At 40.6% G+C, this 72,089-nt stretch overlaps 1 protein-coding gene across 1 annotated transcript; it reads right to left on the bottom strand.

The window, feature by feature from the left end:
- Positions 1–45,893: 45,893 nt before the first annotated feature.
- LOC121438020 (proteasome subunit beta type-3-like) lies at positions 45,894–46,582 on the bottom strand. Its single transcript, XM_041638200.1, has one exon. The coding sequence runs from the start codon at positions 46,580–46,582 to the stop codon at positions 45,965–45,967; it is 618 nt and encodes a 205-aa protein (XP_041494134.1). The 3' UTR covers positions 45,894–45,964.
- Between the last annotated feature and the right edge of the window lie 25,507 nt (positions 46,583–72,089).

Genomic DNA, 72,089 nt, shown 5'->3' on the forward strand with positions numbered 1-72,089 from the left:
TACTGACCTTAGTAGACAAGGTGCTATGTTGTCCAGGCTGACTTCAAACTTATGATCTTCTTACCCAGTCTCTCAAGGGCTGCAATTACATATGTGTGTACACTACCATGTCTGGTTCTAGTATTCTTTGGTATCTAAATAAGGCCATATCTAACTCTCCCTGTGTTATTTCCCAGCTTGTTGACTATGTTCTATTCTTTATTTTGGTCTTTCTTATCTCTTACTGCACAGTAGAAATAGAGTCGTATTGACTCTATCTACCTCAGTCACAATGCCCCTTCCAGTTTGCCCTTTTGCCCTACAGCCAGAGAACAACATATGTTTTAAAACTAAACTATTTTCACTGCCCCCTGTTTAAAACTTTTAAAATATTCCCACAGCCCGAGTAGGTCTTGACTCCTCAATATGAGATGGCTATGTGACCAACTGTTCTAGTGAGACTTGTTAAGTCTCAGTATGGGACCATAGCAACCATTTCATGCTTCTCATTCCACACTCATGATGCCAGATTTCAGTGCTGGAAGACAGTGATGTTGTCATATGCCATGTGTCATTTGCTCCTTCCTTGGATTGAGGCTGTCTTCATGATCTTGTATGCCAGTCCACCTTGCTTTCCAAGTAAATGTCTGCTTATTTAAGGAGTGTCAACTCCTCTTTAGAATAATCTCTGAGACCCATGGAAAGTATCTAAAATCTAATATAGCTTGATTAATTGTGTACATATTTTTATTGTGTTCCCAAATATCCTTCACATTTCTTTAACTTTCTTCTTTTTCAAGTCCCTGTACTAGACTGAGCTTTGTAGTTTGATCATTGTATAGTAGCTAACACTTGAGAAGTGTTCAGTGGAATTCATTGAGAGAATGTACAGGTGACATAAAGTATCCAGTGAGAAGGTGGTCTTAGAGCCAGCATTTATGTCAGTGAGCAAATATGAGGAAGAGGTTTCATATGAAATGATCTGCTTATAAAATTGTTGAAGGTGGTGGAAAACAGGGTTTATGTGAGTTATGTTGAAAAAAGGAGCTGTATATTTAGGCTGGTGCTAAAGGACCCTAAATGGTAATTATGGCCATTTAAGCTTTATTTGGAAAGGTTTCTTTAAAAAGATGTTTGAGCTAAAAAGCGACATAATCTAATTATAGATCCCAGGAAGAATTGTCTGGGCATCCAGATGAATCAAATTAGGTAAAAGACAGGAATCAGAGAATTAAGTAATGAAGCTTATTCTAGACTCAAGCAAGAAGCAAGAAGGATCAGATCTTTAATGAAATATTAGCATAGAGGAGCCAATAACACATCAGAACAAGTGAGTTTTACTCGCAGAATCAAATTTTTTTTTGTTAGAGCCCACAAGACTATATAGCAAATGCACAGTAGACAGACCAATAGGCAGATCCATGGGGAGTCTATACACACACAACCACATGGAATAACCTGTTTTAAAGAGCTACAGGAACTACTTGTCTTTTGGAAAAGTTACTGTCATATCTGTAAAAATGTTGTGAAGTCATGATTCTTCCCTTCAAAATGGGATTCATGCCCCAATCATCTCAGCCGTGTGACTTCTGCATGGGTAATGGAGTGATCTTGCTCCATTCCCCATACCAGGAGGCCTGGTGATGGCATTCATTCTTTGTTTTAACAGTCAAATTTACATAGAGTCAATCCCACAAATCACCTGCTAACAGACCACATAGAAATTTCTATAGAAGACAGGCATTGAGCAAGAAGGTAGCATGCCCCATCTTTGCTAACAAACAAATATGGACATCCCTAAAGCTGATTATTACAAAAGAGAATAGATGAGGAGAACAGGTGAATCCAAGATTCAGGGATGTTTAGTAACTTTATCTAATGGTTTGGAATTTCAGGTACTTCCAATGAATGGAATTCAATGGATGAATTCCAATGAATGGAGCCTTGAATGGGGCTCTTTGCTAGGTCAGGTCACTTTTTCTGGAGTTTAGTTTTGTCAGATTTTATCTGCCCTCTTTGTGATGTTGATATGCATATTATCATTTTCGTTGTCTATAAAATTTTCCAGCTATGTCTGTAAAAACCACGTGGAGATCAGCCCATCCTCCTCTTCTCTTCTCTTCTCTTCTCTTCTCTTCTCTTCTCTTCTCTTCTCTTCTTCCCCTTACCCACCTTCTTCTTTCTTCTCCTTATTCTTTCCCTTATTCTTCTTTTCTCCATGGCTTTTTACTTCACTTTCTCCCTTGTATGAAAAATAAAGAACATGCAGCGGTAATGTACTTGAGTTATTTTTTTTACCCTCAGATCCCTGCCTGCCATAGACATCCAATTCTGAGCTCTGAGGGGGCACTGAAGCTGGTACTCAAGGCCCCTGATAGTTTTTATACATGAAAAATCAGTGAATGTAGTATTTGTTGACAGTGTGAAGACAAATCCCTCTGATTATTACTATCACCACAAACTTAGAAAAAGCACTTGGCAAAGTGTAACACAGCTTCATGTTAATAAGAACAGCAAACAGACTAGAAGAGAGAGAAATTCACTCAACATAGTAAAGGATATGTATGAAAAAGCTCACAGTTAACATTATACTCAATGGTAGAAAACTGGAACATTTCTTCTAAAATGAGGAACAAGGAAAGGAGGTATGTTTTTATAACATATATTTCATACAGAACTGGAAATCCTAGCCAAAATAATTAAGTAAGAAAATAAATAAAAGACAGCTAAAAGGAGGAAGTCAGCACTGCTTGCAGATTACACAATTTTATACATGGAAAACTCCAAAGAACTCACAAAAACTGTCAGTGTAATGGATGCTGCATGATCCCCAGTGGGGGCAGGCAGAAGAAACGCTGTAGGTCCCCAAGTGGTGGTGGGCAGCGGGCTATGTGGTGGCAGGCAGGGGGCAGCGGGTCCTGAGAACAGCCAGTCCCAGGCAGGGAGGGCACACAAGACCATGTGGCAGGTCTCCGAAGGTGGCTGGTCCCTGGTGACAGGCAAGAGACAGACAGATAAGCACACCATGAAGAATAAGGTTGGATATTTATTTAATGATTATGTAAGGGAAGGGAGAAAGGGAGAAGAACAGAGAGGGAGAAAAAGAGGGAGAGAAAGAGAGGAGACCAAAGCTGCCTCTCTGAGAGGGAGCCAGAAAAGAGAGAGAACTCAGGCTGCAAGCAGGAAGGAAGACCTGCCTGCCTCAGTGGATGGGGGAGGAAGTGGATGTGGCTTGTCTCTTAAAGAGACAGAACAATCATTACAGTCCCATCTCTTTTTATAATAAAAAGGCAGGAAGTTAGGCACCACAGGTTAAAGGAATTGAGGCGGCAGATTCTCAAGACCATTTCCTTATTATTTGTGGGCATCATCGTTGGTGGGGGGGAACCTGAGAAGGCTGGGTGCTGGACACATCCTGGCATAGCTGGTCTCTTTGCTCCTGTCTGGTGTTTGTGGTATGGAAATGTTTGGTATCTCTTATACCTGTTTAAGGTATTGGCAGAACAGAGGACAAAGTTAAATTAAAGAAAAAAAATTTAAAATCACTAACCAAGGAGTCCAACAATGACCACAATAACTCAGACATCTAGAGACCCTTCACCAGCACAAATCAAAGAAGGAAAACACACAAACCCTACTACTAAAAAAGTGACCGGAGTTAACAACCACTGGTCATTAATATCACTTAATATCAATGGGCTCAACTCACCTATAAAAAGGCACAGGCTAAGAGATTGGATAAGAAAACAGGATCCAACATTCTGCTGTCTACAAGAAACACACCTCAACCACAAAGACAGGCACCTACTCAGAGTAAAGGGCTGGGAAAAGGCTTATCAATCAAATGGACCTAAGAAACAAGCAGGTGTGGCCATACTAATTTCTAACAAAGTTGACTTCAAACTTAAATCAATCAGAAGAGATGGAGAGGGACATTTTATACTCATAACAGGAACAACTCATCAGGAAGAAGTCTCAATCCTGAATATCTATGCCCCTAATATAAAAGCACCCACGTACGTAAAAGAAACATTACTAAAACTCAAGGCAGCCATCAAACCGCACACACTAATAGTAGGAGACTTCAACACTCCTCTCTCACAAATGGACAGGTCAATCAGACAGAAACTTAACAGAGAAATTAGAGAATTAATGGAGGTAATGAAGCAAATGGACTTAACAGACATCTATAGATTATTCCACCCAAAGAGGAAAGAATATACCTTCTTCTCTGCAGCTCATGGAACCTTCTCGAAAATTGACCACATACTTGGTAACAAAGCTAACTTACACAGTTACAAAAAAATATTAGTAACCACCTGTGTCTTATCAGATCACCATGGATTAAAGTTAGAATTCAACAACAATGCTACCCCCAGAAAGCCTACAAACTCATGGAAACTGAACAGTCAACTACTGAACCATACCTGCATTAAGGAAGAAATAAAGAAAGAAATTAAAGTCTTCCTTGAATTCAATGAAAATAAAGAAACAACATACTCAAACTTATGGGACACTATGAAAGCAGTCCTGAGAGGAAAGTTCATAGCACTAAGTGCCCACCTAAAGAAAATAGAGAAAGCACATATTGGAGACTTAACAGCCCACCTGAAAGCTCTAGAAAAAAAAGAAGCAGACTCACCTAGGAGGAGTAGAAGACTGGAAATAATCAAATTGAGGGCTGAAATCAACAAAATAGAAACACAGAAAACAATCCAAAGAATCAATGAAACAAAAAGCTGGTTCCTGGAGAAAATCAACAAGATTGATAAACCCCTATCCAAACTAATCAAACGACAGAGAGAGAACACGCAAATTAATAAGATCAGAAATGAAAAGGAGGACATAACCACAGACACAGAGGAAATTCAGAGAGTCATTAGATCGTACTACAAAAGCCTGTATGCCACAAAACTGGAAAATGTAAAAGAAATGGACGCTTTTTTAGATAAATACCATTTACCAAAACTAAACCAGGACCAGGTGAACAATCTAAACAGACCTGTAAGTCGCGAAGAATTAGAAGCTGTTATCAAAAACCTCCCTACCAAAAAAAGCCCAGGACCAGATGGTTTCAATGCAGAATTCTACCAGAACTTCCAAGAAGACCTAATACCTATACTCCTTAATGTATTCCACAATATAGAAACAGAAGGGTCATTACCAAATTCCTTTTATGAAGCCACAATTACTCTGATACCAAAACCACTCAAAGTCTCAACCAGGAAAGAGAACTACAGGCCAATCTCACTCATGAATATCGACGCAAAAATCCTCAACATAATACTGGCAAATCGAATCCAAGAACACATTAGGAAAATTATCCATTATGATCATGTAGGCTTCATTCCTGAGATGCAGGGCTGGTTCAACATACGAAAATCTATCAATGTAATCCAGCATATAAATAAACTGAAAGAAAAAAACCATATGATCATTTCATTAGATGCTGAAAAAGCATTTGACAAAATTCAACATCCATTTATGTTAAAAGTCTTGGAGAGATTAGGGATACAAGGGTCATACCTAAATATAATAAAAGCTATATACAGCAAGCCGACAGCTAACATCAAATCAAACGGAGAGAAACTCAAAGCCATCCCACTTAACTCAGGAACACGGCAAGGCTGTCCACTCTCGCCATACCTCTTCAATATAGTGCTTGAAGTTCTAGCAATAGCAATAAGACAACATAATGGGATCAAGGGGATTCGAATTGGAAAGGAAGAAGTTAAACTTTCGTTATTTGCAGATGATATGATAGTGTACATAAGCGACCCCCAAAACTCCACCAAAGAACTTATACAGCTGATAAACAGCTTTAGTAATGTGGCAGGATACAAGATCAACTCCAAAAAATCAGTCGCCCTCTTATACACAAAGGATAGGGAAGCAGAGAGGGAAATCTCAGAGAGAAGCTTCACCATTCACGATAGCCACCCACAGCATAAAATATCTTGGGGTAAATCTAACCAAGGAAGTGAAAGATCTATTTGACAAGAACTTTAAGGCATTGAAGAAAGAAATTGAAGAGGATACCAAAAAATGGATGGACCTCCCTTGCTCTTGGATTGGGAGGATCAACATAGTAAAAATGGCAATTCTACCAAAGGCAATTTATAGATTCAATGCAATCCCTATCAAGATCCCATCAAAATTCTTCACAGATCTGGAGAAGACAATAATCAATTTTATATGGAAAAACAAAAAACCCAGGATAGCCAAAACAATCCTATACAATAAAGGATCTTCTGGAGGCATTACCATCCCTGACTTCAAACTCTATTACAGAGCTACAGTAATGAAAACAGTGTGGTACTGGCATAGAAACAGAGAAGTCGACCAATGGAATCGTATAGAAGACCCGGATTTTATCCCACAAACCTATGAACACCTCATTTTCGATAAAGGAGCTAAAAGTATACAATGGAAGAAAGAAAGCATCTTCAACAAATGGTGCTGGCACAACTGGATGTCAACCTGTAGAAGAATGAAAATAGACCCATATCTCTCACCGTGCACAAAACTCAAGTCCAAATGGATTAAAGACCTCAATATCAGCCCGAACACACTGAAGCTGATAGAAGAGAAAGTGTGAAATACCCTACAACAGATGGGCACAGGAGATCGCTTCCTATGTATAACCCCAGAAGCACAGACATTAAGGGCAACATTGAATAAATGGGACCTACTTAAACTGAGAAGCTTCTGTAAAGCAAAGGACATGGTCACTAAGACACAAAGGCAACCTACTGACTGGGAGAAGATCTTCACCAACCCCGCAACAGACAAAGGTCTGATCTCCAAAATATATAGAGAACTCAAGAAACTAGACTTTAAAATGCTAATTAACCCAATTAAAAAATGGGGCACTGAACTGAACAGAGAATTCTCAACAGAAGAAGTTCAAATGGCCAAAAGACACTTAAGGTCGTGCTCAACTTCCTTAGCAATCAGGGAAATACAAATCAAAACAACTTTGAGATATCATCTTACACCTGTCAGAATGGCTAAAGTCAAAAACACCAAGGATAACCTTTGCTGGAGAGGCTGTGGAGGAACGGGTACCCTCATCCATTGCTGGTGGGAATGCAATCTTGTGCAACCTCTGTGGAATTCTGAAGTAATAGGTGCGGCGGGGCTGCGTTCCCAGCACCCCGGCCACCTGCTCGGCTAGCTTATGCCCCGAAATAATTACACGGACACTGTATTCTTTTAAGCACTGCTTGGCCCTTTAGCTCTAGCACTTACAGGCTAATTCTCACATCCCGATCAACCCATCTCTAATAATCTGTGAGAACCGGTCTTACCAGGAAGATTCTAGCCTAGTCCATCCTGGGTCGGAGCTTCATGCTGGGAGCGGGGCATGGAGTCTCTCTTAGGCGTCTGCTCCGGAGAGGAGAGCTTTTGAGTCTCTGACCTCACTTCCTCTTCCTCCCAGCATTTTGTTCTGTTACTCCACCCACAGGGCCAAGCAGTTTCTTTATTGGCCAATGACCTTCCTCCATCATTTCCCCTTTTTCGGTTTAAACAAAAAAAAAAGGCTTTAACTTTAACATAGTAAAATTACATATAACACAACAGTTATCAAGTAAAGGTTACAATAATCTTTATCATAACTAAGGAAAACTATAACTATAACTAACTATTCTTAACTCCATCAAAGACTCCAGAAAGATATAATATTACCTAAGTAAACAAGAACTAAGAAACTTCAAACTCTAGAAATGAGAAAGACATCTCGCTGCCTGGACAGTCACCCAAAGTTCTTTTGTACCGTTGGGGCATCCATCTTCAGCCTTCAGGCCCATGGTATCCGGCAGACATTTCCATAAAGCAGGAAAATTCAAAGTCAGTTCAGTCACTATCTGTTGTGTCCTGCAGAATGTCTCGCAGACTCTTTCATGAATCAGGAACCCCGAAAGATCATCTCACCTTAGGCAAGTTCATTAGTCCTTTCTCTGTGGGTTCTCTGTGTCCAGTTTATGCAATAGTCCAGGCAAGAGCAGTTTCTTGCCCAAATGGCTATCAAACTCCATAAGGATCCTCTTCAATGCCCATCTTCCTCTTGAAGTAGATTGGTGCTGCCAGGAGCAGAGTGTCTCATTGTCATGAAAAGTCCTCAGTTATTAAAACATTAAATGTCCTATTCTGTAATCTTTGAAAGACATGAAGAATGTCTATCTAAAATATATCTCTATATATCTAGAAAATCTAACTAACATGACTACAAGCTTTACTATTATTGATGATTATCCATTAACAACCTATATTTCTTAATTATACAGTACATATTTAAATGAACTACACAATCACAATACCTTAATCAAAATCAGAAACACTTATACGTATAACAAAATTGACCTTAAATCTCTATCAATAAAGCAAAATCTATACTAATGCAAATTATTCATATCTATATCATATCCCCCTTTAAATGTAAAAGAACATTTATAAACATTTTTTGGGAATATGGGCGCAGTTATTTCTCTCCAAACTGCTTCCTGCTGAATGGGGGCGTCGTTAATTAGGTCTTTCATGGTATAACCTGTGTGCTGATCTACGGGGAGCTCACCAAGGCCAGCTGGACTGTGACCGAAAAAGCATGGGATAAAACCGGACTCTCTGAACATGGCGAACAATGAGGGCTGATGAGACACCAAGGACAATGGCAGGGGGTTTTGATCCTACTTAATGTGCTGGCTTTGTGGGAGCCTAGCCAGTTTGGATGTTCACCTTCCTAGATATGGACGGAGGGTGGAGGACCTAGGACTTAACACAGGGCAGGGAACCCTGACTGCTCTGTGGACTGGAGAGGGAGGGGGAGAGGAGTGGGGAGAGGGGAAGAAGGGTGGGAGGAGGGGGAGAAGGGTGGGAGGAGGGGAAGGGAAATGGGAGGCTGGGAGGAGGTGGAAACTTGTTTTTTGTTTATGTTTTTTTTTCTTCTTTTCGCAATAAAAAAAAAAAGAAAAAATTTTAGGACCAGGGAATTGAGGGGGATGTATTTTACCTGTTTAAGGTGGATCCTTCTATTTGGTTCCCTGGAACTCACAAAAATTCTTGGGTTTGTGAAAACAGAAGTTTTAGATATATATATATTCTATAAACAGTAGCATATTTATGTTAGAATGACCGTGACAGATATTTTTGCACAATGAAAAGTATTTTTAAGACTATGGAAGGCAGCATGAGAAAGAAATTTGATCTGAAATTTGTTTGGTGTGGTTGTCCTTTTAAACTGACAAAAACCTCTTAGCTGTCAAACTGCATCAGGGATCTTTGAGAAGGACAAAATTTTACTTGAGTTATGGATTAAAAAACAACAGAGAACTTACCTGGTTGGCACCCAGATCTACTCCTCAAGGTCTCCATGGTCACTGAATATAGTCAGAACACAAATGAATTATCAAATTTGGAGAATATAAAACCAACATGTGAAAGTCATGGAGAAATCACCATTAATGAACACTGTTCTAGGGACTATAGAATGGTGGGGTTACTGTAAAAAACAATATGACAATCACTAAAAACTGTATAAATGACTTATAGTATTGTTCACAATGCCACTTCCATATATAGAACTCAAAAAATCGGGATCTGTTTTTAAAGATATTTTTTACCCATGTTCATGGAAGCATTATAATGGCTAAGATATGGAAAAAACTCACTGTCCAAACAGAGGTGCATAGATTAGAAAATAAGGTATTCTCAAACAATGGAATATTATTTAATTTTATAAAGGAAAGGGAGTTCTGATGCATGTTAAAGCATGAGTGGGCCCTGAGAATATCACATTGGATAAAATAATCCAGTCATGAAAGAAAAGTTTTCTATGATAGCTTTATTATGAGATGCTAGCCAAATTTTAGAGTCGAAGGGAGGGGGAAAGTAAGGTTGCTGACTGGTTTTAAGTTTTGAAAAAAAAAATAGAGAGTTTTGTATATTAATTGAAAATAAATGTCAAAAAGCTCATTACCACTGACTTGCACAGTTGAAAATGACCAGGACAGAAATTTATGTCTTTATAATAGAAAGAAGAGATGTGTACATGGTAATTTTATGTTAACTTGGCACATGCTAGAGCTATCTGAAAGCAGGGAACCTCAACTGAGAAAAAAACACCTCCATAAGATCAGGCTACAGGCAACTCTGTAGGGTGTTTTCTTAAGTAGTGACTGAAAGGGAGGGTCCAACCCATTATGGGTGGAGCTTCCCTGGGCTGCTGGTCCTAGGTTCTATAAAGTCAGGAGGAGCAAGGTAGTAAGCAGCACTCCTCAATGGCTTCTGCATCAACTCCTGCCCCCAGGTCCCTGCCCTGCTTGAGTTCCTGTCCTGACTTCCTTTCATAAAGAACTGTATCATGAAAGCATATGCAGAATGAATCCTTTCCTCCCCAAGTTTCCTGGGCAGGTTTTCCATCACAGTGATAGAAATAGACCTCACTCTACAGCCTCCAGTGACCAGTCACCAGATGATTCGCATGACATCATCTTTCCCACCTCTGGTTGCTCACATGTTTGGTTTTTAATGAATTACAAGTCCCCCATAGTTTTTTTTATGGCTAATTCATGTTCCCTTTCTCAGGAATCACCTCAAGGCCAGTCTTACCATTTACATACTTTTTGTTTTATTTTTTCCCTCTGGTGAATCACAGGAAGCAGGGTGGTAAAGGGGACAGGCACTGAGTGTTTGGGGTCAGGCAGTCCTCTGCTTACGTCATATTTGTCATTTACTAACTGAGGTAATAAGTGAACTATTTAGCCAGTAAACATCACATAGTGTGGGAAGCATGCTACCTGCCATCTAGTGCTTTGTGACTGTAGGATGACCTGTGCTCAGTGGTGGCATACAGTGAGAACTTCTCTCCACAACTCAAACTGACTTGAAGTAATAAGGGCAGCGGGGCTGCGTCCCCAGCACCCCGGCTGCCTGCTCGGCGGCTAGCTTATGCCCCGAAATAATTACACGGACACTGTATTCTTTTAAACACTGCTTGGCCCTTTAGCCCTAGCCCTTACTGGCTAATTCTCACATCCCGATCAACCCATCTCTAATAATCTGTGAGAACCGGTCTTACCGGGAAGATTCTAGCCTAGTCCATCCTGGGTCGGAGCTTCATGCCGGGAGCGGGGCATGGCGTCTCTCTCAGGCGTCTGCTCCTGAGAGGAAAGCTGTGGCTTCTCTGAGCTCACTTCCTCTTCCTCCCAGCATTTTGTTCTGTTTACTCCTCCCACCTATCCTCTAACCAATAAAATGGGCCGGGGCAGTGCCTTTATTAGCCAATGAACTTCCTCCATCATTTCCCCTTTTTCGGTTTAAACAAAAAAAAGGCTTTAACATAGCAAAATTACATATAACAAAACAGTTATCAAGTAAAAGTTACAATAATCTTTATCATAACTAAGGAAAACTATAACTATAACTAACTATTCTTATCTCCATCAAAGACTCCAGAAAGATACAATACTACCTAAGCAAACAAGAAAAAAGCAACTTTTAAAACTCTAGAAATGACAGAGACATCTCGCTGCCTGGACAGTCACCCAAAGTTCTTTTGTACCGTTGGGGCATCCATCTTCAGCCTTCAGGCCCATGGTATCCAGTAGACATTTCCATAAAGCAGGAAAATTCAAAGTCATTTCAGTCACTATCTGTTGTGTCCTGCAGCATGTCTCGCAGACTCTTTCATGAATCAGGAACCCCGAAAGATCATCTCACCTTAGGCAAGTTCAGTAGTCCTCTCTCTGCGGGTTCTCTGTGTCCAGTTTATGCAATAGTCCAGGCAAGAGCAGTTTCTTGCCCAAATGGCTATCACTCTCCATAATGAGCCTCTTCGATGCCCATCTTCCTCTTGAAGTACATTGGTGCTGCCAGGAGCAGAGTGTCTCATTGTCATGAAAAGTCCTCAGTTATTAAAACATTTAAAATGTCCTATTCTGTAATCTTTGAAAGACATGAAGAATGTCTATCTAAAATATATCTCTATATATCTAGAAAATCTAACTAACATGACTACAAGCTTTACTATTATCGATGATTATCCATTAACAACCTATATTTCTTAATTTTACAGTACATATTTAAATGAACTACACAATCACAATACCTTAATCAAAATCAGAAACACTTATACATATAACAAAATTGACCTTAAATCTCTTATCAATAAAGTAAAATCTATACTAATGTAAATTATTCATATCTATATCATATCCCCCTTTAAATGTAAAAGGATGTTTATAAACCATATTTGGAAACATGGGCGCAGTTTTTTCTCTCCAAACTGCTTCCTGCTGAATGGGGGCGTCGTTAATTAGGTCTTTCATGGTATAACCTGTGTGCTCAGTTGGCAGTAGAGCGAAGCAATTTTCTGAAGATGTTCACTGCAACCCTTCAGGAGGGCGTGGTCCATCATACCAAATCGGAATAGAAGAAATGAACAAAGTCTCATCCTCTGTGAAAACAAAATAAGAAACTCCTTTCCAAAGTATCATATCCTTAGATCCAAATTCATAATATCTATGTTGGATTAGTTCAGCAGTATTTATAAATAAATATCTTTTAGCATCTGTTTCTCCTTCCTCAGCATTTAAACAATTCAAAGAGAGCATAATAGCATACAGTATCAAAAGTCTCTGTGTATTTTCCATCTTTGTGCAGCTTTGTTTTAACCTCTATTTAGTTTATTTTTACTTTTAACTCTTTGTTTTTTGAGACAGGTTCTGTATCTTTGACCTGAAGTAACTCTGTAGACCAGGTTGTCTTTGAACTCTCAGAGATCTGCCTGTCTCTGCCTCCCAGGCATTCGGGATTAAAGGTGTACACTATTACACCTTGAACTCACAGAGATCTGTTTGTCTCTGCCTTCTAGGCACTGGGATTAAAGGCGTGTGCTACCACACACAACAACTCTCTTCCTTTTTTTTTTTTTACTTTAAGAACTTTAAATTTTAGTCTGCATATATTTTTAACACACTTCAAACCATTTAGAAATTTTATCTGTCTTTGAATCTCTCTTTATTGTATATCTCTCTTTTTCTGACCACACGAGTCTTTAATTTACCAAGCAATATCAGTAGGATTAAAGGCGTGGCTTTGCAGGCTGGATCCAGTCCATTCCTTAGCTTTCCAGCCTCATGGCTGAGGTACTGGCTGTAGCCAGCAAGCGAGCTTCAGCAGCCTTTGCTTGCAAACCGCACAAACCGCCTGCAAAAAAGAGTCAGAGTTTGTCCTGGCAGGACAGCCCAGAAAGCCGGCATTTTTAAACGGCGCAGCTTTTTTTCCTGCTATGGCTGAAAACCGAAAAGCATGCGTTCAGCTTTTCGTCAACACCTTTTAAGTGTTTCGTGGCAGGACCTCTTAATGAGCTGCAGGCTTTGCAGCTAAAACTGAGTCAGGAAGCCTCTCTTAGATGAGGCGCTTGCTTGCCTCTAGCAAGCAGAGTAGAACCGAGAAATTGCTGCTACCAAGAAACCAGGCACAATGCTTTCATTTTGTTCTAGAATTACTTCCCAAGCTGTCTCAGGCTTTATGTGGAAGCAGTTGTCCACGTGGGCGCCATATGAAGTAATAAGGGTGGCAGGGCTGTGTTCTCAGCACCCCCGGCCGCCTGCCCGGCTAGCTTATGCCCAAAATAATTACACGGACACTGTATTCTTTTAAACACTGCTTGGCCCTTTAGCCCTAGCCCTTACTGGCTAATTCTCACATCCCGATCAACCCATCTCTAATAATCTGTGAGAACCGGTCTTACCGGGAAGATTCTAGCCTAGTCCATCCTGGGTCGGAGCTTCATGCCGGGAGCGGGGCATGGCGTCTCTCTCAGGCGTCTGCTCCTGAGAGGAAAGCTGTGGCTTCTCTGAGCTCACTTCCTCTTCCTCCCAGCATTTTGTTCTGTTTACTCCTCCCACCTATCCTCTAACCAATAAAATGGGCCGGGGCAGTGCCTTTATTAGCCAATGAACTTCCTCCATCACTGACTTCATCGACTCAAAACAATTATTTTCGATCCACAGTATGAGAAAAAAAGTGGCATGGTACAAGTTAAACTGGGTGAGACCTTTTCACCTGTGGGGATTAATAACCAATATCAACTTGTCAGGGTCTAGAATCACCAAAGAGACATGACTTTGGTTTGTTTCGGAAGGATTATCATCATTAGGTTAATTGAGGTTGGTATACCTATGTCCATCCCAGAAATGGATAGCACCATTGCCTGGACTTGGATTCTGGACTAAATAAAATGGAGAATAGTTGAACAATGGCATTGATCTTCCTCTATTTCTGGACTGTGGATACAATGTGAACAGCGGCCTCAAGTCCCTGCTGTAAGGACTTTCCTACCATGACACACTGTCACTTAGAACGATGAGCCCAAACAAACAAACATACAACTGAAAACCCCCTTTCTTCTTCAAGCTGCTTCTGTAAGGGTATACTATCATGAAAATGGGACAAGCAACTAAGACAAACGATGTCGAGAAGACTCTGTAAGCTAAACTTGAGTACATGACTTCCAGACTTAGAAAACGGTTTGCAGGAGGAATGTGGAAGACTTTGGAACCTTGGGCAAGATAGACTGTTAGATACTGTAACCTGAGATTAGTGGGCTACTGTGATAGAAGTTTGGCAAGTCTGAGGGCTGAGAGAAAGACAGATTGTGGCCATCTGGCTCCTGAAGTTTCAGAGGGGAACGAGATCTCTATCGGGAACTGGACTAGGATCTGTTCTAAGATATTTTGGTCAAGAATATGGCTTCATTCTGCCCATGACCTGAGAATTTAAGCAAAGCAGAATTCAAAGGTGATGAACGAATTTACTTGGCAGAGGAAGTTTCTCTACAGAAGAGAATCCCAGGCGTGGCAGGCCTACCTGGGACCACATGTCTCTAGGTCCGCAGTGGAAAAGAGCAAAAGTGTACGCAGAAAGATGGAAAATGATCAGTTTGTCACGAAGGCAAAGATATCAAGCAAGTGGAAAGTTGCAGTCAAGGTTCAGGCTGCGAAATAGGCTGCAAAGTTAACTGGAAACATGTGACTGTGAACTAGGACTTTAGGGAAGGTGCCTCATGGCTCTTACTTTGATCAAATCTAAACTTCTTTGAAAGGAGACAAGCTGCACTAAGCATGCAACTGAAGCAGTTTCCTCTTCTTGAAAGAAACTCTCTAGGGAAGAGTTTCTCCAGGTTTACCATGCAATGGCTAATGACACTATGGTCCTATGGGGTTAGGCTCTACCCCACTGGCAGAATTTGGTATCCCCTCCTCATGGTACTGGTTTTTATCGTCATAAAAGATGAACGTTAGAGTTGTTCCTGGAATGCTATACTAGAAGTTTCCAAGAGTCACCAGGGCCAGAGAATGTGTGGCCCTGGATGGAAGTCTTGAGAGTCCACTGGGTAAAGCTGTGGAGATGAACAATGAAAATGCCATGATGCTGAGAAATTGTTTCGGTCTGGGTGGTGGTGGTGGCACACGCATTTAATCCCAGCACTAGGGAGGTAGAAGCATGTGGTTCTCTGAGTTTGTGGCCAGTTGGTCTTCAGAGTGAGTTCCAGGGCAGACAGGGCTACACAGAGAAACCGTGTCTTGAAAATCAAGAAGGAGGAGGAGGAGGAAGAAAAGGAGGAGAAGAAGCTGTTTTAGATGTCAGAAGAGACTTTGACCTTTTAAATAGTGCTTCAACTGTTAAAGACTACGGGGGATTTTAATATTGGATTGAGTTTATTTTGCACTAAAGGATGAAAAGTTGTGGTGTGAAAATGATTTGTTTGGGTGTCAGATTGACAAGGCTTGTCAATCTTACTTGTGATGGTAAATACTGAGTGCTATCTTGACAGGATCTAAGATTTCTTGATTGAGCTTTGGACCATATGACACAGGGGAAGCTGGATGCGCACCATCTTCTTCTGCTTCTTTCCTGCAGATGCAGGCTGATTGATTGTTTCAAGATTTTGTTGCCATGACTTTCTCACAATGATGGGCTCTATCCTGGAACTGTTTGCCAGGGAAAAAAATTATTATTTCATTATTCCATTTTATTTCACCCCAGTGGCTGCCATTGAGTAGCTACTCCATTTCCTATTGTAAGGCATCGTTCATTTTTCTTTGCAGCGGTTCTGGTTCCTCTTGATTGTATGCTGTTTTTCAGCTCTGATGCCCCCCATCATAAAGCATAAGAGGGAGCGTTCTACTCCAGATAATGATGATTTTTATCTATCAGGATGTCGACTTTTTATTTAATTGTTTCACATTCCTAATTTTGAGTCTTTTCTCTCAAGTGATTATTCATTGAATATAGTTCTTGGATTAATTTTTCCTATTCTATTTTAACATAAAATTTTCCTTATTTTCTGAGGACAACTTAGCTTTGTATTATGCTACTTTTATTTAAATTATGGAGCTAGATTTATTCAATATTTTAAAAATGATTTATTTTGGATCTTTGTTTTCTCAGTCACCCCTTTCACAGCATTAAGATGAATTATCAAAATCTTTCATCTTTTTAGGATATTTATGATAGTGATGATTATTCCCTTATCCATTTAATGACTGGATTGTTTCTACACAGAATTCCCAGTTGATCTCACTTTCTTTCAGAAATCTTAACATAATATTTCATTGTGGTTATTAGTGAGAAGTGTGATACTGTTTGGATTTCCAACATGAGTCATCTGTATATCCTATAATTTTATATTATGTGACAATTCCATTCATAGTCCAAGGAATGGTGGGGCCTCCATTTAGACACATACTCTATCTACAGATAAGATAATAATAATTCAGATGCTGTCATGGTCATCATTCTAGGGAGGAGGAAACTGAGGTATGAAGACTTGTAGCCTGCCAAGTCAGATAAGGAAAAAGACAAGAGCTTTCTGATTTCTGACCACATCCAGGCCAGTCAAATTTGCAGCAGTAGACCTCACAGGCTCGGCAACCCTCGTCTTACCATGATGATCTACAGAACCCTTTTTGACATGACTTTTACATTTTAATTCTTAGACATTAATCTTAAAGCCAGTATCTTAATAAGGAGTAGGGCTGAAGGGTAGTGTTTAAAAGAAAACTTTAAATTTGATGTAGGTTTTGACAAAAATCTCTTTACCAGTGTGCAGGGTGCTGATGGTAAAAATGATTATGTTTAAACATGTATGTTTCTCAGCCCAGGAAACCTGCTGGTGCCCAAGATCATTACGGTGAAAAGAACAGTGTATGTGCAGCACCCTTGCCATGCTTCTCTTTACAAACTATTGTATTTTTGTTCTTTGAGAATCTAATATATGAGTACAAAATTTACATACTCCTCCTTCTCCTTACTCCAATGCCTCCCATGTCCCCTTCTCAAATTTATGACCTTTTAATTCTTTAATAATCATCATTACATATTTGTTTACAAATTTAACATGGTGAGCCCATTTAGTGTTGTTTATATCTTTATATATTTAGGACTGACAAATTGGGATTGGATGACCTATCAGGGGCTCTTCTCTGGAGCAAACTGATTTCCTCCCTCTCAGCAGTTATCAGTTACCTATAGCTCCTCACCTGGGAGTGCGGACTTGTGAGATTCCCCCATCTATATTGGTTTGCCAATTGCTTTGTTCAATTTAGATCTTGTACAGGCAACCATATTGTTGCAATCTCAAGAGTACAGCTTCCCTGTCATATATGGAATATACCACATCACTGCTTGTCTAGCTTCATTTTTTATTGAAAATAGACTTTTTCAAATAGCATATTCTGGTTATGGTTCCTTCTCCTCCAGCTCCTCCTAGGTCCTCCCCATCTCCATATCCACTCATCTTACTTCTTACTTGAGCCCTCCGTGGGTGCTCCGAAGGGTCATGCCAACAACACAATAGCCAGTTAGAGGGAGGTCCAGATATTTCTCAAGACTGTTACGGGGTGCTGCTAGAGTCACTGGTAGATGCTGAAGATCATGTAGGGTAGGGAGCTGGGAGGAGTGGAAAGCAAACTGGCTCAGTCAAGTATGACATACTTTTAATAAATTGCCCTCCAATTGCTGTGACTAGACTTCCCGAGGAAAGTGTTTTGAGCAGAAGTTAAAATTATGAGGGAGTTAATGGCACTTCTGAATTATCCAAAATAAGCATTTACACACAGGCACTTAATTCGGAGTAATTAATGTCTGTCTGAATAACCCAGCGGCTTATGAGGTGGGGTGCAGGAGAGGCACCCTGAGTCACTGGAGAACCCCAGAGGGCTGGCTGTGAATGCACCCCTCAGCTTGCCAGGACTTTGGGTAATAGCTGGAACATTTTTATAAGCGCATCATTATGGAGTTCCAGAAAAGGCGGACTATAGGCAAGGTTTCATGTCCCCTGTTAGGCTGCACATGTTTAGATACATAGTGGCGTTCAACTCCTCCAGCCTCTGGACAGGACTTGTGAAAGACTCATGGTCTGCAGTGGATGGACTGAGCTGAGGGAGAGATGGCCTCAAGATCAGCCATCAACTATTTCACATGTATTTTCTCGCTTTATGGGTTATTTCTTTTACCTTCTAATAATCCCACAACCTATTCTTCAGTCTCCAATATCCCATTCTGATATGGGTCCTTCTTAAAAGACACACTTTAGTAGTTTATCAATAGCAGTTGCTGACTAGGACATAATTTTCCATTTTGCCCTGGAAGTGCTTCTTAGCAGAGGAATTTAAAACACATATTCATATAGAGGTGAAGACACTATGCTCATTCACTGAACGTCAGCTGATGATCTGCTGTGTGCCAGTTACTAGAGAAGCAAAAATCGGTAAGAGATTTCCCTATGTTTTGAGATGTCCACAGTCTCACGTGAGAGGAGAAACATATTAAAGCAACCACGTAAATAGATCATGATAAATGTCAGCAGCAGAATCAAGGTGATCCACTGGTTTATTACATGTGGACTGAGAGACTAAAGTGGAGGACATCACAGGAGTCATGAGGAAAGTGGCGTCTGAGTCAAATCATCTAGTAAGGTGATAATAATGGGACTTGTACACATATTGCGCGTTTGAAGAACGAGGTAAGACTGTCTGGGAAAGGCAAGAACTCTGGGCCTTGGAATTCCCCTGGACTCTTGAAAGTTCTCTGGAAGATGAAGGTCTTGTGTTGCCTCCTTGGAAGCAGCGTGAAGAGCAGCTAAACCAGAGGCAGAAGTGAGTGAGTGCAGGCAGTGGCTCACTTAGCTCTCCCAAGGGGAAACAGCGACGTCCGAAACATTAAAAAATGCTGGACCGGTCACTGCTCCCCGGGACTCCCCCACCTCATAAGTCGAAATTTATGAAGTGCACTAAAAAGATGCTGCCAAAAGGAAATAACTGGAGAATATTCTGGAGCCAAGGCGGGCAGAGTATGCAGTGATGAGAAGCTGGAAAGCCTCATTATCATTTTCCAGACTGAATTTCACTTTGTTCCACTTTGAGCAATGGCCTCCTTGGTCCAACTCAAAATTTAAAAAAGACCATAGAAAGCCTCGGTTCCAAGTGAGAAGATGGAAAAAATAACAAATACAATGGGAGTAAGAAAAACCTTTCTGCAAACCTCATTGGCAGGAGGAAATGCAGGGCCAGGGAAAGGAGGAGGAAGGGAGAGCAGAGCCTGGCAGAGCAGAGCCTGGCACTAGTGGCCGTCACATTTCCCTACCTCCAGGCTTTGTGTGTTGTGCGATGTTTTGACGAGTGTTCAAGGGCAGAATAGCTGATTATTCCTTCCTGTAGGACAGATTCTGTGAGAACTGAAGCTTCCCTTCTCTGTGAGAAGCAGCCAACGGGGCTGAAGAAATGTGCTGAGTGCCAGAGGAAGGGGTGCTATGATTTTAAACTTTTAGTTTATATTACATAGAATATATATATTCAAAAGCAAATATAGAAATCTAAAAATTTATCTACTGTTTTTGCTCTCATTACTGCCATAAAGAGATGATACACAACTGCCTTTTTATATGTGGGGGACAATGAATATCATGGATAATATCACTGATAAAGAAGTTTCTGTGGGGGAAAAATTGGTCAAATTTTTGCATTCCCTATGTACCTACCTATGCTTGCCAAACCAGATGTAAGCCATTTTCTGCCAACAATCATTTTTTTTCCTATGCTTTTATTGTGTTTATTTTTCTTTTTTTATTCTTTTTTTTTGTTTTTTTGAGAGAGAGTTTCTCTGTGAAACAGTACTGACTGTCCTAGTACTCACTCTGTAGACTAGGCAGCCTTGAACTCACAGAGATTTGCCTGCCTCTGCCTTCCGAATGCTGGGATTAAAGGTGTGTGCCACCACTGCTAGGATGGCTTTATTTACGTTTTAAAATGTCGTACTGAGTACCCAGTATGTTTCTGTACTATCTTTGCCATTTAAAATGGTATGAATAAGGATGCGAGTTGGATTTTTACTTTCAAAGCACTTGATGTATAATAAAGAAATAAATATAGATAAATAAGCATGCTAATGAAGAAATAAGTATAGATAAAAGTACAATAATAAAGAAATATGTATAGATAAAAGTATAATAATAAAGAAATAAGTATAGAGCAGGACAAGACATGATGAATGCCTTTAAATATGACTATTCTGCAACATCAGATAAAAGAAAGTTCTTTCCATTTGTGGTGTTCAGAAGTAGTTTGATAGATCAAGAAATAACTTAGTTTGTCAATAAAAAAACTAAACAGGTGTCAATGAGAGTTCAGTAGACCATTCACTTCAGTGAAGCACAGACTTGTAGGCACAGGGAAGGCCATGGTGAGGTAGTGTTTGTGAGAATGGAGAGTGACACCAGAGGGGGAGTGTCCAGGGTGGGAGGATGTCACTATGCTGAGGAAGACCTTGAACAGTGAGGTCACAGGACTTCAGTTGTGTGTTTCAGGAAAAGTCAATGGACATGTGTGTGTTCACCCTGTGTGTAAGAAAGTATGACCTTGTTTTCATTTCATCATGTAAGAACATCGTGACATCTATTGTTACTCAGTCTTTTTGCATTAATATTGTTACTCCAGGCACATTTTAGATAACAGTGTTACTAGTTTATATAACAGTGTTACTGGTTTTGTGTGTCTGAAGTTTTTTTTTCACAGTTTATGGTTTTCTTTTTTTTTAAATTTATTTATTTATTAAAGATTTCTGTCTCTTCCCTGCCACTGCCTCCCATTTCACTCCCCCTCCCCCAATTAAGTCCCCCCCCCCTCAGCCCGAAAAGCAATCAGGGTTCCCTGTCCTGTGGGAAGTCCAAGGAACCCCCATCTCCATCCAGGTCTAGTCAGTTGAGCATCCAAACTGCCTAGGCTCCCACAAAGCCAGTACGTGCAGTAGGATCAGAAACCCATTGCCATTGTTCTTGAGTTCTCAGTAGTCCTCATTGTCCGCTCTGTTCAGAGAGTCCAGTTTTATCCCATGCTTTTCCAGACCCAGGCCAGCTGGCCTTGGTGAGTTCCCGATAGAACATCCCCATTGTCTCAGTGTGTGGGTGCACCCCTTGAGGTCCTGAGTTCCTTGCTCGTGCTCTCTCTCCTTCTGCTCCTGATTTGGACCTTGAGATTTCAGTCCTGTGCTCCAATGTGGGTCTCTGTCTCTGCCTCCTTTCATCGCTTGCATTCAGGAGGATGCCTATATGTTTTTCTTTGGGTTCTCCTTATTTAGCTTCTCTAGGATCACTAAATATAGGCGCAATGTCCTTGGTTTATGGCTAGAAACCAAATACGAGTGAGTACATCCCATGTTCCTCTTTTTGGGTCTGGCTTACCTCACTCAGGGTAGTGTTTTCTATTTCCATCCATTTGTATGCAAAATTCAAGAAGCCCTTGTTTCTTACTGCTGAGTAGTACTCTAATATGTATATATTCCATACTTTCTTCATCCATTCTTCCATTGAAGGGCATCTAGGTTGTTTCCAGGTTCTGGCTATCACAAACAATGCTGCTATGAACATCGTAGAGCATATACTTTTGTTGTATGATAAGGCCTCTCTTGGGTATATTCCCAAGAGTGGTATTGCTGGGTCCAGGGGTAAGTTGATCTCGAATTTCCTGAGAAACCGCCATACTGCTTTCCAAAGTGTCTGAAGTTTTATAACCCTAGATTAAATAACTCCTCTTCCTTCCACCCCAGTAAACACCATTCCACTTTCTGCCTCCATGACAGTGTCTACTTTATTGACTTACTTAACTTCGTGTGTGTGTGTGTGTGTGTGTGTGTGTGTGTGTATGCATGGCTATAGGTAATAGCCAGAGGCTGGCCTCTGGTATCTTTCCTTAATCATTACCTACTTTATTTTTTAATTTATTTTTGAGACTGGGTCTGTCCCTGGCCTGGGGTTTGCCAAGAAGGCTAGTCTAGTTGACCAGAGAACACCAGGGATCTGCATGTCTTTGCCTCGGCAGTAATAAAGTATGCCCAGCTTTTTGTTTTTCAACATGGGTTCTGGGCATCAAACTGAGGTCCTCCTGCTTTCTGGACAAACAGTTTGCTAGTGGGACTCTTCCCTCAGCCCAACAGTGGCTGTTTTAAATGTCACACATTAGTAGACACATGTAGTGCTTCCTTGGTTGTGGCTTCTTTTACTTAGTAGAAAGTTCTTGGGGTTCATCTACACTGTTGGAAATGATGGCATTGTCCTTCTTGAAAGGACATATCCAGTGTCTGAGTGTATGTTCTTGTCATCTTTTCCATACCTAGACACTGACATTTCCATGGTTTCTTTTCCTTGGTTATTGTGAATGTTATTCCCCAATAATATGAGATCCGAATTTCAGTCTTGCGTAAAAAATCCAAAGTGGCCAGGCAGTGGTGGCGCATGCCTTTAATCACAGCACTCGAGAAGCAGAGGCAGATGGATCTCTGTAAGTTCGAGGCCAGCCTGGTCTACAAGAGCTAGATCCAGAACAGGCTCCAAAGCTACAGAGAAAACCTGTCTTGAAAAACAAACAAATAAAAACAAAATCAAAACAAAACAAACAAAAAAAACAAATAAGAATTCCAAAGTAAAATTGCTAGTCATCTTCTTCTTCTTCTTCTTCTTCTTCTTTCTTCTTTCTTTCTCCTTCTCCTCTTCTTCCTCCTCATCTTCTTCCTCATCCCTTTCTTCTTGCAGAGGTGGTGTTGTTCTGATTTTGGTTTTTGGAGAACCTCCATGCTACTTTTTGTGATGACTTAATCAGTGTCTACTGTCATTAACAGCATGGTAGAATCCTTTTCTCCACATCATCACAAACACTTGACATTTGTTTCTTTATAGTAGCCATCTTAATAAGTGTGATTAATTGGTTACATATCCCTGATGATTAGTGATGCTTTACATTGTTTTGTATACATTTTAGTCACCTATATGTCCAATTTTGAAAAACTTATCATGTTCTTAGCCCAGTTGAATTGAATTAAGTTTAAAATTTATGGAAATATCTTACTATTGAATTATAGTTTCTCAAAGAGTTAGGATTAATCCTTAATCAGGCATACAGTTTGCAAATATTTTCTACCATCTCACAGATTGCCTTTCAGTCATCTCAGGGGATATGACCTTGAGACAGTGAAGGGAGGCATAACAGCAATGAATGCCCATCTACTTGATAATCCCTCTGTGGTCAGCAGCAACTGACAGTCAGCACAGACCACTAGCATTGATAGAACAAAGTGCTCTTTGCCCACTCTGCTTCCTGCATGCTGTCTACGATCTTTTTTTCTTTTTAGAACAACTGCCATACTGTAGCTGGTAGTAAAAAACAAGTTGCTATGACTATATTAAGACATTAAACTTATTGAATTCAACTGCAGCTTACTATCTGAGTCTAATCTCCAGTGTTTAACCCTTGACCCCTTCTTTTAGTGCTATTTCTATGGAGGCGGGGACATGATTACTTCTGCTTCCTATTCCACTGTTTTGCCAGAATCTTCTTCAACTTTTGTTTATATATGAAAGTCTTCATCTCATTTTCATTTTGGAAGGATCATTTCCTAGGTACCATATGGTAGGTTGAAAAGTTTTTCTTTGTATGTCTTGAATCATCTCACTGTCTTCTACCCTGCAAGTTTTCTGTTGAAAACTTCACTGGCATTCTAATTGGATCCCGGGAACATGTGCTTTCTACTGCTGCTTGCAAAATTCTTGTTTTCTTTTTGAAATTTTGGCAATTTGCTTATGATGTCTCATAACCATATGAACCTTTAGGTTTATCTTATTTAAAGTCCTTAGGATTCATGTATCTGAACATCCATTTCCTTCTTAACTTTGGATTTTCAGTTATTGGTTCTTTAACTAAAATTCCATCTTCTCTTTATTGAATTTGCATGGTACATACATTTCCCTGATTTATGATTCTCATAAGTACGGCAGACTTTCTTCACTCTTTTTCATTCTTATTTTGTCCACTTTGTTCTCTTGACTAGAGCATTTAAAGAATCAACTATTTTTGTGTTTATGTGAGTGTGTGCCAGAAAAAGAGAGCGACAAAGAGAGGCAGAGGCAGGGAGGATCACCATGTGTGTGCGCTTGTGTGGAGGTCCATATTGACTTTGAGTACCTTCTCTTTCCCCCCACCTTGCTTTCTAAAACTGTGTCCTTCCTTGTGCCTGGAAGTTACCATTTTGTTTTAGCTGGACTGCAGTGGAGTTACCAGCCAGTGCCCCCATGTTGTCTTCTCATGGATGCTGGGGACTGTAATCAGGTGCTCATGTTTGTGCCACTGCGCAATCTCCTCAGTCCCTCACTAAATGAGAAGTTGTAGACAATCTGTCGTGATTGGTTGACTCTGTCCTCCACTGGCCTTATTCAGCAGTCATTGCCACACCCCTTGACCTTTTATGTTCTGTTATTGTAGTCTTCAACTCCAAGGTTTGCGTTTTGGATATTTTCAAGTGAATTTTTAAAAATTATATATATATTTGTATGTGTGTGGTATGTATCTATGTTTTGAGTGCATGTATGTACATGAATTTGAATGCATGTGGGTGTGCTTGCAAGAGTGCCTGTAGGTGTGTATAGTCTGGAAATCAACGAGAGATTTCTTCCTCAGTCACTCTCACACAGTTTTTGAGACAGCATCTCTCCCTGCACTAGCAACTCACTGACTTAGCTCTACTTTAACATTGAACCATTTTCTCAGTACCTATCTTAATTCTTAAACAGTTACAAAAAAAATCTTATTTGAAATTCTTACTTTGTTTATAGAATGTCCTCAGGGACTCAGTTGTGGTTTTCAATAGAAAACTATCTTGAATATTTTTGTGTCTCCAGTCTATTTAGGGCTGGGTTACATAGTTTTATTTTTTCTTTGTTTAAAACATTTCTTTGCTTCTTCATTTCCTCTATTCTCTTGTGTTGAAGCATAAACACAATAAAAAAATCCCTGTCATTTCTTGCAGTCTTCAAAGATCAGCTATATACAGAGGATGTCCTACACAGATCATTGTGTGGCCTCTAAAATCTCTCTTCTTCTAACCAGTGTCTTTCTTCTTATTGACCTTCTGCTGTGTGTGCACAGTGTGCTACTGTTTCTTTTTTAAACATTTACTTTATTTTTTAAATTATGGTTATGCGTGCAGGGTAGTAGTATGTGCATGGTCATGTTCAGCCAATCAGAACTCAACTGATTTTGCAACACATTTAGATTCTCCTGAGACTTTCAGCCAGGACAGGGAGCTGTCTGGAGCTGGATATTCACCAGTTCCTAAAGCCTGAGGCTTTTGTCTCTGGCAGGGAGTTCACCTGAGGTGGAGAAGGTTCCTTACATTTAAGAGCTGGGCAGGTTGTTCTTTGGAGCCAGCCTTTATGGCTCAACCAGTGACTACAGGTAGAGACACTCATTCTTGCTTCAGTCGTCAGAGACCTGTTACTCCTGCCTTTGAGACCTGATCACTTCTATGTCTTATGGAGACCTGAAGTCTCGTTCTACAGGGAACTTCTCCCAACTGGCACCCACAGTTTGCCAAGGACTTAAAGTTGGAACATGCCTGATCTCTCATTGGCATCCTTTGCCACTGAAGTCTCTGAGTTAGTTTCCATTCCAATAGTTATTACCATGAGGCAAATAGAGTCCTCATTATTTTTCCATTTCCTGTCTGCCCACTCTATTCTTGGAGGAGAGTACGGGAAAAAAAACCCTCCTGAGACAGGAGATGATCTCTACCCACTTACTCCTACAGTGTGTGCACCAAAACCATTAAAGAAAAGTTCCAGATAAGGTCATGGAATGCCTCAATTTCATTACACTTAGAACATGTGAATCATAATTTGTATACTGTATTTAACTCTTTAATCCTTCTCAAATATAATCATAAGTCTATACATTTAGGCTTCTATATTCATCCATTTCAATCAGTGTCTCATGGAAGTTAATATTTTTCCATGTATCCAAGACAACCATTTTGTCCACTGCAATTCCTCAGAAATGGATACATAAGGAACTGGAGTGACATCCAACAAGAAAGAGCACTAGCTACTTGTCCAGAGGATTCAGGTTCTGTTGTTTGAATTCTAAATGACGTTAATAATAAAAACCCAGAGCCAGATATTAGGGGGTGAAAGTTGAGAAATCAGAGAAGCAGAGCAGCCAGCCACTAGTTCTTACCTCTAAGAAATCTTCAGATCAAATGGGGGAATCTTGTCTCTATGAGTCCTCAGACAGAATGACATCTCTACGAAACCTTAGGCTGAATCCCGAGCTCCTGGCTTCTTCCACCTTATATTTTTCTCTCTGCCCAGCCATATCACTTTCTGTCTCCACCTTTCTAGTGCTGGAAGTAAAGGTGTGGGCCACCAATGTCTGGCCTCTATGCTAACTAGTGTGGCTAACTTAGTTCTCTGATCTTCAGGCAAAATTTATTTGTGTCAAAGCACAAACAAAATATCACCACAAGGTTCAATTCCTGGCACCCATGTGGAGGTTCACCATCTTCTGAATCTCCAGGACCAGGGAATCATCTCCCTCTTTTGCCTCTGAAGTTACCAGGCTTGCTTGTGGCACAAGACATACATACAGGCTAAACACCCATGCAATAAAATAATAACAAAATGTATTTATGAGTGCAAGGCATTTTTATACATAGGAAAGTAGGAACCAATTCTTAGGATTAAGCTTCTGGTGAAAATAAGATACCTAGTTAAAAGTTTGGGCCCTGGCAAGATGACTGAGTAAGAAAATGCTCACTAAGTCAGCTTGACAACCAGAGTTGAATTCCATAGTATAAGTTGGATCCTTAGAATCCACATAAGGATATGAAAAAATGACCCCAATTCCCAAAAGTTTCACTCTGATCTCAATATGCATGCCTCCCCTAATATCATTTGCACAAAATAATAAGTTTTTTAAAAATTTTTCTTTATTTCCTCTAGTTAAATTAATCTTATAATGAACATATTAACATTTGGATCTTGGCAAGTCTGGATCTACACCAAAAGAATCCAGTTTAGCTCTGAGAGTTTTCTTTTAAAAGAAAAGTTGGATTTTAAAAAAAAAAGTTGAAAAATCAGGCATTGTGGTCTATTCCTGTGATCCTGGCACTTGGGAGGCTGAGACAGGAGGATCACAAGTTTGAGGCCAGTCTGAGTCAAAACAGAACAGAACAGAACAAATCGGTACCTTGGAAGTGTGAATTAGAATGACTAAATGACCTTGGATTAGAATGACTAAAGCCAGCCCAAGGATTACAGAATAATATTTGATTTTCTTCAAGTTTAAATAACAAAACATTTAGTTAAAGAAGTGATTTTAATCCAACTTTTTGTCTTTGGAAGTAATCATGTCAGCCTGGCCCTTTGTGGATGAGGAGGCTCCCGTTGCTTCTTATAACCACCTTCTAGTAGCTCCTTCAATGCAACCAAGACCTTTACAGATGTGTCCTTTGGCTAGGATTCCTGTCTGTCACATTTCTCCCAACATTTTTCCCCTAAGGACTGTCATCTGACCATGATTTTCAACACTATTTAAATGCTGTTGAAGCCTAATAACACCATTCTAAACATGCCAAAAACTAAAGGTAGACATCCCTTTGTTCACTTGGCATCTCTGATTATAAGTAAAAGATATTCAAATGTGATGAGTTCAGCCCTCCCTGTAAACCTTGCATTTCAACAAACATCATCTTTTTTTTAAATCACTTTTAAAAAAGACAAAAATATCATCATCATTACCTACTCTATATGTACCTCACTTTAAAAGGTCTAACACAGTATTGGGTTTCAGTTTGGGCTCTGTCTGGAGTTCTTCTCACTTCTGTTGCGCCTTTTGAGTTGAAGCCATCATGACATCTTTCCTGGCTTTGGACAGTGCTGTTCCTTACTGGTGTCCATGTTTCTTCCCTGTCTACTCTTGGCTAACTCATAGGCAGAGTGAGTTGCCCACACAGAGTGGAGCTGTGGGCTTCTCACTGGCTCCACAGACGTGACATATTCAGTTCTGGTAGGAACATTAGGTCTGGATTGGGTGACTCTGTGCCCAGAACAGTCTGGTTTTACTCACTAATAGACTCATTTGCACCATTAAAAGGAAATGGACAGAAAGGCACACGTATAACACCATTGCATATGGAAGGACCACAGCATTCTTTCTCGGCCCTTCTATTTGTGATCAACGGGGATTTACTAATTCTTGGTCTGGTTCATTGAAGCTAGGCTATGGAACAGGAGGACGATTTTAAGAGTCCAGGCTTGGTTGCTCACCTGCTTGATTCACTTATATTCCTAGATCATTGTAATTCTGTGTTAGTTGGTGTCTTACATCTGTGGCATAGGATTATCCAACTGCTTTTGTATTCTGAGTTCAAACACCTATGCCAGAATAGTCTCTTGATAATTATTCTCAGGAGAGGTAAGATAATATTAATTTCTTATTCATCTCACTTAACTGAAGGTATCTGGTCCCACCATGTTCATCTATCTGGTGGGTTGTTGTATTAACTCTGGGGTAATAACTGTGTCTTTACACTCACCATGGGTAGTTTCCTTCATCTGCAGAGCCCTTTGAGGTGCGATGTCGGGTGCAGGACATGTAAGCTGAAAGGAGAGTGGATATCAATAAATCACATATTTATTGAGTGCTTACTATGTGCCAGGCACTGTGCTAATCTGGATTTAATCAGAGCATTAAGAGGAGTCTAAGGAGTGTTCTTCACTTGGAAGGTCTCAGAGGCTCAGTGATGGGAGAGGGAGAAAGCTGTGGAGAATACTGCTTTTCCAGACTCTGGAAAATCGCCAAGTACGTATTTTCATCTCTGTGGTTTTCCTTACTACCTCTTTTCACTACTTTTTTTCCCACATATTTTCCTCATCAGTTGGGTTTTTTATAGTCTTCCCACCCTTGCTGTCCAGAGCTAGCATGGTCCCCTTCATCTGTATTTAGATTTTCAGCTCCTCTTGTGCTTATCAAATATCTCATTGTTTACTCAGTGCCATCTCGTTGACGTCAATCTGCTCCTCAGGTCCATTTATATATATGTATGTATATATTAATGTTCAGCAGTTTTCAATGCATCCATCGTCCAGGATCATTGCCATTTTTAAGAGGCATCTTGCACTTCATGATGTTTTCTTTAAAGAAGAACGCAAGCTCTCATGCCGGTGTTAAGAGCGCTCGAGCCGATTACTGAGGGAGATTTGGATCTTAGGTAAGTAGTTCTTCTGGAAACTCTCAAGTCACACTTCTGTTGGCAGGCCTCTATTTTGTTCAGAGGTAAAAATCAACCGTACTTGCGAGTCTTTGACTTTTTCCCATGGATTCAATTGAAAAGGCACTTGTAACTGCTTAAATTACCTAATTTCCCCTTCACACTTTACTTTAGTAGGTTGCTGAAAAGGGGAAAAAAAGAAGTTAGTATTTTAGACTGCAGGAATATATATATATATATATATATATATATATATATATATATACATTTTGGGGGGTTATTTGTTGATGTGCAGGTGATTGTTCAGATTCCAGCAAATGACATCTGCATGCCCATATCAGAAGAATATTTAGATGAAGGCTACACTAAACTATGAATGGGATTCTGGATATTGGTCTACCTTCAGAATTGCTTGTAATTTTAGAGAAAGTCAAAAGAAGGAAAGCAAACACAGGCTAGCTTTCAGGATGAGGGTGAAGAGTCACCCAGGAGGGGAGGTTTGCGAACATCCATAAGCCTGCATTTGGGGAGTAAGATCCACCTGCCTCCAACAAGATTTCTGTGTGCTTGAGATCGGGGTCTGCTCCACTAAGTTGCGTGAGGATTGAACAGAGAAGAGAACTGAGCTGGGTTCTGACTCCAAAGAGAATGGTGGCATCCAGAGAGGCAAACACAGGAAATGGAACCGAGTGTTAACCCAAGAGGAGACGGAAGCAAGACATCACAAGTGTGATAGCAAGCTTAAACAGATGGATTTCTGTAACTTCACTCTATTTCTAACCCATAGCACAATATACCCAGAGAAATGAAGAAAGTCGGGAGGCATGCTATCAGGCATATAGAAAACATGTCCCTGAGACAGGGTGAGGAGAAAGCTAAATTTAGCAATTAGAGGTGGAGACCTAAAGCAGACGGCAGAACCCTGGGTGGCCTTTGCTTTCCTACAATCAGTTATGAGTAATCACCCGAACACTAGTAACTTCATAAAAACAATGCACTCATTGCGTTTTCTTCTCTGCTTCACACATTGCTGCGATGTTGGACTCAGACTCACAAACCACAGAACATATGCTTGGGGACAGCTGAAGAACCAGAGGGACAGCAGTCCCAGGGTCACAGAGAAAGGACAACAGCACTTAGGCTCAGTTTCCAAGATCAGTTAGTAAGTAGGGTACCACAGAGCATCGCTGCAGCCAATATCACTGCTGGGCACATATGAGGCATAAATCTGAAAGCTGTAGAGCTTCCTCATTAGCCAGGAGAAGCATCCTGGCAGCCTGGTGTTTATGGGTTTGCAGATGCCTGGCACCAACAGTATTTGTTCTCTTGCAGGGTGGTTAAGACTAATGTTATACACACTAACAAATGTGTTTTTTTTTTTTTTTTGGTTTTTCGAGACAGGGTTTCTCTGTGGTTTTGGAGCCTGTCCTGGAACTAGCTCTTGTAGACCAGGCTGGTCTCGAACTCACAGAGATCCGCCTGCCTCTGCCTCCCAAGTGCTGGGATTAAAGGCGTGCGCCACCACCGCCCGGCTAACAAATGTGTTTTTAATTGCTCTCTCAGACTCTTCTTTAGACGACAGGTCAGAAACTAGTACAGCCCTCAGAATGGGCATGCCACTGACTTAGAGACATGCTGATTTCTGAAAGGTCAGACGTTCTGGTGATTAAACAGAGAAAGGACTTTAGTTGCACAGGAAAAGAGCCTACTCAAAAGTCCAGGTGTGTAGGCTCATGGGTAGAGTGTTTGTAGTGAGTGGTGGATTTGACACCCCCCCCCCCCCAGCACCACCATCACCACCACCATCATCACTACCACAGCAACAACAATAACAAGAGGCAGCAGGGGAAACAACAACAAAACCAACCAACCAACCAACCAACCAACCAATAAGACAAACAAACAAACAAAAACAAAGGTTAAAATAAGAAAATTAAGCTGTGTTATCAGGTTGAGGACTGCGTGTGTAAATTTGTATCTTGGTGGTGTTCTATTCTAACTGGGTGGACCTCTTTATTTTCTTATGTAACCTTAGAAATTCCTAAGGAAGCTGTTATTGTTTCAGTAATAACTATTCTCCTATGATATTTGGCAAACCATGGAGATAAATCCCCCTCTTCAAATGGGCTAGCTCATCGATAGATACTTGTTTCAGCATAAATTAATAGGTTATAACATCCTTAACTTCAGATCCTCCCAGTAGTTTTAGGTGAATCTGCTTTAATAATTCCGCCATTTTTCTGGTCTTTTTTTCTGATGTGTCAGCTCCCTGTAGTCTCTGATTATTATAAAAACCAGTAACCTCCTCCTCCTCCTTTTCCTCCTCCTCCTCCTCCACTTCCACCTCCTCCTTCTTCTTCCGTCTTTTCCCTCTCCTTTAGTCCCATTACTAGCTCTCACACAAATAGATCTTTTAGTCAGTGGCCTATTTAAGCTTTGAACAACTCTCATTAAACAAGATAGCAAGATAGAAGAGTCTCCCCTTTTGTGTATTGAGTGTGCTGTCTATATTACTGCCGTATTCTCTGGTATATTAGATTTTGAGATTTCAAAATATTTTAAAGCTGCATATTTGTGATACAAGATTTTCTAATGATTTGAAATCCAAAGTTCTGTTGTATTGCTGTAAAGATCCAAGAATCTTTTCTGCATGCGTCCATGCCCTCCATCTTCAGGGATGCCATTTCCCAAGTCTTTCAGTCACGCTCACGTTGTGGTCTTCCCCAAGAGCACTGCCAGCCAGAGTGTTGTCCACATCATACTATATATGTTACACCTGTGAACCCAGATGAACTGAAAGATTAAGCTGAGGCTTCAAGTAGATGCTGGGCGCTTCAGTATGCTCTGCAGAGGAGACTGCTTCAGAGTTGATGTTGAGGGTCAGAGGGTGTATATATATTGGGAGCTCCTTAGAATGGGGCAGGGTGATGGGTGGGGTGTTGGGAGAAGCCGTCTTCAGAGAGTTGACGGCCAAGCTGAAGAACGTATGCACACATCGTCATCACTACAGCTGTCTTATGGTACACTTTTAGTTCTGACTTCTTCTGAACCAGCTCGACTTCCCATTTTGAAAGACCTACATGTTTGCCTTGAAAATGCATTGTAATAAATGTTTGCTTCCTTAACGGCCTCCAAGCAGCAGTCACATTTATCACTAGGGCACATCACTCTGATTTCCTCAAATTCATCGCCACCACTGCTGCCACCACTATAATCACCATCCCAGCAAATCTTTAATGCACAGCTGTTATTTAAAGAGCATTGTTTAGGCTGAACATTAGGACTCCTCAATGACCTGACAGTCTACAAGGATCAAACTTAATTACTCCATGTAATTAACCCAATTAATTAACCATGCAATCTTCACATTAGAGTGTCTCCTGCCTTCCTTTCTCACCACTGATTATAGGCAAATCTTCGCAGTAGCTCATTGCTACCCTAGTCCTGCTTTTGATGCTCTCGTCCTTTAACTTTCCCCGAGAGCCTGGAAGGTTCTCCCTTTTGATTTTCTTGCTTTCAAGAGTACGGTTTAAGCTGCATTCCACAAGGAAGGCAGTGAGTGCTACCAGAGAAGCTCTTATGACCCTCCCAGGGTCCCCTTGCCAGAGGAGACTGAGCAGTAAGGAAACTGGTTTTCCCACTTTTTTTTCTTAATCCAGGAAGACTCAGAGTGATGGCACACAGCTATTGCCATACAGGGCTCTTGAAGGGATTTTCAATATAGGCAAAGCACTGTTAAGGCTGAGAACGTAGGCCAGCAACTAAGTGATTCGCATCGGAATATCCAGTCAGAAAATGCCTCCTTCATTCCACTCAAGCAAAGTGCCGGTGTCAGAGGAATATGATATCTGTTAGCTATTTTCTCTCGGCGCCCGTTGTTTGCTTCGTTCTAATAGGTGGCTCTGATGTGCACGCATTTCTTGTTTTCTGAACTCAGAGAAGACAAGAAACTGTGGCTGTTAGCTTTTCAAGTTTTCCTAACTTCAGAAAACAGACAGACAGACAGGAAAAGTGTTTTGTTGAATTGCTGTCTGATTGGACAGTTGTTATCTTGCTATTGGTCATCTCTAGTCATCATCTCCCGCTCTGTAAACATTTTGCAAATTTATGCAGCCAACACTTGCCCAGGAGTCTCAGAAACTCTATTTTCTGCCTTTGGTCATGCGTCCTTTCCATCAGGTCCCTAAAGGAAACACACAGAAGACAAGTGGAAACACTCCTGACTTCATAGGTTTGAAAGAGAGAGCAGAGGTCTCAAATTAGTATTTGTGCACCAGAATCAACAATTACTGTTCCCACAATGGGAATAGTAAGAATTCCCATTTTTTATGATCTATGACCAGAATCCATTTTAAATACTCATCTTTCTATTATTCCTTTTCTGAATTCCCACATAATTTTGTAATTTCTAGTAAATTTTGATAACCTAACCTCAGAAAAGCAAGCATTTAATTGGGCTTATAGTTTCGGAGAATTAGAGTCCATGATGGTGGAGCACAGGCACAGCGGTAAGAACAGCTGAGAGTTCCGATCTTGATCTGCCAGTGGGAGCCTGAGAGAGAATTCTGAAATCATCTCAAAGCCCACCCATACTGACATACTTCCTCCAACAGGGCCGTTCCTCCTAATCCTTCCCAAACCAACCGGGAACCAGGTACTCAAACATTTGAGCCCATGACAGCCATTCATGTGCAAACTGCCAAATTGCTCTAAGAAAAATCTTTATTTTGTAAGTTCTAAGTACCACCCTACTTACAATTATTTATATATTCTTTAAAACAACTACTCAAGATGAAATTGCAAAGTAAAATAAGAATCATACATATTATATTAGGAGAGACAAAGCCAATGAATACAGTAGCTGTTATACTGAATGGAAATAGGTGGATCATCTTACTAAAAGACAGAAATAATCCACTTTAGTAAAAAAATAAAGCTCAATTGTAATTTATCGACAAATAATAATTATAACTAAGGAAAGAATGTAAAACACATATCTCCAAATATCTGAGACACTACTTTAGCATGTTTGAGGAACTGAATAGCCTTAAAATATTTGTTAGGATACTAGAACAGTTAAAAATAAAGGAGGTAGGCACAGAGAATTCTACTTATCTGTAGAGGAATACTTTATTTTTTTAAAAAAAGAACTATTTGTAACTATAGCAGTTCTGAAAGTCTTCTATGCAAAAACAAAGATGGGTTAGGGGGATGGCTTATAAGTTAAGAGCACTGTTGCTCTTGCATTGGACTAGCATTAGGTTCCTAGGACCCATCTGGAAGCTCACAATTGTCTATAACTCCAGTTCCAGGGGGTTTGATAGCTTCTTCTGGTCTCAATGGGCACCAGACGCTCATGTGATGCACACACATGCAGACAGACATTCACACATACACACAGAATAAAAATAAGTACATCTTTAAGAAAAGTGCGTATTTATATGTAAACTGCCTAACCACAAAACCTGCAGAACACAGCCACTTGATAGGCTCTGGATCAGGCAGACGGAAGGATGCAAGGTACACATAGGTCCATAAGGACCAGACTATTCATAATAAAAACATGTCAGGTAAAATTTTATTTATACATCTAGAGATGTCATTAAATTATTTACCATTCGGTATGGTCCAGGTACAGAGCAATCAGAACAGGCGCTGGCTGGGACACGGTGCAGCTATGTGCTGAGTATCGGCTATGGCATGTCCTTACATACACGTCTTTGTCTCTGCAGGATAGATTCCTCAGTGTGTTCCACGGCATGTGCCTTTCTAATTTTAAAAGAGGTCACCAGTAGTTGTCCAACAAGACTGTAGTAGCACAGTTTTTCTAGTGATGTATAAAAGTGCTCATTTTGTCCCACATCCCAACAGAAAGCTCATTCCCACTGCACCCGTACACCCCCTTGCAGGAAGATGTCTAAAACATGCATGAGTCCTGTTTCTCAGTTGGAAGTCTCAGCTGTTGAAAGAAGTGAAAGGGGGCTTGTGGTCTTCAAGAAGGTCCCCGACATGCTAATCCTAAACTCGGAATGCTTGAGGTAGAATATGGGCCAGCTGTTCCTGCCTTCCCCTGGGGTAATCCTTACCAGCTCCAGTTAAGGCCTTGCCCCTTCCTCCTAGGCTGGAGGTGATAACTTTATTGCAGCGGATGTTCCCAGCTTTGAGGTACATGTTGCCATTTAAAGCCCTTATCACTGACCCTGGAATTTCATGGTTCCCTTAACAAGTGGATGCCAGCATGGCTTACTATTTTTAATAAACCCAAGCTTAAATCGGAAAGCTCCAAGGATGAGCGCATTGATGTAATGGACTGGTAGTGAACTTGTGTGGAAACGGCAAAGAGGAGAACCACTATGTAAGGGTTATAAACTTTCAAAATTCTTGTGTTAGAGTGTCTGGCGCACTGAGCATGCAGGGTCCTTAAAAGTAGGATAGATGCAAAGAGTCGTAGCTTAGAACTCTCGGCGTGATGGATGGCAAGAATAATTATACACTTTAGGAATGATGACTTGTCACTCTTTTAATAAAAGAAAGAAATTAACCTCAATTGTGAGCAATGGGTTTCATTTCCCGAGAGTTCACTGTATTCTGGGTCCTTGGAAGTCATTACAGAAATGTCACAGATCTAGTCTTGAAGATACAAAGTCTAGAGCCATACACAGACAATCGAAGTATGTTGCATTTTCTTTAGCTGAATTATACACTAATGCATAAAACAAGAGATGAGAGGTCTCAGGACTCCTGCATGCGGTGGCATTGCTAAGCATACACTGGGGACACTGTGAGTGCAGAGAGATGGAAGGAAGGATTATTCTATACAGAAGGAAAACCCATACAAAGGCATAGAGGCAGGACAAGTGGGTGGTGGGGGGCAGGAGGGGGAAACATAGTGTAGCACTTAAGGATAGTTGGAGTGTAAGGTGAACACAGAGTAGTGGCAAGAAGCAGGTTGAAAAGTAGGTCAATGAAGGGCATCCTAGGTTATGTTAAGGAATTTGGAGTTTATCTTGTGGCTGAGGTGAAAACTCATTGACCAAGCAGACTGCGTGGTGATGGCATCTGTCTTCAAAATATATCACAGACTTCTGGAGGAAAGGCAGATTTGAGAAGGAGCGTTGGGCTGGAGACAGAGGCTCCCATCAGTTGGTCTGGAAGCATCAGAAACATCTCAGTGAGAGCTAGACCACAGGGACATGTTGACACTCCCTTTTGGACCAGATACACCTGTGTTACCTCCAGCTATCTCATTTGGCTCACTTGCTTACCTATACATCTATCCAGGAAAGCCTGACTTTAATAGTTAGGCATTGGAACAAGCAACCAATTAGACACTCAAGGGGAAACAAGTTGATAAATTCATGTTAAGAGGCCCAAGTTTAATTCTAAATTAAGACATACCGGGCAGCATATTTAGTTAAAAGAACACCTTGGGGCTAAATAAGGAGGTCATCGGTGTTCTAGATACCTGCTCTGCTAGCTCATAAAGCCAGCTTGCGAGGCCGTAAGTGTGGTCAGACGGAACAAATGAGGTTTTCCTTCCCAGCTTTTGTGAACTAAAAGAAGCTGGTTAACTGATGAGAAAAATGAAGCTGTGTAGGATGAGGTGGGCCAAGCTTCTGGGAAAGTCACATGATAGCTCCTAGAGAAAAAGGGAACGTTGAGCAAGTAGACTGGGAGAGTCGACAGCTTCAGTGATCTTTGGGGAAAGAACCGATGAGCTGTCCTTCTGGGATGCTACCTTGGAGGTGACTTGACAATTCTCCATTTAGGTTCCAGAGGGAAGGTAAAAGTAGTCAATTGGCTTTGTTTGCTTAATGTTCCCATTTCTTGGCAAGGATAGGGGAAAGGGGAAGGGAAAATTGTGACTGTCACAAGAAGTGGAATGTGATGGCAGCTGAGCAGACAATACTAGAGCATCTTGCTAATGTGTAAAGGAACAAGAGAAGGAGGCTTCAAGTCTCTTTTCTCTGAACTGTGGAAGTGTCAATGCAAAACACAGTTTACATTTCAATGCAGAAGAAAAGAAAGTTATTCTCTAGCAACATATGAGCAACTGTGGGCCAGGAATACAGATTCAGGTTGCCTCCAATAGCAGCTTGAATATCAGTTCATGCCTAACTCAATAAGATAATTTCTGTTATGGATTGATGCTTGCCTTGGCATTCTGAATAGAGGATACATGTGACAGGCATGTGGTGCACACAGGAAAGTGTGTGGCTGCATGTGTCCATTTGCACACATGCAGAAGCCAAACACAGCACGATTGATGCCTTCTTCTATCACTCTTCACCTTACTGTGCCGAGATAGGATCTCTTAATGAATGAGAAACTAACCATGCGCCTCCTACCCATCAGCCTGACTGTCAGTGAGCACTTGAGATGTGTCTGAGTCTACGCTCTCATGCTGGGAGTACAGGCACAAAGAGCCATGCTGGCTTTTTATGTGAGGTGATGGGGACTTGCATTCAAGTCTTCATACTTTTAACTCTTATTCCCTGAACCATCTCCCCAAGCCCTCAGAAGTAGTCTTTGTTTTCACGATTTATTTTCACTTGATGTGGCTTAGCGTTTGCCTGCATATGTATATGCTTATGCATATGTGCACAGTGTGTGTGTGTGCGGTGCTTGTGAAATCCAAAAAATGGTGTCAGATGCCTTGGAACTAGAGGTCCAGGTGGCTGTGAGTTACCACTTGAGTCCTTTGCAAGAGTGGCAAGTGCTCTTAGCCACTGTGTGATTTCTCCAGCACCAACAACAAAGAGTTATAAAAGAAAGGGAAGTTGTAATCAAGACATTTTTCAAACAATTAGTGGAAACAGCAGGGGAGTGGGTTACAGCAAAGATTCTGTTGATATCCTTCTTAGCTAGTGGCATGCTAGCTTAATACATCTATGAAGGTTTTACATGATAGTGGCAAGTTTGTAAGGTTAGACACAGGGGTTGAGCAATGAAGTAAGGGAGCTAAAGATAGCCCAAGACAATTCAGCTCTGGATCTGCAATATTTCAACCCTCCATAATGATGATGGTCTAATCAACCAGGCATGTAATTTCTTTAACAAACACATGCTTTTTATCTGAGAAGTTTAGTTCACAGAGTTTAGTGGTCAAGGAGGTTTAGTACTCAGGTATGCTTTGCCACCTCTCCAGCTGCCCCTTATCAATTCATGCCTTACTCAGTGAGATGATCTCCATGATGGATTGATGCTTGCCTTGGCAGTCTGAGTAGAGCTACCAGAAGTGTACCTGCTGGTTCATGGCGATGGAAAGGCTAAGTTCAATTTAAAAGGTTGTGGTGGAAATCATTGCAGAAGGAATGGAAAGAGACACACAACCTAGCTTCCTGGAAGCAGAAGCCATTCCAAAATTTAGCTTTCTTTAAAATAGGTAAAACCTTTGGCTTTTAGGGTGTGTGCATTTTATTTTCCCATTTCAAGGCCAAAAACGTCTACTAATACAACTACTTTAAAGTGCATTTTCCATGTCTAATAAGAATTCAGAACAGAGTTGCTTGTAGTTGAAGCTCAAATTTGGACGGGTGTTAGTTAACCAGTTGGTTGTGGTAAGTGCCATAAAGGAAGGGTACAGACAGTTCTGAGTATGTTCTTCCTGGTCTTCAGACAGCCAGAGACTGTGGCTTACTACAGCCCTGGCAGTAGCCTTCTTTCCCCTTCCACAGCAACAGCAGATGCTCGGTGCCAGGCAATGCATGCCACCCTAAGTTTGTGCTCAAGACCCTAAGATGCTTTCTGGCTCGGTTTCAGCTTCATCTTGGAAAACGTCCTTCGTTAGAGATGAGCTGAAACCCTCATGATCTGAATTCTGGCTTTGATTTGAGAAGTAAATCTCCAGGGCAAGTGGAGAGTGTGCCTTTGAAGCCTTAACTTTTCATTTGTGTGACTAAAACTGAAATTATAACCTTCTATGATTTTTCCCCTTGCATGATTTTTGACCTGTTTCTACAAAGTGGGAAAATAAACCAACCAACATGAGAAAACCAGTCGGCATTGGAAAGCCACGTGGAAGAACAAATGGAAAACTAACATCTACGACTCATAAAAATTAATGACAGGGTGTGGCATGCAGCTGCCCAACTGCCGAGAAGAAAGCTATATTGTGAATTGCTGGGGAATTAACTGTTGTAAGAGGAGATGGATCCATGGTGAGGGTGGATTTGTACTGGGAACGTCAGTCGAGAGAAATACCTGAGCATTTGCCTGAGAGTAAGTGGCTTTCTCTGATAGGCAGTTCTTTTTCATCATGGAAATATTTATATGATGGTGATCTCAGTAGGCATGGCAACAGTTGCAGCAAGGCAGGGAAACTAGAATCATCTTGGGAAAGGAAAGTTGAGATGGGAGACAACTTGATTGAAGGGATCCTTCTAATAGACACATGGGAAGAAAATCAGATCCATATTTATAGGCACACTTGGATGAGGGAAATCAATGGCGAAAGAGGAAAAGCAAAGAAAGACAAGGCGAAGAAGTCACTTCTTTGAGAAAAAATTCTTTGTTACTCCTGTTTACATCCTTTGAGCAAGAAGAGGCATGTAGTCAAGCCTGAGGTCAGCATGAGGAAATAGGCTCCTCAGCTAGGAAGTTTGGTTAAAAAAAAAAAATTCGGCAAAAATTTCTGACGAGGCAATGCAACTTATTAATACCACATCATTGACACAATTTCTTAAATTATCATAGACTCTTAGCTGATTTTTTTGAGATTTTTGTCTAATATGTATTTTTCTTTGATATAATGATTTTCAATAATATCATATAAAATTATATATACAGTATCCATTATATATCCACTATATATGGACATCACATATATAGTCATATATAATATATCATATATAACATATCAATATATAATTATGTATGATATATCATAGATAATATATTTGGATATATAAATGACATAATTATTTTAATTATATTTTAGTTTAAAAAATCTTAATTCAATTTATAAAATGAATCTTAGTTTCCACCCAGTGTAACTCCCGAATACTCCATTTCTCATTTTAGCTCCCTCGCAGTGGCCTCCATATGGACCGTTCCATTATCATTCCTTTCTAAATATTTTCTAGTGTCCCTCCTGACTCCTTTCATCTGCCGACTCTGGTATTTTTAGATCTGTGCATTTCTCACATCACTCATCACGCTCTTCAAACAGCCTGTGTCCCTAATCGAGTTTCATGCCTCCTCTGTCACTGCTGATAGAGACATGCTCCAGCCACTCACCACGCGCGTCTGGCCCTGCCGTCTCCCTTCCTATGACTGCCCATCCTAAAGGTGTCTTGGGCTTGTGCTATAATTTGGTCTGAGGAAGTTTCTGACGTTTCTTGGGGAGCGCTCTGCTCTTGTCATCTTGTTGCGCCTTATCTCTGAGACAATCTTGTGATCTAAAGTACGTTATGTCTAGTGCCAGTCTTTGACCACGACTTTATCTTACTCAGCACCTCACAGTGTAGTTTCATCTTCTCTTGTTTCCATTTTTTTTCGTTTGCTCTTTCCTGTGTTTCAAGTGTTCCTCTTACAGCCAGATCACAATGTTATGCTCCAGGTAGCATTTCTTCAGATTTAGCTCCTTCTTTGCGATGCTTGTCATTGTTGTGCATCTGTATTTTCTGCAACATATCCTTTTCCTGTGGACCTTGGCTCGGATCTGAATCTGAACGGGAGCAATGAGCTCCTGTGAGCCGCACTGGCTGGGGCACACCATATTAGCTTCCATCTTCTTTAAGCAGTGGGTAGGCTTTGCAGCCAGCCCCTCCTTTGGTCTGGTTGTCTTTTCTTCACATAATCCCTTGGGTTCCCTTTTCTCAGTTTTTGTCCAAGATCTTATTTCCTGTCCTTATATGGCTGTTGCGATCCAAATTACTATGAGATTGATGAGTAACCAGAACATAAAGATCACTTTTAATTTTTAACTTTCTCTGCCTTGAGCCCTTGAATACTTTTTAAAAATAAAGACATACTGAATTTATCACGACAGAGTTTTTAAGAGTTATTTTTGCTACTTTTAATTATGTGTGTGTAGAGGCATTAGATCTCCTAGAGATACAGTTATGGGTGACCGTGAGCCTCATGGCATTGGTCCTCTACAAGAGCAGAACCATCTCTTCAGCCCCACTGAATGTCTTATAACAGAGTCTCACTTACAAATATAAGAGTAATATTTCCTATGCCTTTTTGAGGGCTGTGGACTTGGTATTTTTCTGCTACATCTTATGCACCATGCTTCTTGATATATAACTTCTACCAGTGTTTTTAAGGTTGAAAGTAACCATATCACCCTCTCCTAGAGCTTCTGATATATATTACGTATCTTTCTAAAATTCCAGCTATAAGTGCTAGATTCTTTGGAAAATAGACCTGACACCTCCTACCATTTTCTCCCCGAGGATCTAACCATGTATATGCACTTGTCAATCACAGAAAGATCTTCTGTATTTCTAGTGTTAGTATGAATTTGTATTTTAGCACCATGGCTTAAGTGTGGTATAAACTTTGTTTTTCCAAATGAGTAATGTTGGAAGGGTACCAAATCTGAACTGTAAAGTGCTAAAAAAACTAATTGATTTTATAAATTGAATTATACATATTCTTTTTTCCACTATACCAAAGACTTGGTTTCACTTAGGGATCAAGGGCCTGTGGGTGCTATTCCTGAAAGGCACTAAGAACCACCCAAGTTTACATGCGTGTTAGAGAGTGGGATAAAGGTCACTTCCATTGCAACTAGAAAATTCTAGCAATTATCACTCAAGACTGACTCTATATGAGATGTAATTGCGGTGGTTGGAATGAGAATGGCCCCGTGGGCTCATGTATTTGAATGTTTGTTCCCCCGTTGGTAGAACTGTTTAGGAAGAATTGGGAGGTATGGCCATGTTGGAGAAGGTGTGTCATGGGGGCTGGATTTACACAAGACCTTGCCATTCCCAGTTAGCCCTCTTCCTGCCTCCTGCTTGTATAGCAGATGTAAACTCTTAGTTACGCTGCCAGAGCCATGCCTGCCTGCCTGTTGCCGTACTCCCTGTCATGACAGCCATGAACTCTAATCCCCTGGAGCTCCAAGAACCCCAGATTAAATGCTTTCTTCTGTAAGTTGACTCAGGCATGGAGCCTCTTTGCAACAGTAAAAAAGTAATGAAGATGGTAATATTGAAATTTTATGATCAACACCAAATAGAGCAATACTTAATAACAGATTCCAATTTCAAATTATAATACTGAGATGAGAGGCAGCAAGACAGACCAGAAGTCTTCCTAACACAAAGAAATTTTATAGTCTTCTGTTGTTTTAGAATCAAATTTGACCTATTGGTTTCATCAGAGCATCAGCTTCCTAGTCTAACAAACATTAGTAGGTATTAATACCTTGATCCCAAGTAAGGATTTTGACTATTGAGTAAGGGCAGTATCTGTGGTGTTCAGTATTAAATTACTGTCTAGGTGCTTTGTGCCAGTAACAACATTTTGTATGTCCTACCCATTTTGTGGCCCTGTGGATTAGAAAAAGAGACTCAGGGAGTGTAATCAGTGTATTACCTTTCCTTCTAAAATCAGCTGTCCAAATTTCTGGAGCTACATGTATTTGATAGAATCTCAAGAGCGATTTTAATTTTTTTAAGATTTACTTATCAATTTGATGATTAGATTTTTGAGCCGCCTCGCTGTCATTAATACTGTTGAGCTTTCATGTTCATCTTAATCCTTAAAAGAAAGCTAAAACCTTCCAGACTGACTTGGGGAGTGCAAATGATCTGTAGCATCATCATTGAGCAGGAAGAAGAGGTAAAGCTTGATGGATATGAGTGCAGTCATACAGTTAAAGTCTCTTGATGGCTCAGACACAGCTTTGATTGTTGGATCCTTTACTGGGTTCAGAATTACTTTTATCGGAGCAAACATGCACATTAATTCTCATTAATAGCATTTATCAAACATTCTGCTAAAACACACAATTGCTGATGTTCACACGTTGCACACTATTTGTGGGATACACACACAGAACTATGACTTACAATCTCCATGTCTAGATCTACACCTTTGCCTAATCTAATAAGTTCTATTTGGCAGGCTACATAGGGGTGCAACTTTCTTGTTGGTGTGGGCTTAAGTTGGCCCCAGTGTGTAACAAATACATTAGTTATAAACTCCACCGTGAGATACACATTTTTTGTGAACTCTAACGGGCTTGAAATTTAGGATCCTCTTTTGGAGAACTATCTCTTCCTTAGGAATCCTGCTTTGTGTTATTCCCACATCAAGCCTGTGCAGCACTGTCAATCAGATGTAACCTGAGAAATAAAAACATCACAAAACAAGCAAAAGAATCCAAATGCTTCCAGGATGTATAATGACTCCAAGTCTACACCAGTAACACAGCTCTGTCTGCCTTTCTGCCTCCCTTGCTCTCTGTTACAGCCACCACTTGGGAGTACTTATTCTCTTCCTTTTCAGTCCTTTCTGCTTTATTTTTAGATTTCTTAAAGCTGTACTAGGGATAATTGACACCACACTACCTATACAGGGTGTTTCCATGCAGATGAGTCAGGAATTTGGATATGGAGGTGTGTCATGGTAGCATTATCTCAATTAAAACAGTCAATACATTAACATCTTAAAGTTTTCCTTCATGCTCTTTTGTGTGGCTGTGAGGTATATCCCCCATTTCTTTCTTTAAAGTGTACCATACTGCTAACTATAGGTATTTTGTTGCACAGCCAAAATGAAAACTTAATATTCATTGTCTTAGCCTGTTTCTGCTGTCCTAAGAAAATTCAATATAAGGAGTAGTTGATAAGAACAAAAACTTATTTATCATGATTTTGGAGGCTAGGAAATCCCAAAGCTGTTGAAATATTCAGTATCTGGTGAGAACCCATTTGCTCTAACTACCTCTATACACCCAACTTCTCTTGCTAGAAGCAAGGAGAGGTCTTAGTTTCTCTTATGACACTAACCCTATTCACAGGGCTCTGCCACCATAACCTCCTTGCCCCAAGACTCTCCTGCCTAATGCCACCATTTTAATGATGAAGATTTCAGCATAAAATTTAAAAATAAATGAACAAACATTAATTGTGCACACCCTTAGTGTTCAGCTGCTTAAGGAGCACACCAAAGGCCAAGTGGGGTACTTACTTTTGCCCTGTGGGAGAAATTCTGGGTAAGAAGACCTTCTTGGATCTTAGCTTAGTGTGGGAGAGTCTAAGGACTGATGTGGGTAGGGGGAGCTTGTTTGCTTCCTTGTAAAAGTGGGTTTTTTCCTCAGCCCCAAGGCTTCTTCAATCCTTAATCATAGTCTTGATTTTTCAGAAGAATATTTCAGGCTAAGACTTGATACTATATCATTGTTTCTATGGTGGCATCCAGGTTTTTTTTTATATCACTCCCTCATTAAGGTATTGTGGATATACTTTTACACTCTGAAGTTGGTAAAACTGTAATTATGACAAGAAGTGTATTGGCTAGGGAGAAGTTTGTATAAACTTAAAGCCAATAAAACAAGAGGAATTTTCGGAGGGAGGATTATCATGTGTATAGTTAGGTGTTTATTCATTGTTTTCTTTCAAAGGTAATGTCAACTTTAGGTAGTCTACCCATCTGTATGCCAAACTGCTTATTAAAACATAGAATTTGGAACTGTGTTATTTCTGCATCTACAGTATTAGGGTTCCCTTGGGAGACTGGAATATAGTCAGGCTCATTTCCTCCTAAGGGCGAATTCAATTTTGTTTGTGTATTTGTTTAGACAGGCTCCACAGACAGGGTTTGTGCAGTGATCTGACCATTGACATAGGTCACCTTGATCCATGGTTTCCCATTTGGTGAGCAGGTACATTATAAAATGGGACTTTGCCATATTCCATTCAGCTCTATTGTGATGCAACAGTTGTCGGTCTAAAGAAGCCAAGTCTATGAGAGTTCTTCATTCTCCATTAAGGAATAGTTTTGATCTGTTTTGGTATTTCCATAAATACCATAAATTGGAGTTTAATGGCAAGTTCCAAGTTCTGTTTAATAAATTGAATGCTTATTATTTAAATTCCTTGAATTACTGATTTTTATGTTTGTAAGCAAAATGTGTGCTTTTAAGATTAGAAAAATCTATAGTCCCATGAGCATTTGTGCCTAGTGTTATTTTTAGTTATTATGCCATGTTCAGTTGATATCCCTGGCATGGCTGATCTTCTCTGAAGGGAAATGAAGGAGGAATGGATCTGGGGGGAGTTGGAGAGGGAACTGGGAGGAGTAGAGGGAGGGGAAGCTATGGTCTGGAAGCAATGTTTGTGAGAATAATGAAAAAATAATTTTTTTTGAAAGAAAAGCAATTTTATTAAAAAGAAAAATAACAAAAGGAAACCAGGACCAGGGCGCAGGGTTAGTCCATCCGGGCCTTCAGTGTCCTGGTGGTGATCTTGTCCTTTTCGATGATGTGGACAATGACGCCCATGCCCGAGACAGCATCCCGGTCCACGGCGTTCAGCATGGCTTGGGAAATGGTCTCAAACAAGTGTTCTGGATCCATGTTGGGCTCCCAGAGAGACTCGCACATCCCATACATCTGTTCGGAGCAGGTACCACTGACCACAAAGTCGTCAGTTACCATGGGGCAGCCAATGAGGTCTAGAGAGCAAATGAAGGGCTTAAAGGTCTTCGGGTCCAACCCGGCAATGACAGGCTCTGTGTAGTAGGGACCAAACCGCTTCTCATACAAGAGGTTGGCCACCATGCTCATGAGGGTGTAGGGCTTGATCTGCCGACCTTCCTTCAGCTCATACAGGTTCAGCCGGAACTTGAGGCGCTGAGCAACTGTCTGGACGTCGGTGGCCAGCCCGGCCAAGCCTATGTACAGCCTGTCACCCATGGGAAAGATCTTCTGGAAGTCTGTGGTCACCATCTGGGCCTGGATTCCGAAACGCCTGTCCGCGGCGATGGTCACACAGTTCTTTCCCTTCATGGCCATGACGGCCCCTCCGTTATAGGACATAATAGACATGATTGCGCTCTAGTAAGACTCCGATTGCCACTCTGAAAAAATAATTTTTACTTTTAAAAATATTTAACTTGGGGTAACTGGAGAGATGGCTCAGTAATTAAGAACACTGAGAACTTTTACAGAGGAGCCAGGTTCAACTTCCAGCACCCACATGTCAGCTCACAACTCTTCTGGCCTTTAAGGGCACAGACACATATGTAGGCAAATTCCCCCAGGTATAAAAAAAACAATAAAAACTCATTTCAGATGTGCTTTCCATATGGTTTAAAAAATCTGAGAGAGAGAGAGAGAGAGAGAGAGAGAGAGAGAGAGAGAAAACAAACAGGCATGTATCATGGTGATGGTGTATGTGTGGAGGTCAAAGAACAAGTTTGGGTATTTGTTCTTGCCTTTCACCTTTTTGAGGAAGGGTCTCTTGCTGGTCACTGCAAGTATCAGGTTAGCTGACCCATGAGCTTATAGGGATTCTCTTGTGTCCACCGACCACTTGCTGGAGGAACACTGGGATTATAGATATGTGCTGCTCTCTCTGCCTTTACATGGACCATGGAATTCAAACTCAGAACTCATGCTTGCTCGGCTGAACCATGTCTCTAGCCTTATGATGTATTGGTGTGTGTGTGTGTGTGTGTGTGTGTGTGTGTGTGGTGTCTGTTTTAAAAGTTATTTTGTGAAAAGTGACTGCAATGATTGGCATGATGAGAAAAGAGATCACAGACGTTCCAGGTAGTAAGCTGCACAGTTTCCTCCATTTTCAGGACACTCATAGAATCACATCATATTTACAAAGCTTTTTTCTTGTGTCATAACCTGTTGATATTTTTTTTCTTGAAGACACACAAATTAAGTATCACCATGCGTCAATGGCTACAGTGAGCATACTTAGCAGCTCTTTCCCATAAGGGGCCATTTTTCACTCCTCTAATACCATATAAACAATAAAAAACTATTGCCCATTGTCTGGCCATTTCTGTGGTATTGGCCCTTTCCGTAAGGATTCTGGGTTGTAAAAGTTCTACCCTAATAGAGATGCCTGTAACTGCAGTGTTGTACTGGTCAATGTAATGTGTCATGGCATGGATGTTGTGGGATAATGTTCTTGTACACTTTAAAATTTTTTACTCATATTGTTTTAATAAAATGCTGATTGCCAGCCGGGTGGTGGTGGCGCACGCCTTTAATTCCAGCACTTGGGAGGCAGAGGCAGGTGGATCTCTGTGAGTTTGAAGCCAGCCTGGTCTACAAGAGCTAGTTCCACAACAGGCTCCAAAACCACAGAGAAACCCTGTCTCGAAAAAAACAAACAAACAAAAAAAAAGTTGATTGCCCAGTAACCAGCCAGGAAGTATAGGTGGGGCAACCAGACTAGGAGAATTCTGGGAAGAGGAAAGGTAGAGTAGCAGTCATCAGCCAGACACAGAGAAAGCAAGATGAGGATGATTCACTGAAGAATGGTACCAAGTCACGTGGCTAAACATAGGTAAAAATATGGGTTATTTAAGTAGTAAGAGTTAGTTAATAATAAGCCTGAGCTAATAGATCAAACAATTTATAATTAATGTAAGCCTCTGTGTGTTTATTTGGGACTGAATGACTGTGGGACTGGGTGGGACAGAAACTTCCATCTACAATGCCTGTTGTATACCAGTTAAAAAGAAATCACCTTTTATAATTCACACCATAGTAGCCCTTCATTGTATTTTACCTTTTGATCTAAAATGTATCTCCTGTGCTGAAGGTGACAATTTTAAGCCCACATTAATCAGTGGGAGTCATGGTGCATTGATCCCATCTCATCCATAGTTATCTGTTAGGTGCTTTTATGAGATTGAGTTATAAAGATCCCTCATATCACATTAACTTTTTCCTGTATTCAAAATATGTAGCAGAGAGAGAGTAGCACACCTTACATCAAAGCCTCAAGATACAAATTTATGCCCTGATTCTCTACCTGTCCAACAGTAAGCTCCTTAACTTTCTTGTAGTGGATCATACACACCCCTTATTCTGACAATTTATCACCCTACCACCTTTGTGCAGGGGAGGCCATGGGTATGGCATTCAGTCATTTGGGCTCCCTGGATGGATGCCCAGTTAGGACAGTTGCAAAGCAACCCAGTGAATTTCACTTATTTGTAACACATGTTTCCAGATTGCATGTTATACTGGTTAGCTTTATTGTCAGTTTGACATATAATAGAATCACTGGGGAAGAGGAATTCTCAAGTGAAGAACTCTCTTCATTAGGCTGGCCTTCAGATATGTCCGTGGGTAATTGTATTGATTGATGCTTGACCTGTAAAGACCAAGCCCACTGTGGGCAGCATTACTCTTTGTCAGGTGGACCTGGACTGTATTAAAAAAGCAAACTAAGAAAGCCAGAGAGAGAATGGGCCAGCAAGTAGCATTCTTCCTTGGTTCCTATCTTTAGAGTTCTTGCCCTAATTTCCCTCAGTGATAGATTGTGGCTTGGAAGTGTAAAATGAAATAAATCCTTTTCCTCCCCAACGTGTTTTGGTCATGGTATTTATTGAAGCAAGAGACCAAAACTAGAACACATGCTACTGTTATTTTAGTTATAAACCTTCAAAGTAGGAGGAATGACCTATTATATAAAAGGCAAAATTTAGTACCCTTGAGAGATATTAGTTGATGAAAAGATTACTCTTTTTGTAGATAAATACCATATTGGCAGCCCCCAAGTCATTATAATTATACTATACAAAACAAATGTGCAAAGTTATAGCAAACCTTAGACAACCTTTTTTTTGGGGGGGGGGGTTGAACATCCATGAATAGTTCTTATTTGTGTGTGTGTGTGTGTGTGTGTGTGTGTGTGTCCTTATTTACCCTATTTTGTTCTATTTCCATAGCATCCAACAATATTTGTTACTGGAAGTTTCTCTCCCACCTGCTAGTTCCCAGATAACCACTCTGAGGCTTATTATTAATCACAAACTGTTTGACCTATTAGCTCAGGCTTACAATTGGCTAGCTCTTACAACTTCTACCATTTCTATTATTCTATATTTTACCAAGGCTTACAGCTTGTTACCTCACATATTTTTCTCCAGTGGCTGCTGCCGTCTCCCAGACTCTGCTTTCTTTTCCCCTTTGTCTTTGCTTGTATTCCTGCCTGGCTCTATTCTGCCTGGCTATTGACCAATCAGCTTCTTTATTAACCAAAGGAAAAAAACACATTTACAGCATACAGAAGGGTGTCCTATATCAAATATGTCTCTCTACATAGTGCCATATACAATAATTAGGAAGTTAATAATAACAATTTTCTTAAGAGTCAGATGCACTGTAACTTATATTTGGAAGTCTATGTCCACTTCTATTCTTTAAAGACTTTTTCGGACATATGTGTTCCTAAATTTATATGCTATACTTTTTCTCTCTTTATTCCACATCTTTCAAATACAAATGTCCACATTCTCATTAGTTGAGCCAGTGGCTTTAAGTTAGACCCCTTCTTAACTCATGAATCATGATGCAAAGGCCTGTGTAGCAGATGTGGGGAGTATGGGGAGTTGAAAACGCCTCACACAGCCTTAATAGTGGCAGTCTGTGGTTGTCCATGAGGGTCACATGGTGTGGGAGGAAGGGAGGGGCTGGCCTCCAGGTTCAGGAAGCTGGACATGCTCCTACCTGCACTGACACATCCTACAAAAGCTCAGGTTTCTGGGACTTTTTTCTAGCAGGCAAAAACAGAACATGAGCGCAAGCAAACTCTATGGGAGGCAAGAGGCCGGAGGCTGGCTTGAAATGCACCTCAGGACTGACTCAGGGAGGGTGGGGCTATAATGGACAGAACTAGAGAAACAAGGACAGCTGGAGCATGGCCCCTTCAGGATCTGAAAGCTCTGCCTTGGTGGGAATGGCGGTCTTTTAGATTGGGCTTTGGGGACATTCTCAGGGAGGATAGAAAAGTGCTGATTTCTCTGCCCGAAGGCACAGCTGAGAGGAAAATCCAAGCCTCATTCCCCATGGTGTTCTCACTTTCATGAGGAGAAAGAAATATAACAATTATTTATGAAATGATTTATTTTGTTTATTGCAGTGCAGAGGAACCATGGGATGCTGGAAGGGTTCAGAGCAGGCTACCGGAGGAAGAAAGGACGCAGTATCCTTTAAGGAGGTAACTGCTGGAAGACAATGCTTGAGATGAGCTCTGAGTGATGTTTAAGAATTAGAAACAGCTACAGTCGCAAATAAAAGTGGAAATTTCAGGCAAGAGGCACAGCAACCACAAAGGGTCTGGATCCTAAAGGGGGACAGGACAGAAACCGAAAGGCGCCCCTACAACAGAAGGCACACCCTGAAGCTAATGGATGCCGAGTCACTATTCTTGCTAGAAACATGAAATTGTTTTGACATTTTCAGAACACTGAAATGCCTCATCTGTTGCCCTTACTCCATTCGCTTCCTGTTTCTCAATAATAGCCAGGAATAGTTTCTAGTTCTGTTAAGGAGCCGGCTAGCTTACGCATCATGGCAAAAACACACCATATTTAGAATTAAATTATGAGTTAGTGTTTGTGCAAACCCAGAGAAAATGCAAAACAAGAACTTCATGATAAAGATCAGACCGGCCAAATCTGTTGACCATCTTTTATGTAGAGAAGATTGAAAATGAAGCCACACAAAACAAATAAGCCTTTACTAAGTAAAGGATTGTAAAGACATTTTTGGAGATTTTGTGTATGTTTCCCAATGCCATCAATGGTGTTAGTCAAGCTTAAAGAAAGCGTTGGTAGCACAAATTATGGGATGGCAAATTCTTCACTTCTGAATGCCAACTTATGGATAAAACCTTTCTACATCTCCTAAGAAATTATAGCAATTAAAATTATGAGTCCCTGGCTCTTAGTTGTCCCACAGCAAGCCCTTGCAGAGGATTCTCAGCTGCTACTGGCTAATTATTTTTTGTTTGAATCTGATACTTCTTCTCTGTCTTGCCAGGACACTTGATGTGTCCCATGTGGTGAAAGAAAAATTGTAAATACCACCATCGCTATAAATTACTGGAGTGGGAGTCCATTACCTGTTTTTACCTAGCAACTACTATTGTGTGGCTACTGTGAGTGACGCCCCATGTGAACTCCGTGACCAATAGACAGAACATTGCAGCCTCATCTTTAGGGTCAAGATCCACTAAATGCCCTAATTTCCCCCTTGTTCTGAGAGTTCACAGTGAGAGAGCAGAGTAGTTTGGTCCCAGTGATACAAGCTATTTGAGAAACAAACCCAGCTCTGCTAATTGAGCAGGGAAAGGACCCAAAAATATATATTAAAAAATGAAAGATATTATTTAATCAATGTTATTTCCTGATTATTTATAATATAATAATGTAAACTGAGACTGTTCATTCATTTCCCGGCTACCCAAACCCGAATAATCACACAGAAACTATATTCCTTACAGCACTGCTTGGTCAACATCTTAGGCATATCCCTACCTAGCTCTTATATCTTAAATTAACACATTTCTATTAATCTGTGTATCACCACAAGGCTGTGACTTACTGGAAAATTTCCAGTGGCATCTTTCTTCTTTGGCAACTACCTGGAGTTTCCTTGACTCCACCTATTCCCTCTCTACATTTCTGTTCAAATTTCCTGCCTGGCTATATTCTGCCCTGCCACAGGGCAAAACAGTTTCTTTAGTAGTCAATGGCAATAAAAGCGATTCACAACAAACAGATGGGAATCCCACATCATAATTAACATTAAATAAATAAATAAATTTGATCCAGATCAAATAAGGTATTTTTTTTTTCTGAGACAGGATTCCTCTGTGTGATTCTGGTTGTCCTAGAACTTTCCCTATAGACCAGGCTGGTCTTGAACTCAGAGATCCAACTGCCTCTGCCTCTGAGTGCTGGAATTAAAGGTGTGTGCCACTACCACCATGGTAGATCCGGTTATTCTAATTACATCCCTTTTCCTCTCTCAACATTTAACTGAATTGGCTTACTAAAATGCTATTTAATTTTTGCTTATTTTTTAAAACTTGGCTTGCGTGTTTGTGTGTGTGTATGTGTGTGTGTGTGTATGAGAGAGAGAGAGAGAGAGAGAGAGAGAGAGAGAGAGAGAACATGTGTGTATGCCTATGGAAGCCAGAGGAGGGCATCTATTCACCCTAGGGCTGGCATGTTACAGGCCATTGTTCTGAACTATCTGGCATGGGTGTTGGGAACTGTTAAGTCCTCCGAAGGAGCTCTTAACTGCTGGACTGTCTGTTCAGCCCTGACATGCTATTTAAACCAAGTTTCTCAGACTGGAAAGATGGCTCAGGGGTTAAGAGTACACATTGCTCTTAAAGAGGACCTGGGTTTGGCTTTTAAAACCCATCCATATGACAGCTCATAACCATCTGGAGCTCCAGTTCCAGGGCATCCAACCCCTTCTTCTGACTTACTTGAGTACCAGGCACACACATGTGATGCACAGACATACATGCAGGCAAAGCACTCATACACATAAATAAAAAATAAATAAAACTTTAAATCAATGCACTTTGTTTTCCTTTAAACCTTTCAGGGGCTTACATAGTCTATATTATGCAAAATATAGTTGGAATTTCTTAACAAGTTGTCAGGCTATCTCTTTCTGCTTTGTAGGACACTATTCCTTAAATTATTTGATTTTGCTCTCAAACTGTAACATTCAAGCTTTTATTCTGCTTGAATGAAGTCATGAAGAGATTTGAATTTGGGGGATTTAAAACCTAACAAGCAAGCAAAGAAACAAACAAATGATGATCCTAAACCCGAGAAGCCAACATGACCAAACTAATAGGGATTTCTTTTTTGATGGCACCTTGTGAGTGGGGAGAAGTGGGGACATGCAGTGAGACACTGTTGGTGATGGTAAGTCCATATTACTGTTTTTCTACTGGAGTTATATTCAGACTAAATATAGAAAAAAGAAATTTTACTCTTGCTTTCTAACTTATCCTGATTTGTGCTGCTTCCCCAAACCCCAACTTCTGGGAATTCTCTGATCCTACTTTCTCTTGAGCCTGAACAATCAGTCCTTCTTCCTCCCCAGACCATCCAGTGTCTGAGTGGGGCTTTGTTTAGGCCTTCACCTTGCTACCTTTCCTCCCACTGTGTCTCTTCTTTATTTTCATGAGTCCCCTACCTAAAATCTTCCAGTCTCTTTTCCTACATTTCAGGCTAAAGACCAGCATCTACCTTGGCACAAGAAAATAGAAACCCTACCCAACCCTTGCATGCATGCCTGTCCTTCCAGCCCCATCACTGCCTATTCCCTCATGTCTTTTTTTTTTAACCTGTTGTGCTGTTCATTGTCTGCTCTTAGTAACTTGTTTTCCCAATCCTTCATGTATCTGGCTGAATCCTTATTCTTCAAGTATCCTCTTTTAGTATACCCTTTTCCTAAGTTTATTTTTTGCTCCCAGTATTTCTACATAGATTTCTTCCTCCAGGGTTACCAAATCATCCCATGCTTTTGCGTACATTTATTGTAGGATACTGCAGGTAGTTTTGGGTTTTGTTGCTGTTGTTGTCTTCTAAAATTTTGAATTACTTTCTTCTTAACACCTTATTAAATTCACCCACCTAGATTCTCTAGAGGCAGAGGCAATCGTGTTGGGTTGATCTTTGCATCATTGAGTCTTGTACCTCCCTTAACATTTAGGTTCTTTTAAATGCTGAGTGAGCAAATGAATAAGATTCCAGGCAATATTTCAGTGTCATCCGAGGCTGCTGGGCATATTTAAAGGTCTCTGAAGTAGAAAAGTTTTCAAATAGATCGCATAGCAGACAGAAAGAGCTACTTGGTAGTGAAATAGTTAAGTTCAATGAAAGAAATAAAAGGCTATATAACTCATGAAAGATAAATTGATGAATAATAAGTTGATGAAAAATTTGTAGTGACCACAAATTAACTGCAGTTTCAGTGAATGGATAGTCTATGGCTATAAGTTCAAAGTCATTGTGCAATATCATTGAAGGTTATGCTGGTTTTAGCCTGCTTTACTCAGAGCTCCACAGTTCTCCGTGCAGGACTTTAATTACACAAGCTTATTTAATAAGTGCAGAGGATAAAATAGCTCACAGGGCAATGAATTTGAAATCATAAGTCCAAATATGTCTATGTGTGTCTGCTGTGACTCCTGAGGTGTGGCTGCCCTTGTTCACCTCTGCTGTGGGACAATGGTCTGTACCCTGTCCACTGTATTTTAATAAAATGCTGATTGACCAGTAGCCAAGCATGAAGTATAGGTAGGGTGACCAGACAGGAAGTAGAGGCAGGACAATGAGAACAGGAGAATTCTGGGAGAAAAAAGTCAGTCTGTAGTTGTCACCCAGGCACAGAAGACTCCAGACACAGGGAAAGCAAGATGTGTACCAAGGTATCAAGCCACATGGCTAACATGGACAAGAATAATGGGTTAATGGAAGATGTAAGAATTAATAAGAAGCCTGAGCTACTAGGCCAACCAGTTTATAATTAATGTAGACCTTTGTGTATTTATTTGGGACTAAATGGCTGTGAGACTGGGTAGGACAGAAACCCCTGGCAACAAATGGTGCCCAACATGGGGCAACTGCATTCACAGAAAACCTGAGAGAGCTTGGGAAGTAATTCTAGACACAAAATAACAGTGTTAAGCATGGCTTCTTGGTAGCAGCAATTTTTCGGGTTTGTTTTCCTTGCTAGAGGCAAGCACATTTCATTTAAGAAATGCTTCCTGTCTCAGCTTTATTTAGCTGTGAAATTTTGCAGCTCTTTTAAGAGGCCCTGCCACCAAACACTGAAATGGTGTTTATGAATTGCCAACAGCATGCTTCTTGGTGGTGTTAGGGACCTTGAAATGCCACAGAGTTGTGGTAATAAACATGGCTCCGGTACCTCTGCCTTGGGGCTAGACTCTCAGAAAGCTAAGGAATAGGCTAGACCCAGCTGTCAAAGTTGAGGCTTTAATCCTAGTCATATTGTTTAGCAAATTAAAGACTCACGTGGTCAGAAAAAGAGTGATACAGTAAAGATAGTGTCAGAAGATAAAAACCTCTAAACAGTTTACAGTGTGTTTAAAAATATATGTAGGCTGGTGAGAGAAAAGAAAAAAGGATAAAGCCCTTAAAATAAAAAAGAAAGAAAGATAGTAGTTGGGTGTAGTGGCACAGACCTTTAATCCCAGCACTTGGGAGGCAGAGGCAGGCAGATCTCTGTGAGTTCAAGGGCAGCCTGGTCTCCAGAGTGAGTTCCAGGCCAGCCAAAGATACACAGATAAACTCTGTCTATATTAAAAATAAAAATAAAAGAAATAGAGTTTAAAATAAAGGAATGTAAGATGACAAATACACAGAGATTCTGGATACTGTATGTCATTGTGTTGTCTTTAAATTGTTTGACGGCTGAGGAAGGAGCAACAACCATTAAAGACATTTGATTATAAATGCTGCTGAATTAATCCAACATAAATATTTTGAAAATGCTTTTATGTTAAATATAAGTCAAAAGATATGTTAATTTGGAAAAGAAGTTTTGCTTCTGTTTTTGCAGGAAATAAGAGATTATGGATTTATTCTGAATTAAGAAAAAAATCAGATTTAATTAAGGAAGAGCCCCCTGAAGAATCTCTAATAGGAGCAGATGGTCCAGATGATCCAACATTTCAGAGGAACTCTGTTGGAGTTTCCTCTGAGTTCTGCATCCAGAATAGTTTCAAGACTGCTGGCTGAAATGAGCAAGCCTCATAGAATTTTCCAGTCAGGACTTGACCATAATCTTAAATTTTCTTTAGGTTCTCCATAAGATTATCAGCACCCCCATCAGCAGGAAGTAGCTTGGAAAATTACACTCACATTCCCAAAAAATGGATTATGAATGTTTGCTTTTCTTTAGAATGTTGGTTACAAATTGTTATGAATAAGAGTCAGGAGAAAAGCTAATCAAAGCAGGTTCTATTCAGAGTTTTTTTTTTAATTGGGGGGAGTACTGTGGGACAATGGTCTGTACCCTGTCAATTGTATTTTAATAAAATACTGCTTGGCCAGTAGCCAGGCAGGAAATATATACAGGGCAAAGAGAATAGGAGAATTATGGGAGAGGAAAGAGTCATCACTGAAGGAATTCAGGACAGAAACTCAAATGGGGCAAGAATCTAAAGTCAGGAGCTGAGGTCATGGAAGGGTGCTGCTTACTGGCTTGCTCATCTGACTTGTTTTACCTGATTTCTTATAGAACCCAGGACCGAGAACAGGGTGGCGTCCCTTACAATGGGCTATGCCTTCCCACACTATCAATCACTAATTAAGAAAATGTCCTACACAGTTTCTCAGAAAATTAGGAATCAATATACCTCAAGACCCAGTATTACTACTCTTGGGGACATACCCAAAGGATGTACAATTATACCACAAGAACATTTGCTCAAATATGTTTGTAGCACATTATTTGTAGTAGTCAGAACCTGGAAACAACCTAGATGCCCCTTAACTGAAGAAGGGATAAAGAAAATGTACATTTATGCAATGGAATATTATTCAGCAGAATAAAACAATGATATTTTGAAATTTGCAGGCAAATGGATAGAACTAGAAAAAATTCTCTTAAGTGAGGTAACCCAGATCAAACACAATATGCATTCATTTGTAAGTGAATACTAGATATAAAACAAAAAATAGCCAGGCTACAATCCACAACTCCAGAGAGTCTTGGTTAAAAAAAAAAAAAGTGCCCTAAGAGGAACACACATGGAGGGTCCCAGAAAGAGAAAACAGTTAAGATCTCCTGAGTAAACTGGGAGGGGACAAAAGGGAGGGGTTGGGTGATGGGAACATGAGGGATCCAGAAGACCCAGTTGAGGAAGGGATGGAGTTGGATTGTAATGAAGGAGATATTTTATTTTTATTTTTTTTATTGAGAAAAGGAGAAAAAAAAAGTTTCCACCTCCTCCCAGCCTCCCATTTCCCTCCCCCTCCTCCCACCCTTCTACCCCTCCTCCCACCCTTCTCCCCCTCCCACCACTCCTTTCCCCCTCCCTCTCTAGTCCAAAGAGCAGTCAGGGTTTTCTGCCCTGTGATAAGTCCTAGGTCCTCCCCCCTCCGTCCATATCTAGGAAGGTGAACATCCAAACTGGCTATGCTCCCACAAAGCCAGCACATTAAGCAGGATCAAAACCCCGTGCCATTGTCCTTTGCGTCTCATCAGCCCTCATTGCTCGCCATGTTCGGAGAGTCCAGTTTTATCCCATGCTTTTTCAGTCACAGTCCAGCTGGCCTTGGTGAGCTCCCAATAGATAGATATTTTAATAGAAGGTGTCATTATGCGATTAGGAAGAAATCTGGTGCTAGGGAAATTCTCAGGAATCCACAAGGATGACCTCATCTAAGACTTCTAGCACTAGAAGGAAGAGAGGGTGCCTGATTGTCGTCATAGAACCTTCATCCAGTAACTGATGGAAGTGGATGCAGTGACCCACAATCAAGCACTAGGCTGATCTCTGGGAGTTCGGTTGAAGAGAGGAGAAGAGAACATATAAATAAGGAGGGTCAAGAGCATGAAGGGGAAAATCACAGGGGCAGCTGACCTGAGCCAGGGACTCTGGACTGACAGCTGCAGCACCTGCATGGGACTGAAATAGATCTTCTGAATGTGGGTGACAGTTATGTGATTTGATCTGTTGGAAAGGGGCGGGTAGTGGCACCAGGACCTATCTTGGGTGCATGAACTGGCTTTTTGGAGCCCATTTGCTCTGACGGGATACCTTGCTCAGCCTTGATAAGGGAGAAAGGGCCTTGATCCTGCCTCAACTTGGTATGTCAGACTTTATTGACTCCTCAAGGAAGGTCTTACCCACTCAGAGGGGCAGATGTGGGTGGAAAGGGGGAGGCACGGAAGGGAGCAGAAGTGGGGAGGGGAAACGGGTTGACATGTAAAATGAAAAATGAATAAATTTTTAAAATTAAAAAAATGCCCTACAGGACTGCACATGGTCCCGTCTTATGGAGGCATTTTCACAACTGAGGCTCCTTTCATCTCTGATGACTCTAGTTTGTACTAACTTGACATGAAACTAGCCAGGACAGGTACCTATACATCAGACCGAGGTCTCATATCTAAAACATACAAATAGATAAAAAACTAAACAAGGAATCAAGCAAAGCAGTCAATTAGTGGGATCATAAAATGATCAGATAACTTTTAAAAGATGAGACACTCATGACCTAGAAGCATATGAGAAATCATGCAATTGCCCTGGCCATCGGAGAAATGCAAATTAAAACAACATTGAGATTCAGCCTCATCACAGCAACTGTCAAGACTATAACAGATGCCAATGAAGATGAATATCAGAGAGAGCTAGTGCACTGCTGGTGGACATGTGTCATAGGTAAGCCATTAGAGAAGTCAGTGTAGAACATTCTCAAAATAGATCATATATATATATATATATATATATATATATATATATATAATATGGTACACAATGGCCTGTTTTCAGGCATAAAATATGAAATTGTGCTCTTTGCCAGAAAGTAGAGACAACTGAAGACAATCATGTCCAGGGAATTCATCTGTCTCATAAACACAAGTGTATGTTTCCTTTCATTTATGATTCCTAAATTTTTATATAATCATAAAATCATGCCTCTATTCACAGCATGAAGTTAAAGCATTTTAGGGAACAAGGGGATTAATAGAAATAGGTTGAGCAAGAGTAGAACAATGGGGAATATGTCCAATATCCAGTATGTAATTGTATGAAAATGCCTTTATGTACCATAGTACCATGGCCAGGAAAAGTACACAGTGAAGAAAGCTTTTATGTTGACTAAAAATTTATTTTTGTTGCTTGTTTTTGAGACTTTAATTTAATCACAACATTTTCCTTCCATCTCATCCCTCCAAACCCTCTCATATACCCCTCTTTACTCTCCTTCAAATTCATGTCCACTTTTTCATCAATTTTTATGCATATATATTTGTATATGCATATATATTTCTAAATATAGCCTGTTGAGTCCATACACTGTTGAAGATTTTTTAAAAGAGAAAACATGGTGATAAATTATTGACCCCCCCATAAGATATGCTATTCAAAATGAGTATTATGACATGGTATAATACACCGATATACAACTAACACCAGAAAGTTAAACTCTTTATTATCATATTCTTTACTGCAGTTGGCACATGGTTGGATGGGATCATAAGACTTCACTCTCAGCAAAAAGCTGTAAAACTAGGCAGGTAATCAGCTCCTACTTTCTGAGGAAAGGTTCTTTTCTGCAGAGACAGAATGAAGCATGCTTAAAATGTACATGTAAGGCAAAGGGGAGGGTTTCTGTTTGTCTTGTGAGGCACATAGCATTTATTAAGCTTCATGAAGGTTACTGTTAGGACAGACTTTGCCTTGGGTAAGAGAAACCACTTCATACTTATCACAGTCTTGAAATGTAATATAAAGAGGAATCCCATAGCTATATTTTAGGGAAAAAGCATGATAGATTCAGTTTTGTTTTTTCATTTAAGAAATAGAAGTCACTGAGCTCTTAATCTGTTTCGGTGACACTGGACCCTAAGAGTCATGATGGCTCTCCTGACCTCACTGATGACAAAATTCTTTTATATGATTAATTATTTTATTTTTGGAACAACTTCATTCCTTGTCCACTATGAATTCTGGTCATTTCTAATACATTATCTCACTTATCCTCCTTCTTCTCCCAGTAAACCTCTTCATCCTCCAAAGATGCCTTTCTACTCTGGTCCCAGGCACCCAGCTGCCCCCACGGCTAGCTTTACCCAAAATAATTACACGGAAACTGTATTCTTTTAAACACTTTCTGGAAGAAGTATATAACTGGGGATGACTTTGAGGTTTCAAAAGCCTATTCCAGGCCCAGTTTCTCCCTGTCTCTCTCTCTCACTTTTGGTTAAGTTGTAAGACTTCATCTTATACTCCAGCACCATGCCTTGCTCACCACCATGATGGACACACACTCACAGTCTGAAACTCTAAGCAAGTCTCCAAATTAAAAGCTTCCTTTCATAAACTACCTTGCTCATGGTATCTCTTTACAGCCATCAGACAGTGACTAAGATATAGATATTTGGTTACTTGTCGATAGTCTGCCCAAGTTGATACACTAATTTAGAACATTTCCCGAGGAAATTATAAAGAAAATGATAGAGCTAAAAGATAAAATTAATTTAGTCATATCCTCATAAATATTATTATATAAATTAAGAGACTACAAGGATAGAATTCCTATAAAATATATGAAAATTCCAGGGAGAAATAATAAATAAAACAATGATTTCTAATCATAAATTTGTATTCACACTTACATCCCTGTAGCAAATAACTTTTAGGGGCCTGCCTTCCCTCTCTGTCTCAATTCTCTGGGAACTTCAAGAATCAGCCTTCCTCCTTCAACCCATCCCTTTGCATCAGCCACCATACGAGAGGCACTTTCTGCTTGGTAACCCACTGGCCACTCTGGCCATATGTAGGTAATCTCCATTCATCTTCCTGTTCTCTAGTGCAAATTCCCCAGTTATATCTTCAGCCATGTAGCAGACATCTGCAGATACCAATCCTCCCTCTCTGACTCCACTTCCTGGGGAATCCACAGAGCCTCTCAGAAGACCCAGCTGTCCTTTCTATGAACCCATTCATTGTCCTGCCTTTGTTGTGTCCCACAGGTTTAGGTATGTTGTGTTTTCATTTTTATTCAATTCTAAAAGTTTTTAATTTCATTCTTAATTTTTGTCTTGACCCATTTCTTATTCTGTGGCGAGTTCTTCAGTTTCTAAGAGTTCCTAAAAGTTCTGTTGTTTCTGCTGTTGATGATATCCAGTTTTAATCCATGGTGGTCACATAGGATGCAGGTGTTACTTTTCTGGAATCTGTTGAGATTTACTTTATATTCAAGTATGTGGTCAGTTTTGAAGAAAGTTCTATGGTTTTCTAAGAAGAAGGTATATTCTCTTGTGTTTGAATGAAGCGTTCTGTAAATATCTGTTTGATATATGACATTATTTCTCTGTTTAGTTTTTGTCTGGATGACCTGTCTACTGGTGAGAGTGGGGTGTTGAAGTCACCCACTATTATTGTATGAGAGTCAACATGTGATTTTAAGTGAGGTAGTGTTTCTTTTATGCACTTAGATGCCCTTGTGGTTGGTGCATAAATGTTTAGAATTGCAATATTTTCTTGGTGAATTTTTCTTTTGATAAGCATAGAGTGTCCTTTACTAACTCTTCTAATTAATTTTGGTATGAAATCTATTTTGTTGGAAATTAAAATGGCTATAATGGCTTGCTTCTTGGGTCCTGAATTTCCTGAGAAACCGCCACACTGCTTTCCAAAGTGGTTGCACAAGTTTGCATTCCCACCAGCAATAGATGAGTGGACCCCTTTCTCCACAACCTCTCCAGCAAAGGCTATCATTGGTGTTTTTTATTTTAGCCATTCTGACAGGTGTAAGATGGTATCTCAAAGTTGTTTTAATTTGCATTTCCCTAATCACCAAGGAGGTTGAGCATGACCTTAAGTGACTTTTGGCCATTTGGACTTCTTCTGTTGAGAATTCTCTGTTCAGATCAGTGCCCCATTTTTTAATTGGGTTAATTAGCATTTTAAAGTCTAGTTTCTTGAGTTCTTTATATATTTTGAAGATCAGACCTTTGTTGCAGGGTTAGTGAAGATCTTCTCCCAGTCGGTGGGTTGCCTTTTTGTCTTAATGACAGTGTCCTTTGCTTTACAGAAGCTTCTCAGTCTCAGGAGGTCCCATTTATTCAATGTTGTCCTTAATGTCCCTAATGTGCTGCTGGGGATATACGTAGGAAGTGGTCTCCTGTGCCCATGTGTTGTAGAGTACTTCCCACTTTCTCTTCTATCAGGTTCAATGTGTTCAGCCTGATATTGAGGTCTTTAATCCATTTGGACTTGAGTTTTGTGCATGGCGATAGATATGGATCTATTTTCATTCTTCTACAGGTTGACAACCAGTTCTGCCAACACCATTTGTTGAAGATGCTTTCTTTCTTCCATTGAATACTTTTAGCTCCTTTATCAAAAATCAGGTGAAAGAACACCATCTTTAGGACATAATGGAAATCTACAGAATAGGAGACTTTTTACCAACTACACCTTCAAAAGAGGGCTAATATTTAAAATATATAAAGAATTTTAAAAAACCTAGACATCAAGTAAACAAACAACCCCATTTAAAAATGGTCATGAATGGCAACAAAGAAACAAGACTTGACACCAATAGGGTTGATCCAGGTCTGAACTCACACAGACTGTGGCAGCATGCCCAGGACTTGCACAGTTCCTGCACTGAAAATGAAAGTGGGCGCCAGGATCCATTGCTAACACAGGAGCTGTCTCCAATTAATAACTGCTTGCAAATGATAAATTAGTTTTCCCAAACAGAATCTCCCTGGGTATACAAATCACACTTAAGGACAGATCCCATGCCCAGCAGTAGGATGGCCAACACAAAACAAACTCAGTGGGGTTTGGGGGGAATTTTTGTTTCACAGTGCTTTCTCTGGGCTTTCTTCTTTACTCTTACAGGTCTTTACTTATGTATTATGGTTTCTGATTTTGTTTTTATGAGTTTCCTGTGTGTGCAAATGTTTTGTGTCTCAGTGTTTGTGTGTGTTTCTTGCACTTTTCCTTTGGCCTTCTTGTTCTGCTTCTTTATGTGTTTTGTCCTATTCTGATTTGTTTGTATTTGCTTCATTAATTTTTTAGATGCTTGTTTTTAGTCTAACGAAAAAGAAAAGAAAGGCTGTGGGTTTGGATGGGTGCAGAAGGATCGGGGAGGAGTTGAGGGAGGAGAAGCTGCAATCAGAACACATTGTATGAAAAACCCATTTTCAATTAAAAACAGAAAAGAAAAAATATGTGTTGAAATTACAGGAGAGTGTGTGTTTGCATGTTTCAGAATGGGGGTGGGGTTATTGTGTGCTTCCTTTGCCTTGCCTCTGAATGTTCCATTCTAGCAGATCTGGAGATAAAAATGTAACTCTACACTTTAAAAGGGCTGTTACACAGGGGAGTCCTGATGGAAACCCTGTTTGGAGACCGCTGGTCTGTGTTGACTCTTTTGCACACCAGGTCAGACCTGAAGCCTGACAAGTGAGAAAAAATGTCAGGGGCAGGAGAGCACACAGTTTCAGGACACGAGTAATTTCATCATGAAGAATACAGATAAATGTGTCAAGTACCATGATCATGAGAGCAAACTGATCCAAATCACTGTTTCGTAAGGTTTTCCGTTTCATAATGTCTTTTTCAAAATTGACTACATCCTAACTTAGTGGGAATATCATCCAACATTTTCTGCCAGGGAAAACTGGTCCTGTGTTACTTAGCTATTGACACAGAACGCCATAGATCTCTGTCAGTTAGGGCTTATAACTGCAAGCAAATCAATGTACCCAGCTGATTCAAGTAGATTTGGGCAGAAAACTAGGCGTATTTGGTCTGTGGGATCCTTAGGAAGCTAGAAGACTGAGCTGGGCAGATAGGGAGGCATAAAGGTAGGCAGGTGACTGAGCCATAGCACACACAGTATGTGGGGCTTTCACTGCTGCCTCTGGGGAGCTCAAAGATGGTGGTTTGTAGTTTGCTCCCCATTCCTGCAGTGAAGCCATTGTTCCCACAGGGCTTCCAGAAGCGAAGCGATCACTACTACTATGCTCCTCCTGTATGGCACCTGAACACATACCCCAAGTCTGAGTCAGAGAGATTCAATCCATAAATACAACTTGATTGCCTGTATCATGCCTAAATAAAAGCTGTAATAGAACACATTTGGATTGTACAGCTTCTATAGTGGAAAATAATTCTCACTATCACCAAAAAAAAAAAACCCTCACATGGGTGAAAAATTACTCAAACATAGAAAGGAAAATGGGTATTCTTTATTGTTCGAGGAATATGACTTTCTTTTAGTAGGAATTCTTTTCTGATTAACTTGTAACTTGAAATCTGTAGTAGTTAGTGAATGAAATTGAGGATAGGCCTGCTCCAAGGTGTGGTTGAAGACAAGGATTTTATTGTAGATATGAGGGAGATTATAGCCAGAGGCATCTTGAAGATTCTAAACTGAACTGGGCCATGAGAAAATAGGGGGTGTGAGAGTGGGAGAGAAGGGAAGAGGAGAGGAGAGGAGAGAAGAGGAGAGGAGAGGAGAGGAGAGAAGAGAAGAGAAGAGAAGAGACAGCCAAGAGGACAAAGAGGACTCACATAAGCCAAGAGAGGAGCCACTAGCAAGAAAACCAAGAGAATGCATGGCTGAAATGGCAGATTTATGAAGGAATGAGAAGCTGGGGGAAGTAAGTGAAGCCCCTAGGCTACAGAGGTTTAGGATGGGGGGTAAGAGGAGAAGAACTGGGAGAAATCACAAGTACTGTTTGAGTCTGGAGGCCAAACTTGTGCTTTGGTATGCTAATGAATGCCACAGTTAGCCATTGTCATTGGTGTCTTTGGAATCTGAAAAATAGCTTTCTTCACAGTGATCAGATTTATTTATTTTGGCTCAGGGTTTCAGAGAGTTTAGTCAGCATTCACTTGGGAAGAACATCACACTGTAGGTTGATCAGGAAACACAGAACAAGACAGGAAGAAGTCAGGGATAACATAGCCCCAATGATCTACATCCATTCATCTACTTCCTCCAAGAGGGAGACTCAGCTCAAGTTTCCACAGCCTCCCTAAATAGTGATAACATTTGGGTACCAAACTTTAAACTCAGGAGCCCATATAGGAACCATAGCATTCCATGCTGGGGCTCAAATTCCCACAGACATCTCTTAATGCCAAATGGATTCAGCTCAGCTGAATGTCGTAGAAATGTTTCCATGCTCCTTAAAAGTCCGAGCTTCAAAGTTGCTTCTGAGAATCAAGGTAAACTTCGCTGTGAGTGGCTGTAAAAATCCAAGAGAAAATGGCCGACTCTCAGTATACAATGGCATACGCTAGACAGCCCCATGTCAAATGTTAGGCAGGGATCCAAGAAAGGAAGCGTAAGACCAAAGCAAAACTGAAACCCAGCAAGGCAAACAAGCGTTCTAGCTCCAGGTCTTGCATCTGCTGCACGTGGCATCATGATATGAGCTCCACAGTGCTGCCCCTGGGGTCTGGAAACTCGCAACTCAGAAGGCCTTTCTTCCTTTCAATTTTTTATTTTCTGCCTTTTCCCCCTTTCTGTTTGTTTATTTATTTTTGTTTTTTACATCCCAAGCAACAATTCCCTTCCCTCCTCTTTTCTCAATCCATTCCTTCTACCCTATCCTCTCCTCCTTTGTTTCTTTTCAGAAAAGGGCAAGCCTCCCATAGATATCAGTCAGTCATGTTATATCAAGTTGGAGTGAGAGTAGGCGTCTACTCTTCTACTAAGGCTGGATGAGGCAATCCTGTAGGAGGAAAGGGTCCTAAAAGCAGGTAACAGAGTTAGAGCTCCTGCTCCCATTGATAGGAGTCCCACAAAAAGACCAAGATACACAACTGTAACATATATGCAGAGCGCCTATGTCAGTCCCATGCAGGCTCCCTGATTGTTGGTTCAGTTTGAGAGCTTAGGTTAGTTGGGTCTGTGGGTTCAGAAGGCTTTTCTTGTGGATTGACTTTCCTCAGTTCCTGAAGCTTTCTTTAGCTGATATTCCATGGCTTGAATATCTCCAACATGACGGGGTCTCTCTTTCAGCTTTCATTTGACCCTTACAGCTTCAAAACCCTCTCAGAGAAGGTGGCTACTCTACACATGGCCTGGCCTTCCAGGCCTCTCAAATGCTTAGGTATAATACTCATGATCCTGTAATGATTACATTCTGTATTGAATAGCTTAAGGTTGATGCAAGGTTTGCTACCAATTCAAATAGTGATAGGCCATCTTGGACCAAAAGTAGCCCACTTAGTGCCTGGGGAGCTAAAACCAGTACAAACAATTCTCTAGTCAAGCTAGAACAAGCAGACTGCCCTAGGGGTTCTTTTGTCTTGAAAGAAATTCTTTCAAATGAGTTTGTAACTTTACATTCTGAAATCAGAATTGGAGAGGCGGGTCCTGATAATTCTGGAAATGCCCCACGCATGCTCCCTATTGTTACAGGGTTAAGTACTATCCTCCAATAAAAACACTCATCTCTTTAACAAGCTTAATTACCTCCTCTGCCCCACAACTGCTTTCAATTTCTCCTTCCTCCTCCTCCTCCTCCTCCTCCTCCTCCTCCTCCTCCTCCCATCCCTTGGTCTCCTTCCAGTTTCTCACTATAATCCTGGCTAAAGGCCTTTATTTCTCCATTGAGTTTAAAGGTCCATCTGCTAGAGTGGTAATCTAGGCTGGCAGTCTCCACTCTCAAGGCTCAAAATGCATGCTCTCCTGGCCCTAGAGCATCAACTGAGAGATATGTGCACTTCTAGATTCTCTACCTGAGGAATCAGCGTTCACTGCCTTTCCTTCTGTACTCTTGAAGTTTTAAGTATGCTGTGTCTTGTCCTGGCTATGTCTGTCTGGGCTATAAATACCTTCTCTGCTTAGATTTCCATTTCTTTCTCCAGATTTGGGAAATGTTCTGCTATGAATTAACTGAAAAGCTTCTTTCATTTGTAATTGGTACCCCAGCTCTCTCCTTTATCATCAATATCCACAGACTTGTTCTTCTAAATGTATTTTTGAATGATTTGCTTACAGTGTAGCTTCTGTTCTGCATTGACACTTGAATATAGTAATTTACCTTTTCTTCAATAGCTCATACCATTTATTCTCCTTTATCTATTCTAATGGTCATAATTTTTATTGAATTCTATTTGGCTTATTCAGTTTGCAGTTTCTACTGATTTTCAGACTCCACCTATTTGCTGAATTTCTTGCCCTGCTCTGGGAATGACCCTTTTATTTCATTCCACTTGTTTACTTCAATTGTCTTCTCTTTGGCCAATAATAAATTTTAAAATTTAAATTTTGAAATTTTCTTTTGACCTTTACACCATTTGAATAAATTAGATTCAGTTATTGAAGGGTTATGAGGTTTTGGAGGAGTCTTATTTCCTTGCCTTTAATTATTTTCTATTTTGAGATATTTCTTGTTTCTACACTTGTTACGAGCTGGGGGACTTCAGTTCTAGGTTCTTTTTGAGTAATAGCTATGAAAACTCTGTGCCCTTCTCCCCAGAGAGCAATGAGTGACCAGACCAAGCAAGAGAATTGTTTTTATAATGATTCTTTACTAGCAACTTCAATATTCAATGTATCCATGAGGTTTACAATCTTTATAGGCATGGGGGATTAATAATGGGCAACACACAGGCAATTCAATATCACAATTATTAATTCTACTAAACCTAATACATAAAACCAATTCATAACCTTAATCTAACTTATCACGTATCCATAAAACATTTCTTAACCTTAATACAACTTATCCATTACTTATCTTTAAAACACTTCTTAACCTTAACTTATCCATTAACATTTCCCAATCTTATCAATTATCCATAAGATATCTCTTAACATTTCACACACTAAACATATGTATTAACACGTCTTTGCTCTTCTCTTAACATCTCATACACGCATAAAATAGCATCATAAGACCTGGTATTCTTCAGCTTAAAAAGGGCTTTTTGAATTTCTTCAGGCTGGACGCCTGAGAGCACTGGGAGCTGGATAGCGAGGTTCGACTCTTGACCTTGTAGTCTGCTCTCGGGAGATAAGGTTCCAATGTCCTGTTCCAGGCTGGTATCTGGAGCTGGATCAATCCTTGATTCTGTAGTCTGTGGCCTGGTGCTAGTCTATCTCAGAATGTAGGGCCTTTGGACCCTGCTTTTCGTGCAGAACAAACCGAACCCTGCTCTGTGCTGCTTTAGTGAGATGCCTGCTGACCACCACTCCCATCCTGGTACCTTCATTTCTCATCCTACAAGGCACACAGTATAGTTGATGAGACTTGGCTTCAGACAACAGTAGATAGATATTTACCTGGTTCTATATAGTTTACTGTATTTAGAACACAAAACACAAGTGTCTGGGGTATTCTCAGTCATCCATTTATGGGTGATGTCAGTAGACAGTGCTGACTGGGGTCATTTGATCCCAAAGAAATAACTGTATAGCAAGCTTTAAGAAATTTTGTTATTGTGTTTTCTTACTAATGAAACACACTAAAATGCTTTGTAAAATTAATATTTGTTAATCTAATGACTGTAATATCTCAGCATGAGGTTGAGAATGGGCATACTTCTTTTAAGTATAGAAGAGTCAGAGAGGAAAGAACAGCTTGGCTTGAGGTATCATTCAATGGCTGCACTCATTGCTGTTGCTGCAGTTAGTTTTGTGGATTTAAGCAAGGCTGCCAATGTTTGTTCCCAGACTGCTTCCCCCAGCAGCTCCCACCTTGGCTCCATCTCATAATTGTCCTACAGGGCTTTCCTAAGTGCTGAGTAATGGCACTGGTATGTGTTTTGGGGACTCCAGGTTATTATTCCTTCCTCTCCCATCACGTTTCATTATGGACTTTGATTGTTAGAAAAGCAGTGACCCCAGTAAGGTAGATCCCCAAAGCAACCCTGATTGCTCTAGACTTGGCAGAGCTCCTGGAAGGATCTCTGTGTGAGAACCTGGAGGTGGGTGAACTCACAGAACTGGCAAGTGGGTAGCTTTGGGGCTGGGGGTGGTGTAACAGCGGAGAAGCTGAGCTGCTGGTACGGATGGATGAGATGGTCAAGGTAAGAAGGAATAGACAGGTTCCATGAACATGAAAGCACTCAATTAAAGGGATTGCTGAATTCTGAGGCTTATTAAATTCTGGCAGATAAAAATGGTCAGATAAAGCCTGTACATGTATTTAAAGCATGAAGCAGCTAGATGAATTTTTTGGTCATGAAGAGGCCAGTTTGAGCCAGTTGGCCTAGACCTCAAGCAAGCAGTTACTTGTTACTTAATTACCTTCTTTTTTCCCTTCCTGAATCTTTAAAAATTTTTAGGAAGAAAAGCAAACTTTAAGACATTGCTCATTAGATAACTACTTAGGAATTTTGTCTCCCAAACTTGAATCTAAGAAGACCAAGTTGTTAACTTAATTTTTTCCCCATTGTTATTTCTACTTATCCAAGTTGCTGGGTCATATTTTTGGAGAGTGGGGATCTAGAGTTTCTTCAGTATCTTGGGAACCTAGGCATCTGGAGAAGAAATTCATTATTGTTGCTTTAATTTCCTTTTTTTTTTTTTTTTTTTTGCTATTTGTGTTCTTCCTAGGAATGCTTGTAAAAAGCTCCCAAAAGATTATTCTTAAATCAACATTTAGGCATAGCATGGTGTCATTTGATAGTGCCACCAAGACTCTGTGGAGGCCAAAATGCTCCAGCTACATCGCTACCCAGAGCAGTGCACTGGTAGTCTCTCTTCTCCTGGCTACGATGAAAACATTTTCGCCCAGCATCTAACACGTTGTCTTTGGCACAAAGGTGCAGAGGCAGTGAAACTTGAGCGTAATTGACTCTGAGTCTGTGAGTCTCATTTTCTTGGCTTTGTCTTGCAAGCACCCCACAACCACCTCCTGGCCCTCCACGGCTCCGCTAAGCTTCCCACCATCTCTGTATAGAGACTTTCTGTAAATTCACACTTTCCATTTTAACAGCCAGAATACACAAATACTTTCCAATTGACACTAAGATTAGAAGGACTTCTTATTTTTTTATTTCTTTTTTTATTTCTTTTCTTTATTGAGAAAAGGAAAAAAAAAAGTTTCAGCCTCCTCCCAGCCTCCCATTTCCCTCCCCGTCTCCCTACCCCTCTTCCCCTCCCCCCACTCCTCTCCCCCTCCCTCTCTAGTCCAAAGAGCAGTCAGGGTTCCCCGCCCTGTGGAAAGTCCAAGGTCCTCCCCCCTCCGTCCATGTCTAGGAGGTGAGCATCTAAACCGGCTAGGCTCCCACAAAGCCAGAACATGAAGTAGGATCAAAACCCCATGCCATTGTCCTTGGCTTCTCATCAGCCCTCATTGCTTGCCATGTTCAGAGAGTCCGGCTTTATCCCATGCTTTTTCAGTCATAGTCCAGCTGGCCTTGGTGAGCTCCCAATAGATCAGCCACACTGTCTCAGTGGGTGGGTGCACCCCTCGTGGTCCTGACTTCCTTGCTCATGTTCTCCCTCCTTCGGCTCCTCATTGGGACCTTGGGAGCTCAGTCCAGTACTCCAGTGTGGGTCTCTGTGTCTATCTCCATCCATCACCAGATGAAGGTTCTATGGTGATATGCAAGATATTCGTCAGTATTGATCTAGGATAGGGTCATTTCAGGTTCCCTATCCTGAGCTGCCCAAGGAACTAACTGGGGACTTCTCGAATTTTGCATGCAAATGGATGGAAATAGAAAACACTATACTGAGTGAGGTAACCCAGACCCAAAAAGATGAACATGGGATGTACTCACTCATAATTGGTTTCTAGCCATAAATAAGGGTCACGGAGTCTACAATTGGTGAACCTAAAGAAGCTAAATAAGAAGGTGAACCCGAGGAAAAACATATAGTTGTCCACTTGGCAATGGGAAGTAGACAAAATTGCCCGGGAGAAAATTGGGATCTTGGGGGTAGGTTGGGAGGGGGGTAAGAGAAGATGGGGAGAGAAAAGTGAGAAGGGGAGGATGGGGGGAACTTGGGGAAACAGGATGATTGGGATAAACGAAGGTTGGATAGGGGAGCACGGAAGCACAATTCTTTTTTTTTAAATTAATTTATTTATTTAAGATTTCTGTTTCTTCCCCGCCACCGCCTCCCATTTCCCTTCCCCTCCCCCAATCAAGTCCCCCTCCCTCATCAGCCCGAAGAGCAATCAGGGTTCCCTGCCCTGTGGAAAGACCAAGGAACCCCCACCTCCATCCAGTTCTAGTAAGGTGAGCATCCAAACTGCCTAGTCTCCTACAAAGCCAGTACGTGCAGTAGGATCAGAAACCCATTGCCATTGCTCTTGAGTTCTCAGTAGTCCTCATTGTCTGCCATGTTCAGCGAGTCCAGTTTTATCCCAGGCTTTTTCAGACCCAGGCCAGCTGGCCTTGGTGAGTTCCCAATAGAACATCCCCATTGTCTCACTGTGTGGGTGCACCCCTCGCGGTCCTGAGTTCCTTGCTCGTGCTCTCTCTCCTTCTGCTCCTGATTTGGACCTTGAGATTTCTGTCCAGTGCTCCAATGTGGGTCTCTGTCTCTGTCTCCTTTCATCGCCTGATGAAGGTTAATATTCAGGAGGATGCCTATATGTTTTTTTTTTTTTGGGTTCTCCTTATTTAGTTTCTCTAGGATCACTAACTATAGGCTCAATGTCCTTTGTTTATGGCTAGAAACCAAATATGAGTGAGTACATCCCATGCTCCTCTTTTTGGGTCTGGCTTACCTCACTCAGGATAGTGTTTTCTATTTCCATCCATTTGCATGCAAAATTCAAGAAGCCCTTGTTTTTTACCGCTGAGTAATACTCTAATATGTATATATTCCATACTTTCTTTATCTAT

The sequence above is a fragment of the Microtus oregoni genome, unplaced genomic scaffold, assembly GCF_018167655.1.
Source record: "Microtus oregoni isolate MIOR12 unplaced genomic scaffold, Mior012 000054F_ref0000373, whole genome shotgun sequence".
Taxonomy (NCBI): domain Eukaryota; kingdom Metazoa; phylum Chordata; class Mammalia; order Rodentia; family Cricetidae; genus Microtus; species Microtus oregoni.

Excerpts from the sequence above, each read along its gene's own strand:
- LOC121438020 (XM_041638200.1), bottom strand. The coding sequence starts at position 46,582 with ATGTCTATTATGTCCTATAACGGAGGGGCCGTCATGGCCATGAAGGGA.